At 39.4% G+C, this 72,089-nt stretch overlaps 4 protein-coding genes across 4 annotated transcripts; 3 read left to right on the top strand and 1 right to left on the bottom strand.

Moving 5' to 3' along the window:
• The first annotated feature begins 22,735 nt into the window (after positions 1-22,735).
• LOC122006038 (zinc finger MYM-type protein 1-like) lies at positions 22,736-24,794 on the top strand. The gene is made up of 4 exons (XM_042561354.1): positions 22,736-22,955; positions 23,094-23,923; positions 24,038-24,124; positions 24,471-24,794. The coding sequence occupies exons 1-4, from the start codon at positions 22,736-22,738 to the stop codon at positions 24,792-24,794; spliced, it is 1,461 nt and encodes a 486-aa protein (XP_042417288.1).
• Positions 24,795-25,992: 1,198 nt separating this feature from the next.
• On the top strand, positions 25,993-30,108 carry LOC122038230 (ras-related protein Rab7-like). Its single transcript, XM_042597875.1, has 7 exons — positions 25,993-26,522; positions 26,614-26,640; positions 26,774-26,873; positions 28,913-29,059; positions 29,158-29,238; positions 29,461-29,606; positions 29,856-30,108. Exons 1-7 carry the CDS (start codon positions 26,470-26,472, stop codon positions 29,923-29,925), a joined length of 624 nt encoding a protein of 207 aa, XP_042453809.1. The 5' UTR covers positions 25,993-26,469; the 3' UTR covers positions 29,926-30,108.
• An 816-nt stretch (positions 30,109-30,924) lies between these two features.
• LOC122038229 (TOM1-like protein 9) lies at positions 30,925-46,707 on the top strand. The gene is made up of 9 exons (XM_042597874.1): positions 30,925-31,251; positions 34,068-34,146; positions 36,533-36,631; positions 36,710-36,814; positions 39,805-39,959; positions 40,621-40,702; positions 40,986-41,071; positions 41,890-42,060; positions 45,429-46,707. Exons 1-9 carry the CDS (start codon positions 31,151-31,153, stop codon positions 46,561-46,563), a joined length of 2,013 nt encoding a protein of 670 aa, XP_042453808.1. The 5' UTR covers positions 30,925-31,150; the 3' UTR covers positions 46,564-46,707.
• A 552-nt stretch (positions 46,708-47,259) lies between these two features.
• LOC122006037 (serine/threonine-protein kinase RHS3-like) lies at positions 47,260-49,034 on the bottom strand. Its single transcript, XM_042561338.1, has 2 exons — positions 48,211-49,034; positions 47,260-48,124 (listed from the first exon to the last, which is right to left on the bottom strand). Exons 1-2 carry the CDS (start codon positions 49,032-49,034, stop codon positions 47,260-47,262), a joined length of 1,689 nt encoding a protein of 562 aa, XP_042417272.1.
• Positions 49,035-72,089: the final 23,055 nt, after the last annotated feature.

Genomic DNA, 72,089 nt, shown 5'->3' with positions numbered 1-72,089 from the left:
ACATGCCCACGAATATCAATTTGACATATTAAATTGAGAACAGTGATTTTTAAAAACACAAATATGTTTGGAAAATCACTGCTCTCAATATAGTGGGTCAAATTGATATTTGAGTGCACAGATATAATCAGGAGAACTAAAGGAATATATAGAATATGGTTTCATGTCATTCCGAGTTTTCTAAATTCATTAGTTAATTTTGTCCAAAAACTAGTTAAAATCGACTGATAGACCTAAAGAACTTAGAATTACATAAAACTAAGTCTTATGTGTTCGTCTAATTCTCCTAATTATATCCACTTCCTCAAATGTCATTTCCATATACAATATTAAGAGTAATAATTTTTTTAACATGAAAGTTTAAAAAAAAAATCCTATTAATGTTAAAAAAATATTGTTCTCAATATAGTGTGTCAAATTGATGTTCGAGAGCGTGAATATAATAAAAGAATTAGACAAACACATAGGACTTGATTTCATATTATTCCGAGCTATCTAGATTTATCAGCCAATTTTGGCTGAAATTGGTCAAAATCGATTGATAAACCTAAAAAAGTCAGAATGATATAAAATCTGATCATATGTGTTCGTCTAGTTCTCGCAATTATATTCATGTTATCAAACATTAATTTGACATACTATATTGAGAATAATGATTTTTTGAACATGAATATATTTGAAAAATCTAATTCATATTTAAAAAATCATTGCTTTAAAGGGTAGATTAAATCAATATTTAAGGGCATATATATAATCAGAAGAAGTAAATGAATAGATAGAACCTGGTTCAATGTCGAGTTTTCTAGATCCATTGGCAAATTTTGGCTAAAATTAATCAAAATCAATGAATGGACCTAAAAAATTCATAATGACATTAAACTAGGTCTTTTGTGTTCGTATAGTTTCCTTATTATATCCATACCTTCAAATGTCATTTCCATACACCATATTGAGAGCAACATTTTTTTAACATATAATTCATATTTAAAAAATCAATGCACTCAATATAATGTGTCAAATTAATGTTTGAGAGTATGAATATAGTCAAGATAACTGGACAAACAAATAAGATCTAATTTCATGTCATTTCGAGCTCTTTAGATGTATCAATCGATTTTGGTTGAAATTAGTTAAAATTGACTGATGAATTTAGATATATAACTCAGAATGACATGAAATCAAGTCTTAATCGATTTAAAATATTGTTCATCAGCATAGTAAATTCATAAATTGATCACCAAACTCTAGCAATCGAGTGAGGTAAACACGGAGGCATAAAATGAGTGTAAGATACATGATTTAATTATTTTAAAACTTGGATACGCTATTATTCCTAAACTTCATCAACGTGATTCCGTAATTTGCCAGAAAAAAAAAAGATCTTTCCATCTTGCAATTATTAAATTAATACACTAGGTAAATATATTTTAATAAATATATTTAAACGGTTAGCTTATAATTAAAACTATTCCATGTGTTTAACCGAGTGAGAATTTTGTAAGCTATTATTTTTTCATCTAATTCCTGTTAAATCTATCATCAATCAACTACATCTTTCATTTAGCATTAAGCAACATTATCCAATATATCAGTTATAATTTTTTTTTTAAAAAGATTTTTAACTGAGCTCACCGAGTCATTGTCACACGTTGGATGGCGTCCCATATGCCACGTTCAGTAAATAAGAAAATGATGTTTCTAAAATTGATGCTTCGATATGGATTGCTAAATCATCACATGAGAAACGCCAGCAGAGTTTGAAGCATGTGTCTTCGGAGTGGTACGATATAGGATATTACTATGTCGATGATTGAGATTTAGAATATTACTATATGAGATATTGAGGTTAAAATTTGATATATTTAAATATGTTTTTCTTTATATTTTGATCGTCTGTACTGTACTAATGGTTAGTAACTATCCATGATTTATTTTCTCCGGAGTAGTGCGATATAGAATATTACTATATGAGGTGCCGAAGACTTAGATTTAGAATATTACTATATGAGATATTGAGATTAAAATTCGATACATTTAAGTATGTCTTTCTCTATATCTTGGTCACCTGTACTAATTGTTAGTAATTATTCGTGATTTATTTTCTCCGGAGTAGTGCGATATAGAATATTACTATATGAGATATTGAGGTTAAAATTTGATACATTTAAGTATATCTTTTTCTATATCTTGGCCGTCTGTACTAATGATTAGTAACTATCCATGATTTATATATGATCCTGTCTGAGCGCTGAATCGATGGACACTGGGGACGTGGCGCTCTCCGCTGTCTTCAACTGGTGATGTAGATCTCCGGCGAATCTGCAAAGAAGCCGAGTCGGGAGGGGTTTCTCAGCGACGACCCTCCGACGCTCAAGTCAGGTAGCGAAGAAGAAGAAGAAGAACAAGGCTACGTTACTGTGGCTACAATGATCAAGATTGCATACCTCCGTCGAAATCTGGGGGTCCTTATATAGGACCCCGGGGAGGCGCGAGCACGTTTCTCGATGCGTGCGCACTTCCCCAAACACACCTCAGTAGGGTTGTGTCAGAAAAGCATGTATGACGTCATTCCGCAATCGTCCGAGCATGTCCCGGATGTGACGGTGGAAACTTGCACTGTACGATACTTTGTCCGCTCCGGCCGCCGACCATGCTGTTTGTCGGCGGCAGGTGTCTCGAGGACGAAGTTACCAGTTGTCCTTTTTGTCTCCTAGCGCTCTTGCCTGTTCCCGGGCCGAGCGGACAAGCCGCTCGGCGCTCATGGCCTCTGGGAATGTGCATACCTCGGCCCGGGCGGGGAAGCCCTGCTCATGTGCTCGGATGAAATTGCGTCTTATCGTCCTGCGGCTCGGCCGAGCGGCCTGTCCGCTCGGCCCATAGACGCTTTTTACCTGAGCATCGGAAACCCGACCCCTAGTCGGGTTGTCTTTCGTCCGGTCTGGGAAACCCTTGGCCGGATGTCCGATCGGCTGGATGCTCGGTCGGCCCGCTACTCCGCTCAGCACGACCTTTGTCCGTTTGGCACGACCTTGGGGTTGACCCTATTGATCATTGACCTCCACGTGTCGTTGACCTCCCGCCAATGAGGGTCCCCCGTCCTTACCATCGGATAACATGCCTCCCCCTCAAGTCTAGTCGAAGGAGGCGCTAAGTCCGACTGACTGGACTGTGTCTGGGTGGTGTGTCTGTCGCTCATCCACCGAGATTAGTGTCCGGCCGTCGGGGGACTATGCAAGTAGGTAATGTCGCTCGGCGTGTCCTCGATTGGTACTTGGATAGTTTCGTTTGCCTGCCGTTGTCCTGCCATTCTGGTATCGGTCACGCTGATTATCCCCAGAAAACTCCTCGGCATTTGTGTAAATCACCGTCATTAATGCTGAGCACGCGGCCACGCTCGCATGATGGTGCTCATTAAATGCGACCCGTGAGCGAGCGCCACGTGGTCGCGCATTCATCACCGTTCACTCGAGCCGTCAGGTCTGATGTGACCTTTGGCTTTTTCGAATTTGACGGTCAGATCCCCTCCTTGGATCTTGTAACCTCGATCGGACGACTCCGGTTGATCGAGCCCAATGTTTATAAGCATCTTTCCTCTTCGGCCGCTTCACAATATCGCTTGCGCATCCGAAAGCTTCTGCTTCTTCTCGTCCAACGCTCCGGCGAGCTCGCTGCTTTGCTTTTTGGTGATCCACCACCGCCTCCTTCGGTCCTATCCTTTGTAAGGCCCTCTCGCCCTTTTCCTTTCAGTTCCTTCGTGTTTTTCTTCACACTTCTCGCTGTTTTCGTGCTCGTTTGGGCACTATTCCGACCATCTTGCTTGTCAAACTTCGATTTCCTCTGTGTCGTTCCTTGTCTTTGATAATGGCCAGTTCTTCTCGTCTATCCGACCTCACCCCGACCTCTGGTATGCCACCACCGAGAGCCGGTTCGATGAGAGGGATGCACTGAGCCTTACCCAAACCTTTGAATTTCCTTCTGACCACGAACTGATATTAGCCACACCTTCCGATCGACCACACAACCCTCCGACCGACACTGTTTGTTTATTCCGAGACCAGTTCGTGGCCGGTCTGCGCTTCCCTATTCATCCGTTCATCCTTGAGGTGTGTAACTATTTCCACCTTCCGCTCGGCCAACTCGTCCCTAACTCCTTCAGGTTGTTGTGCGGGGTGGTTGTCCTCTTTAGGCTGCACGACATCCCCTTAGTCCCTAAGACCTTCCACTACTTCTACTACCCCAAACAGTCCGAGTGGGGAACCTTTCTCTTCCAATCGCGGATCGGTCTAGTCTTCTTCGATAAGATGCCGACCTCAAACAAGCATTGGAAGGAAAACTATTTCTATCTTCGTTTTCCCGAGCGGTCGTCCTTTCGCACTAAATGGCAAACCACTGTGCCGAGCCCGCCGAATCTCGATAAATATAAGAGCCAACCAGACTACCTTCACGCAGCCAATTTGCTAGCCGGGCAAAGATTCAACATCAACAAGCTGCCCTACGAGGGGGTGCTATATATATTTGGACTAAGCCCAATCAGAACGAAGCTTCCGAGCCGAGTGGACGATCCGCCCACAAATACTTTCCACATAGCTTTGGGCTCAGGATTCTGCACCTCGGTCACGAAATCTGCCAAGGACTGCGCCTTTATCGCCGAGCGGGGTTGATACTGAATGTCAAATTCACTCAGCTCTGTTGTCCACTTGATGAGCCGCCCGGACGTTTCTGGATTCAGGAGCACCCTTCCCAGCGGGCTGTTTGTCATCACGATGATTGTATGCGCCAAGAAATAAGGGCGCAATCTCCGCGCTGCGAGGATTAAGGCAAAAGCCAATTTCTCGAGACCAGTATAGCGAGATTCAACATCTTTTAGAATGTGACTTAAGAAGTACACGGGCTGCTCTTCGCTGTTCGACCTTACTAATGCCGAGCCCATAGCATGCTCGGTCGAAGACAAGTAAATACGGAGCGGCCCTCCTACAGCCGGTTTGGCCAGCACGGGCAAAGAATTGAGATAAGTCTTCAGCTCCTCAAACACCCGATCGCATTCCTCGTCCCATTGAAACTTGGTAGCTTTGCGCAGAATCTTGAAGAAAGGGAGGCTTCGGTCGGCTGTTCGGGAGATGAATCGTGATAGCGCCGTTATCCGACCGGTGAGGCACTGTACTTCTCGAAGATTTCTGGGAGGAGGCATATCTTGCAATGCTTTCACCTTGCTGGGATTCGCCTCTATGCCTCGCTCGGTCACAATATAGCCCAAGAAATGCCCGCCTTTTGCTCCGAACAGGTATTTTTTGGGGTTCAGCTTGACTCCATACCTTCTCAGTGTTCGGAAGGTTTCCTCTATGTCAGTACAAAGACCGGCCGCTCGGAGTGACTTGATAAGTATATCATCTACGTAGACTTCCAGGTTGCGCCCGATCTGCTCCCGGAATACTTTGTTCATCAGTCGTTAATAAGTAGCCCCAGCGTTCTTGAGTCCGAACGGCATCACGTTATAGCAGTAGGTGTCGTCCACAGTAACGAAACTGACCTTCTCTTGGTCTTCTCGGGCGAGCGACACTTGATGGTAGCCCTGATAAGCATCCAACATGCATATCAGCTCGCACCCAGTTGTGGAGTCTACTAGTTGATCGATCCAGGGCAGAGGGTAGAAATCCTTTGGACATGCCTTGTTCAGATCCCGGAAGTCAATGCAAACTCTCCATTTGTTGCCTGGTTTGGAGACCAGCACCACGTTTGCGAGCCAGCTCAGGAACTGCACCTCCCTTATGTGGCCGGCCTCCAAGAGCTTTTCCACCTCCGCTCGGATGATGATATTCTGTTCAGCACTGAAGTCCCTCTTCCTTTGCTTTACCGGCCGAGCATCCGGTCGGACGTGAAGCTCGTGCTGCGCTATGCTAGGCGAGACTCCTGACAACTCATGGGTCGACCAAGCGAAAACGTCGCAATTTTTCTGGAGGCATCTGATCAGCTTCTCTTTTTGGCTTGTCTCCAGGTCGGATGCTATGAAAGTCACGGCCTACGGTCGGGCAGGGTGGATCTGTACCTCCTCCTTTTCTTCATAAACTAGAGAAGGTGGTTTTTCGGTTATAGCATTTACCTCGACTCGTAGCACTTTCCGAGCGGATTTAGCCTCGCGTCGGACCATCTCTACATAGCATCGCCGAGCGGAAAGCTGATCTCCTCGGACCTCCCCAACTTGGTCTTCCACCGAGAACTTGATCTTCTGACAGAAGGTGGAGACGACCGCTCGGAACTCGTTGAGAGCCGGTCGACCCAGGATAACATTTTTTCGGAGGGAGCGTCGACCACGATGAAGTTGGCGGTCCGCGTTCTTCTGAGTGGCTCCTCCCCCAACGAGATAGCCAGCCGGACCTGTCCGACTAGCAAAACTTCGTTGCCGGTGAATCCGTAGAGGGGGGTTATCATCGGCAGTAGCTCGGCTCGGTCGATTTACAATTGGTCGAAGGCCTTCTTGAAAATTATATTGACCGAACTACCTGTATCAATAAAGACGCGATGAATAGTGTAGTTAGCTATTACCGCTCTGATGATGAGGGCGTCATCATGGGGGATCTCGACTCCATCGAGGTCCTTAGGTCCAAAGCTGATCTCGGGCCCGCTCGCCCCCTCCTGACTACAGCCAACCGCATGGATCGTTAGCTGCCTTGCGTGCACCTTTCTTGCCCTATTGGAGTCACCTCCGGTCGGGCCTCCGACGATGATGTTGATTTCACCTCTCGACGCATTGCCTCTATTCTCCTCTTCCCGAGCGGCTAGTCGGGGTCCATCATGCGATGCCCGAGGAATGGCCCTGTGCTGCTGGTTATGCTGCCGCTCAGGTGATCTCCTTTCTGTACGTCGGGTGGGACTTTGGTGTCGTTGTCGTCGATTCGGCGAAGGAGATCGACGGCGATAACTCCTTGGTGTAGGATGAGTGATTGGGGGAAGACTCCGACAGTCGCGGGTGTTGTGAGTAGCTGACTGATGGAGTGAACAAAACATGGGAGTCCATACCTTCCCTTTCATTTTAGGTCGATCGGCCGCTACTTGTTGGACGGCGTGCAGCCTTGCTTGCTGATGAGACCGGGCGACTTCTGCGCGGGGTCCTCTCGGTGGTTGATAGTTGGAAGGCGGCTTCCGTTCGGCTTGAGCTGGTGGCTCGGCTGGTGCTTCCTTTTTCCTCGCCATCTACGCTTCCTCCACGTTGATGTACTCGTTGTCCTTGTTCAACATGTGGTCGTCGCTGCGAGGTGACTTTCTGATGAGCGAACGGAAGAACTCACCGTCCTCAAGCCCCCTGTGTGAACGCGTTTATCATAGTTTCCAAGGTGACTGTCGGGATATCCATGACCACCTGGTTGAAGCGTTGGATGTAAGCTCGGAGCAACTCCCTCGACCCTTGCTTGATGGCGAATAGACTGACGCTGGTTTTCTGATAGCGTCTGCTGCTCGCGAAGTGGTGGAGAAATGTCGTGCGAAACTCTTTGAAGCTCATTATCGACCCGTCCGGCAACCTCCGGAACCACCGTTACGCCGACTCAGAAAGGGCGGTGAGGAACACTCGGCACTTCACCCCATCTGTATACTGATGTAAAGTGGCGGTGTTGTCGAACTTACCCAGATGATCGTCCAGGTCAGTGGTCCTGTTGTATTCCCCGATCGTCGGGGGCGCGTAATGCCTTAGTAGCGGGTCGCGCAGGATGGCCTCGGAGAACTATCTATTGATCCGCTCGGGAGATGAGTCCGTCCGTGGCGCCTTGCCTTTTCTATTGTCCCGCGCGGGGGCTTCGTCTGACGAAGATCCTCGGTCGAGGTTGGCCTGAGCAACTTCTGACGGCGTTTGGAATAAAACCCGATGGAACGGTATCGGGGCGGGCGGAGCTTCCACCTGAGTGCCGGTCGGACCTTTGTTCTGGCCCCATATTGAGAGCTGCTCCAGCCGGTCGTCTGGTGCTGCTCGACCGCCTGATGCCGACGTTGCCTGTTGCGCTAATCGATCGGCTTGAGCCTTTTGCTGTTGCTCGACTATCTTGGCCGCCCGCGCTTGGATGAGCGCATCTAGTTCTTCGGGAGAGAGCGTCACCATGAGTTGGCGTCCAGCTTCTTCCATGCTCGGATTGGTCGTCTTATTACCATTTCAACTGCTCCGGTTGATCGCTGGCGACTCCCGAGATGGACGCCGTGACGCTCTCCGCTGTCTTCGATTGGTGATGTAGATCTCCGGCGAACCTGCAAAGAAGCCAAGCCGGGAGGGGTTTCCCGACGACGACCCTCCGACGCTCAAGTCAGGCAGCGAAGAAGAAGAAGAACAAGGCTACGTTACTGTGGCTACAATGATCAAGATTGCATACCTCCGTTGAAGTCTGGGGGTCCTTATATAGGACCCCGGGGAGGCGCGAGCACGCTTCTCGATGCGTGCACGCTTCCCCAAACATACCTCAGTAGGGTTGTGTCAGAAAAGCATGTCTGACGTCATTCCGCAATCGTCCGAGCATATCTCGGATGTTGTTGGTGCAATATCCCTCAGGTTAAGGCTGACCTGGTTGACCAAGCTTGAGTCTTGGTTTGAGTTTCGATGTTTGACAATGCAGTTGTGCATTTGGGGAGATTGTCTGGTGCAATTCCCCTCTGATCAGGGTCTGATCAGGTTGGATGAAAAAGAGGCAAGTAGGTCAAGATTGACCGGATACTTGACTGGGAAGTCCTAACTGGGATGTTAGGCAGAAAGGAAGTCCTAGTGAGTGAAGCTAGGCAGAAGGGAAAATCCTAGTGAGTGAAGCTAGGCAGAAGGGAAAATCCTGGTGAGTGAAGCCAGGTGAAAGACCTAGTGAGTGAAGTTAGGCAATTGGGAAGTCCTAGTGAGTGAAGCTAGGCAGGAGGAAAATTCTGGTGAGTGAAGCCAGGTGAAAGACCTAGTGAGTGAAGCTAGGCAATTGGGAAAGTCCTGGTGAGTGAAGCCAGGCAGGAGAAATCCAGAGGGGTCAAGGTTGACCAGACATCTGGTGAGAATCCAAGTAGGTCAAAGGGATTGACCGGATACTTGGCACGAGGAAGAAAAGTCCAAGTAGGTCTTAGGGATTGACCGGATACTTGGCAAGAAGAGAAAAGTCCAAGTGGGTCAAAGGGATTGACCAGACACTTGGTGAGAGAGTCCTAGCTGGTCAAGGGTGACCGGATGCTAGGTCTTATGTACCAACAAGTCATGGTTGACTAGATGTTGGTTTAGGGGGCTTTGGACTTGGTTTTGGGCTAAAACCAAGATCTGGATTGATCAGCCGATTGATCCAGCAGATTTGGATTGATCCGTGGATCGATCCAGCAGATCTGGATCGATCCGTGGATCGATCCAGCAGATCTAGATCGATCAGTGGATCGATCCAGAAGATCTGGATCAATCGGCCGATCGATCCGGTGAGTCCCCGCGAACAGAACCGCTCTGGATCGATCGGTGGATCGATCCAGAGGTCCCAATCGATTAGTGGATCGATTGGGACGCTGCTACTTCGCGCGATAAGCGCTGGATCGATCCGTGGATCGATCCAGGCATTTTTCCAGATCACAGAGGCGCTCTGGATCGATCCGTGGATCGATCCAAAGCCTCCCCGATCGATTGGGAGCATTCCAATCGATCGGGATTCGACCGTTAGCGTCGATTTAAGCCGCAGGCGTTCATTTCCTTCGGCATATCTTCACCGATTCATTTCAGATCTTCACCAGCTTCTTCACAGCTCTTCTCAAGCTCGAAATCGCCAGTTCTTGAAGGCTCTTGGAGGTTCTTCCAAGTCAAGAGGCAGATCAAAGCAAGAAGAAGAAACTAGGGTTAGGGTTTTTGCTCTCATTGTAAGCTTGTAAGCTTGTATTTCATTACCTTTCCCTTTCTTCTTGTATTGAGTCTTGTAGGACTTCTCCGCCCTTGGTAGTTACCATAAAGGAGAGTTTTATTAGTGGAGGGTGTGTGTGTAGGTGTGGATCCTTGGACTAGTCACCTCTTGTAAGGTGGATACCAAGTAAACCAACCTTGTTAGCATTGTGTGGTTTGTTTCTGTATTTTTCGTTGCGCATCTTTGAAGAAACAAGCAACGCCGAGCAATGAGCACGCGACGAGCTATTCACCCCCCTCTAGCTACTTTTCGGTCCCAACAAGTGGTATCAGAGCGAGGCCGCTCTTCACCGGAATCATCGCCGAAAGGGTCAAGCATAACAAGAAGAGCTAGAGGGTGAAGAAGTTGAAGCAAAATTGTCAAAGTCAAAGAAATTCAAAAGCTCAACTTCTACAATGGAATTCCGAGATGGGCTCGGATTCGACACGAGGGTGGCTCCACCATACACTTCCACGAGCTTCGATTCTTGGAAATCAAGAATCGAAAATTTTCTTATGATGGAGATAGAGCAATGGTTTGCTCTTATGGAAGGCTTCAAGACTCCAACAAACTCAAAGGGCAAAGTTCTCAAGAGGAGCAAGTGGAGCCAAGAGCAAGTCCAAACGTGCGAGGCCAATGATAAAGTGACCAAGCTTTTGGTCAATTTATTGCCAAGCACCATCCTTTGCAAAATTGGAGAATTTGAAGATGCAAAGGAATTATGGAGTAAATTGGCCAAGCTTCATGAAGAGATCCCCTCCACTGTACAAGAGCAAGAAGAATCCAGAGAGGGTGACTCTTTGGAGCAAGACCAAGAGGAGGACTCCGAGGTTGAGAGATGCTCAACCTTCGAAGAAGAAGTCCAAGAAGAAGCTTCATCTTCAAGGGAGTGCAATGAAGAGAACAAGGAGGGAGCATACTCCTTGTTCCATGTACAAGATGATGAAGCCTCCACCTCTAGGATTGAGGGAGAGTGTAGATCAATGAACCCGGAGCAAGAAGAGGCCTCCACATCCGGGTCAAGTGAAGAAGAAGAAGATGGTGCCACCTCCAAAATTCAAGAAATATCAAATGGAGGAGCAAGTGCCATCCCTACACAAGAAGGTATGAATGTTTCAATTAAAAATAAAAATCATATAATATGTTTTGAGTGTAGGGAAAGTGGGCACTACAAGAGCAAATGTCCCAACTTGGCCAAGAAGAAGGGTCAAGTGACACAAAAGGGCAAGGAGAAGCCCAAGGAGACCACCCCCGGGACAAAGAAGAGCAAGGAGCACATTGTGTGCTTCTTGTGTCAACAAAAATGGCATTACCGAAGTCAATGCCCCAAGGGGAAGAAGATGGTCAAGGCTCAAGGAGGCACTAGTCAAGGGGGAGCCTCCAAGGTAAAGAAGAAGGTAACATTTATTGAGCCTACCCCTTTACGTTATGGTAAAAAGCATGATAGTTTAAATTTTTATCATTTTAATGTAATTTACCATAAGAATAGAAAGCATGAGGGCATTAAGGGAAAGCATGTGGCCCTACATGCCAAGACTACCCAACCTAAGGTTAGGAAGGTAGATAGACATTTGGGAAAGAACACTAAGGATAATAGATACAAGTCCAAGAATAAAAATGCTCATGGATCAAATGAAAAATCAAATACTAAGGACTTAGTGAGGGAAAATCAAGTCTTGAGGTCAAGACTTGATAAATTAGAAAAGACCCTAAAAAGATTGGAAAATATCCTATTAGGGCAAAATGAGCATAACCTAGGTTTAGGGGTACAAAAGCCATCAAATGGCCATAGAGGTTTGGGATACAAAACCAAAGCAAAAAATGATGTGCCTAGTTATCATAGGGTTCCATATAGTTATGGAACAAACCCTAAGTCTAGAGGTCAAGTCAAGGATACAAGGGAAGATATCCCTAGAAGTATCTTTGCAACCAAAGTGACTAAGACTTCTAAGAAGTCTAAGAAAGTCATTAACAAGGTCACAAGGGAGGCTATCCCTAGAGTTGACCTAGAAAATGTGACCAAGGCTTCTAAGAAGCCCAACAAGGTCACTAGGAAGGTATCTAGGGAAGTTATCCCTAGTGAGTACCTAAAGCATCCAAGGAGCACCAATAGGTGTTGGGTTCCTAGGAGCATCTTCTCTACCCCATAGATGGGTTAGAGAGTGTCAACTCCGATTAGAGTTAACCCAACTTAGAGGAAATTGACACTCAAGGAGCATTTTCAAGGTTGTTGTTAACCTTTGAAAATGAAATGGAATTATTATTTACTCCTTGAAAGAGTAAAATGTGCCTAATGGTGAAAAAATGATTTTATCTTAAAATGGCATAAATTGGGAAAACCTAGAGAAATACCAAGTTGGGATTTTGGTATTCTCTTAGAAATTTAAGGCAATCTGGACCTTGATTTATGTGATTACTCTTGAGGAAAAATAGAATATGCCAACATTTGAGGATATGCTTAATTTTTAAGTGGCATAAACAAATCAAGAGAAATAGAAATGTCAATTTAGGTTTTGGCATTTCTTTGAAGCATTTAGGGCAATCTTGGTTTAACGTTTTAAGTTAAAACAAGTGGTATATTTTGAGTTAGCAAAGTGGTTAAAGATACTTAGATATGTAATCTAGGTATACTTTATTTATGCTAAATCTTGCCATGATTGTTTGCCCATGATATGCCATGACATCATATTTAGGTTTGTATTTTGCATTCATTCTTTTATTATGAAAAATACAAAAATACCATGTCATGTCATACATACATCATGTAGTTATAGAAATCTTTCTTTTGAAAGCTATTTCTTTTTGATGTATGCCATAACATTATCATGCATTATGTTTATTTCCTTAAAATTAAGGACAAGTGTTTTTACCAACAAGTGGTATAAACAAATGGCATTTATAAACAAGTGGAATCAACAAGTAACATCCTTGTTGGATGTTTACCACTCAAAATGCCTAGAAAGATATGCATGATCCCTAGATTAGGGTAAAACCAAAATTTACATCTCACAAAGACCTATAAGATGACTTGTATGTGTTTTGTGCATATTAGATACAAGTGAGATGTTAGGATGATGAACAAAACTCAATATGTTGATTTAGTGCATTCTTTTGAGTTTTAAATTCATCAAAACACATAGTTATGTGTAATTCCCATCATTGGGAAAGCTAATGTACAAGTCATGTGCATTAAGCCCAAGGAATATGGTGGGATATTGGTTTTGAAAATGCTTTAAAAATAATTTTGGAAAACCTTGGTGAAGGCTATCTTTTGATAGTAATCACCATTGAATAGTTAAACACGAACTTGAAGAAAACACTAAAGTTTTTGCAAGTTCTCAAGTTTGTGTAAATCTTTGAAAATATGATGTATTTTCATAGAAAACTATTTTTCCATGATAAATTATACCCTAAATAATGTCTACACAAATTTTTACGATTTTTGGAATTTTGTAGAATTTTCTAGGGGTTTCTGAAGTTGACTGAAATGAAATCTCAGCAACTATCAGAGCTCCGATCGATCCATGGATCGATTGGAGTGTCTGAATCGATCAGTGGATCGATTCAGAAGGCAATTCTAGCGAGCAGAAGCTCGCTGGATCGATCTGCCGATCGATCCAAGAAGACTGAATCGATCAGTGGATCGATTCAGCAGGGTTCAATCGATTGGAACCCAACTCCAATTGATTGAAGATGCTGATTTTGGCTGGGAAAGCTTATTTTCAGCATTGTGAACCTATTTTAATCTAGGTAACCATTCCAAACCCCTGAAAATACATTTGTATACATAAAAAGGATGTTTTCGTGTGGAAAACAAGGATGGATTAGTTAAGGAAGGCTAAGTTGAAGTTTAGGTTGAGGTTTGTTTCAAATTTTGAATATTTGAACCTCAAAACTTCTAAAATTGGGTTTTCTAAAGTTTTAGGGATTTCAAGTCATTGTTGGTGCAATGACAGAAGTTACCACCGTGTCTTTAAGGGGAGGGACTCTTTAAAGACATGAAAATTATTTTTCATGAACCTTGGAAGGTGGTTAACCTTCCGTTAAGAACATGCTCAAGGTTGAGCGTTTGAACTTTAATGGGGAGTGGATATCCTCATTGTTCAAGTGGTTTCAAGTGGATAATGCTCAAGGATGGACATTTGCCTACATTGGGGGAGAATGTAGGGTTAAGGATAATGAAGGGTATGAGATCTTCATTATCGTGTTGATCACAACGAGTGAAGTTGTGAACAACGATGAGCAACTCTTCAGGGGGAGAGTTTTCAACAAGTGAATTTGTTGATGTGTGTCCAAGAATGAGGCATTGTTTGATGTGTGCCAATAGGGGGAGAATGAAGGGTTTAAGTTAGGACCTCATTACCTAGAGGAAGTTTGCCCTCTTAGGAGGAGAATGAAGGGTTTAACTTATGTCTTCATTACCTAGTGGCATGAAGGAGGTTGAGGCTATGGGATTAGCCTAACTTAAATGTGTTATTGTCAAACATCAAAAAGGGGGAGATTGTTGGTGCAATATCCCTCAGGTCAAGGCTGACCTGGTTGACCAAGCTTGAGTCTTGGTTTGAGTTTCGATGTTTGACAATGCAGTTGTGCATTGGGGGAGATTGTCTGGTGCAATTCCCCTCTGATCAGGGTCTGATCAGGTTGGATGAAAAAGAGACAAGTAGGTCAAGGTTGACCGGATACTTGACTGGGAAGTCCTAACTGGGATGTTAGGCAGAAAGGAAGTCCTAGTGAGTGAAGCTAGGCAGAAGGGAAAATCCTAGTGAGTGAAGCTAGGCAGAAGGGAAAATCCTGGTGAGTGAAGCCAGGTGAAAGACCTAGTGAGTGAAGTTAGGCAATTGGGAAGTCCTAGTGAGTGAAGCTAGGCAGGAGGAAAATCCTGGTGAGTGAAGCCAGGTGAAAGACCTAGTGAGTGAAGCTAGGCAATTGGGAAAGTCCTGGTGAGTGAAGCCAGGCAGGAGAAATCCAGAGGGGTCAAGGTTGACCAGACATCTGGTGAGAATCCAAGTAGGTCAAAGGGATTGACCGGATACTTGGCACGAGGAAGAAAAGTCCAAGTAGGTCTTAGGGATTGACCGGATACTTGGCAAGAAGAGAAAAGTCCAAGTGGGTCAAAGGGATTGACCAGACACTTGGTGAGAGAGTCCTAGCTAGTCAAGGGTGACCGGATGCTAGGTCTTATGTACCAACAAGTCATGGTTGACTAGATGTTGGTTTAGGGGGCTTTGGACTTGGTTTTGGGCAAAAACCAATATCTGGATTGATCAGCCGATTGATCCAGCAGATTTGGATTGATCCGTGGATCGATCCAGCAGATCTGGATCGATCTGTGGATAGATCCAGAAGATCTGGATCGATCGGCCGATCGATCCGGTGAGTCCCCGCGAACAGAACCGCTCTGGATCGATCGGCGGATCGATCCAAAGGTCCCAATCGATCAGTGGATCGATTGGGACGCTGCTGCTTCGCGCGATAAGCGCTGGATCGATCCGTGGATCGATCCAGGCGTTTTTCCATAGCACAGAGGCACTCTGGATCGATCCGTGGATCGATCCAAAGCCTCCCCGATCGATTGGGAGCATTCCAATCGATCGGGATTCGACCGTTAGCGTCGATTTTCTAGGTCCCTTTGGAGGCCTGCAAGAGGGGAGGGGCGAATTGCTCTACAAAATAAAACCAAAAACCCTTCTCGGATATTCAACTAATCTTAAAAGAACTTGTAATTAAAAAGGCAGAGACTAATTAAAACAGAAAATAGACACAGAGGAATTACTTGGTTTGCAATCAGAGGATTGCTAATCCAAGGCAAAGAAGGCGCACTAATTGATTCTCCTCTGGGCGGAGTAGCCTCTTACAGCGTTGAAAGCACAGAAAGAAATAACACAAATGAAAGCACTGAATTACAAGTAGTTGTTCTTGATTTATCATTGCTTCTGGACCAAGGCTATATTTATAGTCTTGGTCCGGGCGCTTGGAAGGGTTCCGGGCACCCTGGGGGGGGATAAATTTTATCCCCCAACGGTCGGATCGAGTCAAAACTCGATCCTATTGAAAAGTCGATTCCGGGCGCCCGGAAGGGTTCCGGGCGCCCCGGTCAGTTCCGGGCGCCCGGAATGGTTCCGAGCGCCCGGAATGGTTCCGGGCGCCCGGAGCCCGGAATGGTTCCGGGCGCCCGGAGCCCTAAGGTCAACATAGGTTGACTTTTCGACTCCGGTTCAGCTCGTCTCGATCCAGCTCATCTCGGTCCGGGTCTGTTCGCTCCGGCTCCGTTTGCTTGGGTGATCTCGGCCTTCCGGAATAGGGCTCACCCGAACCCATGTTCCGGCCTTCTCCTCGAGCAGCCTTCCTTCCCGGTTTCTCGTCCCTCGAACGCCGCGCACGTTCTTCTCGTTCACCGGTGTACTCTTCCGCGGTCACCTCGTCCCTCGGACGCACCGAGCCCGTCGGCTCTCTCCCCGTGTCGTCCTTCTCGTTAGCCGCGTCTTCCGCTCGACTTCCTGTGTTCCTAAGCTCCTGCACACTTAGACACAAGGGTTAAACAAACGCAGGACCTAACTTAGCTTGTTTGATCACATCAAAACACCTTGGGGTTCCAACAGATTTAAGCCGCAGGCGTTCATTTCCTTCGGCATATCTTCACCGATTCATTTCAGATCTTCACCAGCTTCTTCACAACTCTTCTCAAGCTCGAGATCGCCAGTTCTTGAAGGCTCTTGGAGGTTCTTCCAAGTCAAGAGGCGGATCAAAGCAAGAAGAAGAAACTAGGGTTAGGGTTTTTGCTCTCATTGTAAGCTTGTAAGCTTGTATTTCATTACCTTTCCCTTTCTTCTTGTATTAAGTCTTGTAGGGCTTCTTCGCCCTTGGTAGTTACCATAAAGGAGAGTTTTATTAGTGAAGGTGTGTGTGTAGGTGTGGATCCTTGGACTAGTCACCTCTTGTGAGGTGGATACCAAGTAAACCAACCTTGTTAGCGTTGTGTGGTTTGTTTCTGTATTTTCCGCTGCGCATCTTTGAAGAAACAAGCAACGCCGAGCAACGAGAATGCGACGAGCTATTTGTTGGAATGTATACTGAAAGCCTAAGCTTTGTAAACATTTATTATGAATAAAGAATCACATTTGGTCTAATTGTCTACATTTGTTTGTAGTTGTTCATTTAATTTATATTGTAGATAACATAGTATGTGGTGTCACATACAGAAGATGATGTTATCAGTACCTTATAAATTATAAACAGTAGCTCACGACCAAAATGGAAAAGGAACAAACCATTAGAAGGTCGTAGTGTAATTAGGTATTAGTTTATCTTGACTATATAATTACACTAGTACACTCAGAGTGTATTGAGTAGGACCATTTGAGGTCGTTTCTTTTATACTGACTTTATAAAGGAACAAAGACCTCAGTTATTATGGAAGTGTGTGCTCTTAATCCTAATATAATAACAAGCACATATATTTGATATTTATTTCTTTAATTTATCAATGGGTGAGATTTAGTTCGTTGAATCAATAAACCCGATAAGTTGGGAAATGGTATCACTTATAGTGTGTGTTGTTGATTATAGAAGGAAACTGTGTCCTAGAGATACTAGGTTGATAATGTCCTCAAGAGGAGCTCATAAAGATTGTCATGTTAAACCTGCAGGTGGACTTAGTCCGACATGACAATAAGGTTGAGTGGTACTACTCTTGGACTTAGATATTAATTAAATGAGTTGTCGATAACTTACTTAATTAGTGGACATTCGATATCTTAAACACGGAGACTAACACACTCATAATAAGAAGGAGCCCAAAATGTAATTTGGGATTGGTGCGGTAGTTCAATGATAGTTCTCTAGTGGAATGAATTATCATTGATAAAATTAAGTTGTGTGTTCGGCGAACACGGGATGCTTAATTTTATCGGAGACCAAAACCAATTCCTCCTCTCGGTCCCTATCGTAGCCTCTTATTTATAGAGTTCTATACCCACCTATACCCACCTTCTATACCCACCAATAAGGGGCCGGCCAAGCTAGCTTGGGAACCAAGCTAGGGCCGGCCTAGGTATATTATTGGGTGGTCGACCCTAGCTTGAACCCAAGCTAGTGGGGGCCGGCCAAATTAAATTAAAAAGGGATTTTAATTTTAATTTTTATTATTATGTGGAAGATATAATTTAAAGAGAATTAAAATTAAAATATCTCTCTTGTAAAATATTTATAAAAGATTAAAGAAAGAGATTAGATCTCTTTCCTTATTTGTAGATTGGAGAGATGTTTTATTTTTTCTTTAAAAATTATTCACATGTTGATAAAATTAAAATTATAGAAATTTCCTTTTATCAACCATGAAGAGATTTTAAAGAGAAATTTTATTTTTTAAAATTTCCGGAAACAAATTAGGAAGTTTTAATTGTTGATTAAAACTTGTCCAATTTGTTCTCCAATGATGTGGCCGGCCATTGAAGATTGATTTGGAAAATTTATTTTATTTTTATAAATTAAATCATGTCAAGGAAATTGAGGAAATTTTATTGTAATTAAATTTCCTAATTTGCCTAGGCCAAGGAATATAAAAGAAGGGGTGAGGGTGCCTTCATGAGACACAACCTCTATTATTTTCTCTCCCTCTTTTGTTCCTTGGTGTGGCCGGCCATCCTCTCCCTCTCTTCCTCTTGTGGTGGCCGAACCTCTCTCCCTTCCTTGGAGCTCTTGTGGTGGCCGGATACTACTCGGAGAAGAAGAAGAAGAAGGAGAGAAAGCTAGCATCTCTTGGAGCTTGGTTAGTATTTTGATTTTCTTCCTTGGTGAAGTTTCCTCTTTGTTGGCCGAACCTAGCTAGGAGGAGAAGAAGGTGATTGGTGGTTTCTCGTCTCGGAAGATCGTTGCTCACACAACGTCCGAGGTTAGAAGAGGAATACGGTAGAAGATCAAGAGGTTTTTCTACAAGGTATAACTAGTAATTTTTATTTCCGCATCATGCTAGTTATTTATGGAAATAATACCAAATACAAGAGGCTTACGTTCTAGTATTTCGAATATGTTTTTCGATGTTGTGTTCTTTTGTTTTCTTTCTTTTCCTTGTGATTTGATTGTTCTCTTTGGTTAACCTAAAGTTATTTTAGGAAATTAAATATTAGCTTTCTATTAAAGGTTTTGTCTAGTCGGTGGTGGTTGCTCCCATATCCAAGAAGGCCATGTGCCTCGCCACGTCAGTACTGGGAACCTTTTATGGAAATTAATATTTAATGGAATTAATAACTTAAGGAGACTTGGGTCGAACGTGTTAAGTTTCGCAGGAGATCCAAGTCAAAACCTAAAAGAACAAATAGATTAAGTTTTGGATCAAACGTGTTAAGTTCCGCAGGCGATCCAAAATTTAATTTAAAAGAACACATGGTAGCTAGGAAAAGGTTCAGACCTTTGTACAAAATTTTGTACAGTGGAACCTCTAGGTTTTCCGAGTAGCAACCAACAATTGGTATCAGAGCTAGGGTTTTGCCTCTGTGTATTTGGTATTTAGTTTAATTATGCACATGTCATACATAATTTAGGCAGGATAATAGTAGGATGTGCTAACTTTGTGGATGCAGGATCCAACTATTATGACTTTTAGTTAATTATGTGTGTGATTGGACTCTTGGACATGTCAAGGGTAATTTATATGTGTGTGCATGATTGTATTAAAATACAGCAGGAGCTGTATTTAGTTTTATTAGGATTTTATTTTTGATCTAGATACATGTACATTCCTTTTATGGAATATAGGATCAAAAATGTAAAATTCTATTTATGTCGCGGATCGAATCTTGCAAAGCGTGGAACCTTCTAAGGACCAGAGGCGCAGCGGAACTAGGAGCAAGATGGATGCGACAGCTAGACCCTAGGTGGTGGCCAAATATGGCAGCAGCTTGGGATGACAACACACAGAGGACAATTTAGAGATAAAAGCCATAATAGTTGAAAATTAAATTTTCTATTTATTGCTTTTATATTGTGCTGTGTGTGCATGTTAGTTTACAAGTTTAGTAGGCTAGCATAGTTAAAATTCCTCATTTATAAATAACTAAGTGGGAGAGGGATTTTTAAATAAATCCCATGGTCTCCATTACTGGTTTGTAAGTGATGCAAACAAGCTTGCGCGTTGGCTCTGAGTGCCTTCCTCCATAACGGATGAGCTTGTTTGTGGATCACTAGAACATACTTCCATTTTTGGGTGACTATAGGAAATTAATTAAGAGCGTGTAATCTTCCCCAACGGAAGGGGCATAATCTTATTAATGGACTTAGTGTCAAGTAATGGTATACACTTAGACACATCTTATTAATGGACTTAGTGTCAAGTAATGGTTAAGATATGAATTATTATTTTATGAGATTTTAGAGTTAAAATTTGACGTGTTTGAACATGTCTTCTTTTATACATTATTATCTGTGCTAATGGTTAGTAATTATCCGTGATTTATCTCTTCCTTGTTGGCATAGGAACGAATTGACGGGGACGCTGGAGGTGAACGAATCATCTTTTACCGCATATCTCTTCGGATGGTACGATGATTGAGATATAAAATATTACTATATAAGATCTTGGGTTGAAATTCGATATATCCGAATATGTTTTTTTTCCATGTTTTAATCATCTACACTAATTACTAATAATTATTCATAATTTATCTCATTTGTATTAATTTATGAAAGAATTGACAGAGATACTAAACACGAACAAATAATCTTTTGTCACTTGAAGCAAGAGGCGCCATATCAGGATGCATTCATACTTTCCGAATTTGTTAGATGGCTGTTATGTGGAATCGGGACGTCCGCCTACCGATTAGTCGGCTCTAAAATTTGAATGCCTTGCGAAAGAAAACAAATAAATAATTCTTCACATGACATATCACGAATGAGGACATGCCATCTTACTTCTGCGAACCGTGCTTAATCCTTCAACAAGTTGGACAGTTTGTGTGACCTATTAGATAATATCATGATCGGGGGCATACCTAAGTGGTCATATACATACTTGGTTCTACACCAAGCTAGCATGCCACACATGTGATCCAAGTTCTCTGACTAAAGGCAGTGGCGGACCGACGGGGGGGGCTGAGGGAGGCTTCAGCCCCCCCAAGCGTGGCTGCCATCCACTGAAGAATGCCGGACGGTAAGAAACTTTCCGAGCGACTCAAGAGGCTGAGGAGGCTTCAGCCTCCCCCCACTTGGACGCTGCCCATGGGCCATGACGAGTCGACGCTTGCTGCCGGCGTGCCGCGGTGCTGGTGCCGCTGCGGGCCTGCGGGCTGCGGCTGCGGCGCTGCTCGCCTGTGTGCAGTTGCGGTGCCAAGACGAAGACGAAGGTGGCGTTTTTTTTTTTCATAGCATTTTTAATTAAATAAGAGGTAACTTAGTAAGTGGGCCCAAGTGTGCAATGTTTAATAAATGAAATAATAATAAAAAAAAATAAAAACATTAAACACGTTACACACTTACACGTCCTCTGCGTTATTTCCTTTTTCTTTAATTCTTTGCCAATTGCAGATTTGCCCTTTCGCCCTTTCGCCCTTTTCTCTGCTCCTTCACAGAACGAGTGAACGACGGCGGAAAGAAACCCTAAATCCCTAACATCTTCCTCTCTCACTCCAACTCTCCTCCAGCTCCTCAGTGAAGTCGCGGACCCGCGGTCTCGCTCGCGAACAACCAAGCGGCAAGCGGCGACACTGTCTACGATCAGATTTGGTATCTGTTTGTCTTCCCGTTCTAATACAAATCCGGCCGAGATATGTCTGAGAGAGTATCTTTCCGGTCAAAGTGTTAATCCTTCGTGACAGTCTGACAGATAGCTCCGTGACTCCGTCCCTCCCATTAGATCCCAAAGCGAGTTAGATCTTCGAGCAATTAAAGAGGTAAGTTGTTGCTGCTTGGGATTTTTCTGTTCCGTAGCTCCTGTTTCCTTTGAGGTTTTATGATTTGGCTAAATTTTGAAATGTCTGTGGATTTTGAAAAGTCTATGAAGTATCGATGCGTGTTAGATCTGACCGAATCTCTGTCACAATAAATGTAGCTACTGCGGCAGTAGTCTCCGATCTCCAACCGGCAAGTCGGCAACCGAATCTCTAAGGCTCCAAGCTCCAACGCCATTTTTCCATAAGGTTTGAACTTAGATTTGTTGTGTTTTATTTTTTTTACAGTTTAATTTTTGTTAGAAATGCACAGAATACCATTTTACTTACCATTGAAGTTTAGTTTTCTATTAGATTGGTAATTTTTCATTATTATTTGATTTTTTTAATAAAATGTACAGAATTGCATTTGTAGTTTAGTTTTCCATTACTATTCTATTATATTGGTACTTGGTAGTGGACTAGTGGTAGTTTATTAAAGTTTTAGTTCAGCTGTTCAACATATATTTTTTCATTACATAATTTATTTTTAGTTATTTATTTGTGTAGGATATGGAGAGATTTTTTAAACGAACTCGTAGTTCCGGCTCTAGCTCCTCTAATGAGCCGAATGTTATTGAACAAGTGGAAAGTCAATCCCGTGTAGAATTAAATTTGGATGATATTGTTAGTGATCCGGGATTACGAAAACCAATTGAAAAATTTGATATTGTTATTCGAGATCAAGTTCGAAGAGAGTATGTGCTCCGAGGGCCTTGTCAACCAAATGGTCATGTGTATCCGAAAACAACTTTTGGTAATCAAGAAAGAAGTTTTCAAGGAACTTGGTATAAAAAATATACATGGCTAGAGTATAGCATATCAAAAGATGCTGCATTTTGTTTTTGGTGTTATCTTTTCAAACCGTTAAATAAAGAAAATGTAGATAATACCTTTATAAAAGATGGATACAACAATTGGAAAAGGGCATTAGAAAGATTCAATCGTCATATGGGGACTGTGAATAGCTGTCACAATGAAGCTAGAATACAGTTTGAGGCTTTTCAAGATCAAAGGCATAGTGTGGGGAATATTTTACGAGTACATAGTCGCGATATGGAAATTGATTATCGCACTCGTTTAACAGCAATGTTGGATGTGACACGCTTTCTATTGAAGCAAGGGTTACCTTTTCGAGGACACGATGAGTCAACTAGTTCTTCAAATAGAGGTAATTTTCTTGAGTTGCTTGAATGGTATAGTCAACGAAATGAAGAGGTTTCTAAAGTTATAAAACAAAATGCTCCTGCAAACAATCAATTGACTTCCCCAAAAATTCAAAAGGATTTAACACGTGCTTGTGCTTCAGAGATCACACTTTCTATAATTAATGATATTGGAGATAAATTTTTTTCTTTGATGGTTGATGAGGCTCGGGATAGTTCAGTGAAGGAGCATATGGGAGTTGTTTTGAGGTATGTGAATAAAGAAGGATGTGTGATTGAACGATTTCTTGCGGTTGTGCATGTGCCTGACACTAGTTCTCATTCTTTGAAAATGGCTATTGATGCTTTATTTGTGCAACATGGTTTATCATTATCTAGATTGAGAGGCCAAGGATATGATGGAGCTTCAAATATGCGTGGCGAGTTTAATGGATTGAAATCCCTGATACTACAAGAAAATCCATTTGCAATGTATGTTCATTGTTTCTCTCATCAACTCCAATTAGTTCTTGTTGCTGTTGCCCATGACAATTTTACTGTGAGTGAATTTTTTGGGTATATAACCATGATTGTGAATATATCTGGAGCATCTTGTAAGAGGAGAGATCAACTTAGAAAGATTCAACATGATAAGATAATTGCTGAATTGGAAAGTGGAGAAATTACTAGTGGAAAAGGAAAAAATCAAGAAACTAATTTAGCAAGACCTGGAGATACTCGTTGGGGATCACACTACTTAACATTACTTCGTTTATGCTCTATGTGGTCTTCAGTGATAGAAGTGTTAGGAAATGTACATGATGATGCCTCTTATTCTGCGAACAAAGGTGTTGCTGCAGGTTTAATTGAGAAGATGGAGAGTTATCAATTTGTTTTTGTGTTACATTTGATGAAGTATATATTGGGAATTACAAATGAGTTATCACTTTCCCTACAACAAGGGGATCAAAATATTGTTCAAGCCATGTCCTTGGTTAGAAGTGTGAAATGTCGACTACAAGACTTCAGGGAAGATGGATGACAGATAATTTTGGAACAAGTTAACACATTTTGTGAATTGAATATGATTCCAATACTTGATATGGAGGACAACATGCTAACTTGTGGTCATGGCAGGCGTAGAGGGCAACTCATCACCAATTTTCATCATTATCGTGTGGAGATTTTTTGTCAGGTATTATTTCTAAAAATCTATTTTTTTGTTAAAGAGATTTCATTGATTATTAATGTTATCATGGTTGCAAATTTGAATGCTAGGTTGTTGATTTAATTATACAAGAGATGAATAATCGTTTTTCAGAAGTTAGTACGGAATTGCTTGGTTGCATATCATGTCTTCATCCAAGAAATTCTTTCTCTCAATTTGATGTTCACAAACTCATCCATCTTGCCGATTTTTATCCCGAGGACTTCTGTGGTACTCATTATTTATTTTGGAACAACAACTTATGAGTTACTTTTATAATCTGCGGGATGATCCTTACTTTTCGTCAATTGATGACTTGGGAATTCTTGCTCAGAAATTGGTTGAGACTGAAAAACATTTGGTGTTCCCATTGGTTTATCGTATGATAGAGTTGGCATTAGTTTTACCAGCTGCAACTGCTTCGGTTGAACGAGTTTTTTCTGCAATGAAGACTGTGAAGACTGATTTACGCAATAAAATGGGAGATGAATGGATGAATGACAGTCTAGTTGTATATATTGAAAAGGATATTTTTTCTACAATTGAAAATGAGCAAATATTACAACATTTTCAACGAATGCAGTCTCGTAGAATCCAATTATCTCCTTTTGTACCGACTCGTCAGCCGTCGCAGACTTCTGTGCCAACCCAGAAATGAAGCTCACCTATGGAAGAAAGGTAGACTAATCTTTCCTAAACTTCTAGTTTTTTTTTCTTACAAGTTAGATCAAATGTTCTCAATGTTAATTTATCAGGTTATGGTCTTATGGAGATTCGCTCGAGTATTCGGTCTTATCAGGTTCTTTGTTTATCTTTGATTCCTCAAAATTGAACCTCTTTTTTTGCTATGTTCTACACTATTTGTTATGAGAATTTCATACATATTATGATTTATGTAAGTGACATTCATGTTTATTTGACTGTAGTTTCTGCAGTAGCGTATATTATGCAAGAGTTAGAGCCTTGGAGTGATCAACACACTGGAAATGAATAGACTAGAGCTTAACTTCTTTGTCAGTTAGATTTCAGACTTCATGTGTATAATTTCTGCAGCATCATATATTATGCAAGAGTTGATGTAAAACTTTAATTATTAAATATTTTTATTTAGTCGCACAAAAAATATCTATACAATTCAGCCCCCCTGAATTTTTTTTTCTGGTTCCGCCCCTGACTAAAGGTCAGATCTCTTAAAGACAGATTGGCATTTAATCCCCTTTAGAAAATTCTAAGTCGGCATATCACTCTCTAGGCTAAAGGACTAACCTCCGGAGCTAGATCGACGCTCAATACATATGGAGGTTACCAAATAGGCTATGACAAAAACTCAATTCCTTGGATCTCTGAGAGTTCTCCATTCAATTCTTCATATTAATTTTTACGATTAAATAAACAAATTTGAGTTATAGATGGATTAACACGTTAATAATCGATGAATACGTAGACCATAAAATACAACAATTAAATATCTAAGGGCTGAGCTAGCTTTGAAACACTCCGCTGTCCTCCAACTACACCTATATATAAAGCAGACAAGAGAATACTATAATCATTTTCCTATTATCTTGTCGTTTTTTGTTGGAGGAATCCGGATGTCGATAAGGATTTATAATCAATGCCATGTGTTGGCATAGGTTGCTGGTGGCATAACTCGCTGCCAAGTTAGTGAGTGAGCGAGCATGTTGATTCTGGCTGTTCATGGCTTCATCATCTTCTGCTGCCCTGTCCATCACCGTTCCAAGTATGGGATAATAGGAGGAGGAAGAAGACATGTGTCACAGCTGGCCTACCTTCTGGTCTCCCAATTGGCTAAATAATTGATTAAGACCTACGGTCTAAAGGACTTCTTTTTCACGAAGTATTATCCAAAGCTTTAACTCTTGCAATTGGTGGGTTTAACATCAGCGTGACTATCGGGCCGGCCTCCTCCTCCGGAGAAACCAGCCGAGGTTTCGATGCTACTTAGGAAGTTTTTGATGCTCGCAAATCAACAAACAGGTTCCATTGAAATTGATAATTTTACCCTGCAGAAAGGATGCACTTTTTAAAATTTCTTGCACTCTCAAGGCAAGTTTGTATTGGACGAGCGGGATGATTAAGCGGGGAGGGGAATTGGATTTAATGGGGGTATTTTAGGGAGAATGAGATCTTTGTCTAGGAGTTTTTGGAAAATGAAGCCTGTAATGGTAGTTTTGGAAAAATCAGGGGCCTAAAAGCTTTCCCCCGGCTGAGTTATAGGGCTCGCCGGCTTGATCGCAAGGCTCCCGAAGAAATCCTGATCGCGGGTCCTTGAGGATTTCTCCTCGTTCTCGACGCTGCCTATCTGCGAATCCATGGCGTCCCGGCGGCGTATGCTTCTCAAAGTCATCATACTAGGCGACAGCGGGTGTGATTTCCATCTCCTTTACGCGGAAAAATGTTTTTTGTATGCGATAACTTAGAATGTTTTCTTATGCGTAAATTGTCTTCGTTGTTAGGGTTGGAAAGACATCGCTGATGAATCAGTACGCTCAAATTGCTTTTTCCCTTTTTGTTTTCGCCCTCTTTTTATCTTAATTTTGGTTAAAAGGTTTGTTTTTTTTTGGTGGAATTATCGTATTTGTGATGCGTAATTTGGAACTGGATGGTAATCATTAGATATGTAAACAAGAAGTTCAGCAATCAGTATAAAGCCACCATTGGAGCCGATTTTTTGACTAAGGAAGTCCAGATCGATGATAGATTGTTCACCTTGCAGGTAAAGAACTTCACAATGTGGTTTTTTGTTAGCTTTCTTGTCCTACATCTCTTTGATTAATTTTTTTCCTATGAATGATACTAGTTCACTGATATAACATTTATGTTTGTTGTGTTATTATTATTATTATTATTTATTGGTTTTGTGCTTTCTTTTGGCAATCTACTGCAGACATGTCCGTGTAAAAAAGAGAAAGTTAGCATTTAGTTCCTAAAATATGCCTTTCATTGTTTTTGCTTGGGTTTTCTCGTTGTTGATGCTATTGTTTATTCTAACATCTAGATCTTCCAAGTTAATATGATTATTGTCTTGAAACTTACATCTCTATTCATAATATTATTTACTCAACTTGTTGAATGTGCAAACACAAAAAAAACATTTCTGATTGCCTTTTATTCTACTCATAATTAGAATGGTCCACGTCACTGATGTCCACTAATTGCAAACAGTGGTTATATTAACAAGCCATAAGTTCTAACTATTTGGACTTCTGAAATTTCTGTTATTTTATGGAATTAAAATCTATAGGGAAGCTTATCATGAGGATTACTGATAAACTTTACACTATTTATTAATTTATTTTAACCCTTTTATGTGCTTTTGATCAAATCATGCTCCATTGTTGGTTTTTAGTTAAGTAAATCAAGCCCCTTGTCTTAAATTTTTTGGTTTTTAAACTTCCCTCCAAAACTCAAATGCAAGCTGATATACATATCAGTCTGTGACATGATTTATGAAATAAAAAAAATAGATATATTAGTTCCTTCCAGTCTAAGATGTCACTGTGGGTTTCCCTAGATCTTATTGTTCTCGAACATGAGTTTCTAAACCTAGAAGTTGATTTGAGAACCAACTTGCATGGTGAAAAATGACAACAATTAATATCAGTTCGTGGGGTCAAACATCTCAAGTTTATGCAGAATTAAGGCATCAAAGATTTTCAAAATGGCCATCTTAGGTTAAAAGACACTCGAATATCTAATTTTTGTTGTGATTCTATGTCTTGGTAATCATCTTGTGGGACATTTTTCATCATGCAAGCTAATTTGCAAAGTCAAAATCTCAACTGTATGCAAGACTAAGGTATGAGAAACCCCTTAATAGCCATCATAGGATGGAAACAACTCAAATGCACATTTTTTTTTGTTCAGAAATCAGATATTTAAGAGGCCTGATTTGATAATTTTCCCTATATTAAAATTTCCTAGGTTGGATTTCGATGCAACAATTTCACTTCATATTTTTCTGTACTGTAGTAAATGATGCGCTCATGTTGATTATCCTATTTTCCCCATGCTTATCCAACTTATGATGAATGTAGTTCTGAATTGGTATTCTTTTGAGCAACTATGGGCTATACCATGCTCAAAACATTTTTATTGATCAATGAAATGTACAAGAGAATAGTTAAGACAACATACCTAGAATACCATTACATTTCTTACAAAGTTACAATAGAGGATAGCAAAGTGCAAATGCTTCAACTAGATATTATATCAAACTTGGCTAACAACTGTTTCTGACCTTATGGTAACTTATTGGATCTATTGTTGTTACTTTTATTATTGTTGTCCCCTATTGCAGTTCTGAATTAGGTAATATACATTGTCAGGCGTGGAGGTGATAGTGACTATATTAGATAACTTTTGGATCCTGGAGATTGTTCTATCAGTTAACAGAAAAATATTCTTGCTCTTGGAACATTCTTTATGATTCAATATTTTACTTTACAATTAAGGACAAGCTGGAAAAGTACACTAGTAAAAATTAATACAGCCCCATCATTGTCTTCGAAATAAAAGGGATAACAGCTGAAATAGTGAGCTAATATGTTCTTCGTAATTTTGTCTTTTTTGAATTTTTTTGGTGCTGGGAGAGGTCATGGGTGTTCAGCAAAAGCAATGACGGGCGATTTCATTCTAATATGCTTTTATTTCTAATAAAGTTTTATAGAGCTCACGTAATCTTTTCCTTAGATTATTGATTGTGTATATTGTAGTAGTTTCTATAAGTTCATTTGCTATGTTTTTATTATTTAGATATGGGACACAGCAGGACAGGAAAGGTTTCAGAGCCTTGGTGTGGCTTTCTATCGTGGAGCTGATTGTTGTGTCCTTGTCTATGATGTTAATGTTATGAAATCATTTGATAATTTGAATAATTGGCGTGAGGAATTTCTGGTTCAGGTAAATGATGTTGACCCTCTTCACTGTGTGATTTGCAACAAGATAAAGAATAATGAAAGTTTTGTTATGTTATATCTGTGTGGTTATCTCATTTTCAGGCTAGTCCATCAGACCCTGAGAACTTCCCTTTCATAGTTTTGGGTAACAAGATTGATATTGATGGTGGAAACAGCCGTGTGGTAAGTCATTCTCTCCTTTACCTTCAATGTATGAATCCAAGTCCAGCACAATAGTGAAATATCATAGATGTGTCTATCTAAACACCAAGCAAACAATATAGATACGTTTAACTCTATTGGATTCTTTTGAGAATATGCTAGTCCGGTAAAGATAAATTGACTGATTAACACCAGCATACTATACGTGTTTTAAAATGCTTCTTTCCATTTCTGTGATTTCAGGTCTCTGAAAAGAAAGTGAAGGCATGGTGTGCTTCAAAGGGAAACATTCCCTATTTTGAGACGTCAGCTAAAGAAGGGTTCAATGTGGAAGCTGCTTTTCAGTGTATTGCCAAAAATGCCCTAAAGAATGAACCAGAGGAAGATATGTAAGTATCACTGCTATCATCTGCATTGTCCTTCATTAACCATAATTATAAGACTATCTTCTCCAAGTGAAATATTGACACCTAAAGTAATCAGCGTTTTACATTACTGCATAGGGAAGACATGAAATTTTCCATAGCATTTACATTGTTGATCTGGGTTTTGAACTGTAGCAGTTCAACTGTTACTGAAGTTAGCTTCAACTAATTTGTTATTATATTGATGTAATTTTTTCAATATCAAACATGCAGATATCTACCGGATACAATCGATGTGGCAGGACGTGCAACCCAACAGCAGTCATCTGGTTGCGAGTGTTAGATGGAACTAGACCAGGATTGTTACCTGCCATATTAACCGACTCATTATGCTCTCGGCTTCACCTGTAATGTAGGTCATACTTAAGTGGTGATTGGTACTAGTCATGTTTTTCTTGTTTATGTCATGTACAACTCTTGTTCTATCTTTTTGCCATCATTCAATGAGAAGTGATTCTTTTCCCGAGAGAGTTGCTAATAGACAGAAACTTGCAAATCTGTTTTAGTTGTAAGAATGACCAATTAATGATATTTTGATTCCACCAAGCTGATGGCAATTTACAACCATCGGAGGCCCGGAGGGAGGGAAAAGTGATAATAATTCACAAATGGTTTGGAAACATTGTCTATTGCACCTGTGTACTAGACAAATCTGGAAGCTCGGTGCACTTGATAAATCCGGAAGCACAAGCAGTTCCTTGTTTAATAGTCAACGTCTTAGATTTGTAATTCTTTATTTAATAGTCAATGTCTAAGGATCGTAATTAATTACGATCGAATCGTAATTATGATTCGACTGCAATCACTTTTTTTTTTTGTTTTTTTAGCAGGAGGTCTCCCCATTGCAAAGATAGCGATAAAAGAAACTACCACTGATTCTACAGGTGTCAAACGGACCGGGTCGGATTAATCGGTCACATATATATAAAAGTTTAAAATTTTAAAATTTTAAATTTTTGATGATGCCTGCCGTTAGTTCGGATCCTCTGTTTCCATTTTTTATCCCCGTGTTTTACTGTTGATACGAGTTAAATTATATCTTAATGCATTATGATATCTTTAAGATGTATATAATATCTTTGTGATGTGTAAAGTATTCTTATGATGTAATTTGACTTGTCCGATCGATGAGACATGAGGACAGATAAAAATGAGACAGATGATTCGAACTGGCCTGCCGCACCAATCCGTGCATGTCACGGGTCCAGGCAATTCGGTCCGTCTGGACCCGCCATAGATTGATAAAATTTCAACCATTTAAATTATTTGGGTGGCGGTCAATCCGACGGCCAAACCCCACGGCTGGAAAAGGAAAAGGAGACTAGATCCACTGCACGCTGTCTGCTCCTCGAGGGAGGGATTCCTCGTTCCTCCCTTCGCTTCTCCGCTTTGGGGTCGATCCCAGGCGGGGGTCAGCGGGTTCTCTTGGGTTCTTAATCTGCTCGGATCTCGCTAGGTGGTCGCCCCGGTATTTGTCGGTCGGATTCCGAGGTTTTGGAAAAGAAGCGATGGCTGCCGCGCTGGTGGATCGCGCGACAAGCGATATGCTTATCGGCCCTGACTGGGCGATGAACGTACAGATCTGCGATATTCTCAATCGCGATCCTGGGTACGCGGCTCTTAGATGTTGTCGGTGTTTGTTGCACTGACTGTATTCACTTTTGAATCAATGCGATAGTTAATTTGTTTGGCGTTTTTGTTTTCTGGAATCTTTTCAGGAACTTATTTGTTGCTAATTTCTTGCGTTCTTGGTCTTCTTGCAATTTTGTTGTTCTTCATGCATTCTTGGTCTTCGTCTTCCTTGGCGAAAAGGATATAGTTTCTAGGAGCTTATGAGTTTTAGCCAGTGTAACTTCGAATAAGAATTTCTCAAACTTAGATAGCTATTTATGGTTCGTGGAAGAGAGACGCCTAAAACTATTTTTTTTTTGTATCATAGAGATATCCTTGTTTGCGCAGATATTATCTGTTCTTCAACTTAGATACTCTAGCAAGCAACTAGTACTTCTTTGGCAGTAAGTGTTCACTGTTCACTCAATCAGGTTTATGAATATGCACTTTATAGGATAAATATGAAGTTCTACTATGGGATCAGATTCAACTACAGTCTGACACACAAGATGAGTCCTTGGAAGTAGAATATGATTAGGTTTGAATATCTTGCTTCATCATGTTCAATTGTTGTGGCAAGCTAAATTTTTTTTTTTAAACTTTAAATTTCAGCTTCATGCAATTCATATTTAATTGTTAGGATAGTTACTTGTGTAGTTCATGTTTCCCTTGTGCATTCGTATGATAACTGGAAAGAGTTTCAGAGAAGGTAGTAGGGTGAATGATACAATTTTTGTTTGGAATATTGTATGGAATGCGTATCATGTTCTACAGTCAGACACTTCCTTTTTTAAGGTCCTGTTATACTTGTTTTTTCTATTTCTTTCATGAACTTGTCAACATTGAACTACGAAATCTTCAAATTTTAGTCTTCATTTGAATGAAAAACCATTTTTTTCAGCTTACTATATTTAAATTACGTTAGATATCCCCTTGTGGTTGAGTGAATATGCATTTAAGCATCCATTCAGAAATTAGCTTGAATATTTTTTTAATGATTTTCTTGTGGAGCGTTATACACCACTACCAATCTACTTTAAACAATTTGTTCTGTTATATTATGTTGATTTCAGCACAGGATTTAACTAATGGCTAAATGTATAGGAGCAGCAGGTACCCCCTAGTAACTTGGCGGTAGGCTATAAGCTGACCCCGTGATCTACCTCCCTTTACATAATCTGTGTGTAATCACCTTTTGCTACAATAGGAGCACCATGTCTTGTTTGAGTCAGCTTGCTAGTTCTACTATCTGCACTACAATTAATTAGATTAACAACTCTGGTTATTATTGCTAGCTTCAAAGATAATGACAAAGATAATTAAAGCACTTAGAAAAACCAGTAATGCTGATATAAAACTTGGTATAAAACAAGTTTATACTTTCATTTTATTTGCTTGTACCCTTTCTTTGCTTTAATATCTGTTGACTGTTTGATCATCATCCTCATCATCAAGCTGTGTTTATCCAAATATTTGGAATCAGCTACTTACATATTATTTCGCTTGATTGATCTCCATGCAAGGCAATGTTTGTTGACTGTATTTATTTTTCCTTATTTGACTTGACTATACCATATCATGTGAATGCTCCATTGTAATTTTTTTTTATGTTTAATTGGCATTTTTTTAGATTTTGTTTTTATATTGAATCTATTTTAAACAATATCATACTATGCATCTAAAGCCTTGTGAAAGTCACAAAATTTTATTTGTCTACAACAATAACTCATTACAAAAAACATTGATAAATTGCATCAATAGTCTTCTTGTTTTACCAAATAATTTGTATCGTTCAGTACATTTCATTAGTGATGTCAACCGTTAGTGTATAATGAGAATAATTGTAACTTGTAGTCAAACTATTGGTGTTAGAACTACAAGCCATTACTCTCAACTACTTGTAGTTGACTACATGAACCTTATCTTGCCACTATACTCTATGCAAGTTGCAAACTATATCACTAGCAATACTCTGTCCTATTATACAATATTTAGTTATATTAAAGAGAGTGTTCTTCAGTTTTCTTTACTCAGATTTTTCAACTTTAATTGATATAATCTGACTAACTAAAAACTCTATTGGTTGCCTTTGAATATGCCCATATCATATTAATTTACTTTCTCATTTTATCATCTATTGGAGCTAACACTCAATTGCTCTCATAACCTCACACATCCATTTTAACATTCTCATCTCTACTTTATTGACTAGAAAAGCATAAAACACACCCAGTTTATATCTTCTAGGTCCCTATTTCTCTAATAAAATTCACCAAATCTGACCTGAATCTATAAACTTATTCCTTGAGCTAATCATCATCCAACATTTGAACCATGTTTTCCAACATTTGAACCATGCTTAATTTTGTTCGTAGTGTCAACTTTCTAGGTAATATATTGTTCAACTTTTTGGTGCTTTTCCATGTTACATGGCTACAAATTCCTTAAAAATGACTATTTTATCAATGGGACAAAATTCATGTACTTTAGAAACAAGGAACCATCGTGAATTCGTGGATGCCAATCAACCTAATAGATTTAGTACATGAACTTTTTTATTTTAATTATTTTCATTCGTGGCACGATAATTCTTCTAAAATAAAAACCTAAAGTAGATTATGAAGTAGGATGGATTAACAACATAATGCCGACAAAATGGTTATCAAAGCCATACTTAACCATAATTCAAATCTTTGCTGCACAATTTTGCTTATATGGCTGGTTGGACTTTCTTTACATTGTTTGTTGAGTGATTTCGTTGTTATAGTTAGAACTTCTCTAACACTAACTTAACATTGGTTGTAATCTTATCAGGCAGGCAAAGGAAGTTATCAAAGGACTCAAGAGGCGCATTGGTCATAAAAATCCTAGAGTTCAGCTACTTGCACTAACAGTAAGTATAAAACTAGCACATGTTTTCTCCGCTTTTGAAATTGCGCTTGAGGGATATTTATGTTGCCGCACAGGTGGTGATTTAATATCTATCTTTTTCATGAGTATCCATTTTTGGTTCTCATAACTAAATGTGGTTGTTGTGTTTGATCCTAATAATGGAATCCTATTTATGGCAATTGCTTTTCTTATTGTCCTTATAAAAAAGGGGTAGCCCGGTGCAAGAAGCTCCCGCCATGCGGGGTCCCGGGGAAGGATCCATTGTACGCAGTCTTATCCTGCTTTTTGCAAGAGGTTGTTTCCAGGATTCGAACCCGTGACCTTTTGGTCACATGGCAACAATTTTACCGTTGCGCCAAGACTCCCCTTCTTCTTATTGTCCTTATGTGGGTATTTTTTTTTCTTTCTCCTATTTGTATTATAGGGTGTACCTCTTATTTGTATTGGCAAAGTGATCTTGTGAATGACAATGGTCTCTAGACATAAAGATGAAGGTGCATAACTTGATATATACTGCCCCCAGATCTGTATTGGTTCAATCTGTTTGCAAAGGCGTGATTCTTCAACCCCTTACATGAGTGTTGAAGTGCAGAATTACCTAATTTGACCTACACTTAATTGCACTAAGGATGCATGTATTGGTTCAGGTTGACTTTGGTAAATATAATTAAATTAGACTCTGATACTGTTTCTTGACTGCAAAATCATCGATTATCTGATTTGACTTTTCTAGCTTTTTTTTTTTCCTTTTCCCTTAAAAAAGATCTTGAAGTTGACTGTTTCTTGCAAACGTATTTAACCCTAGATTCATTTGAATTTTAAACAGGCAAAATATCAGTTGGAGCATGAAATCATTTATCAGAAAAACTAGAAGTATATCAGTTAGTTGGTAGATATACTAGATTTAATCTTTTGTTTGTGACATAATAAATCATTTATTTTGTCCAGGCATTAGTGCTTCCCCTAAATTTGCATATCAATTTCTTGTTTAGACATGCATCAATAATGATTTTATTCAATCTGTTGATTGTGGATCTTTGATATGCATTTCATTTAAATTGGATAATCCTTAAGACTATAAGTCATTTTTTATTCTATCCCCTTAACTTTAATTCACATCTTGACATTTTTATCTTTTCTTAGTTTTTTTGGATCTATGGTAATACTTGCACTCTTGTCAATAATTTTCTAAAATTTCATTGCATATTTGGTCCATGGTTTGAGAAATCATACCATGCTGGGTGAAACAGTTGAAACGTATTGTTCCAGTAAATCACTGAAACTCAATACCACTCAACACCAAGGTTTAAAATCTTGAGTCATTCCCGCAATTTTGGTATTTGACCAGAAAGATACTGGTCCAGTATTGTGTTGACATTCCGATGCATGGTGTTAGTGACAGATTGCAGGTTGAAGGATCAAGGATGTAGGAGACGAAACAAAGAGAGGTGACATTATCTATGGTGAATGGTATCGAGTTTCGATAATTTACCGATATGGTATAAGATTTAAAACCATGTCCGCCATAGACAATGTCTCCTTCCTATGCTTCATCTTCTTCTTCAATTTCTATCCATTGTTGACACCATGCATCAAAACTTTAACATGAAATTGAAACATTATCGTTCTAGTACTGAAACTTTGGCATGACTCAAGATTTTTAACCTTGATTTGGTCTCTTGATTTTGGATACACCTAGGAATTCTATTTAAGATAATTGGTGGGAATTAAAGTATGGCAATTTAATTTGAGGTTTAAACAATGGACAAGGGAGTATGAACTGAAGTTGAGAGTTTATGTCTAATTAACTTCCAGAAAGTTCAAACTTTCTTGTCTTGACAAATGAATTGTTTTCACTTATAACAAATACTAAAATATCTGGGTTTGGATGGATTAGACTGTTGGTCTATAATTATAATTTTTTGTAATCTTAGTAGTACACATCTATACTAAGAATCAGATATTAAAGTTTGTTCAATGAGGATCAGGACAACTGCTAGTTGTTTATTAATTCTTCAACATGTGTGATTCAAATTCATCATAAGAGAGTGGCCTAGACTTTTGACCTTTTCTCTTTGACTTGGATCAATGCTTCTAGAAATATTACAATAAAAGGAGAAAAGTAGTTCATACTGCTATCAAGGTTTCAGAAGAGTTAATTTTTGAACAGAATCAATCAATCGAAATGCTAATGTTTTGTCCACGGTTTCTCTTTTATGTTTATGTTTGTTTAAGGATAAACTCCATGAGCTGCACACTGCATATCTAGGCTAATTTCCATTTTATCGATAAATTTATTTATCTCATATTGTTATTTTGTTGCAGCTTTCTCATTTCTGCATGTTTGTTTTTGTAATGCAAGTCTTTATTTTGACCTGATCTGACAGCTGCTGGAGACAGTGATAAAAAATTGTGGTGATATTGTCCACATGTATGTTGCTGAGAAAGATGTTCTACGCAAGATGGTCAAAATTGTAAAGAGGAAGGTTAAAGCTTTGATGTAATGTATGGATTTAAGTTTCAAAATATTTCTCCTTCAAATCATGAGATTTTCCAATTTACAGCCAGATCCACAAGTCCAAGAAAAGATATTAGTTCTAATTGACACTTGGCAAGAGGCTCTTGGTGGGCGGTGCCCCCAATATAATGCTGCATATCAAGAATTGTTGGTAAACTTGATATATTCATTTATCTAGCTGCAAATAAGCTTTAGCACTCCGAAGTAATTATTGACTTTTAAGATGCTTTAGTCATTTTTTTCCCTCTGGACGCCAGAAACTGAAAAAATGGATTCATAGGACATAATGCCCTTCCAATTTTCGAAATGTGTTAAATGTTGGCCTAATATATGTGCGCTAGCAGTTACTCTTTCCATATTCTAATGTTTTCCATGTGATTTCAAACATTTTTTTGATAACTTATGAAATTTAATTTTGTTTACTTTACAATTGATATTGTGTTAATTGATGAGATTATTAAGAAATTAATTACGAAATTTTAATCGTGAGATTTTATAAACTAAAGGTTTAAAATTAAGCGACACAAATTGAATATCTAAAGGCATGGTTTGAAATCTTGTTTCATTGTGTTGGGTGACACAGTAGAACCTCTAGTAAATTACCCAAATCCTATACAGGTCAACACAATTAATTTCTCTTGAGTTGCCCATGTTTGTTGTGCCAACTCTTGGCACACTTTGCCATGCATCATGATTATTCAAAAAAATTTGTTACTAACTTATCATTTTAAAATACTAATTCTATTGATTATTCAATTTTTATACTCTTTTTTTGATTATTTTTTTATTTTCAGGAGTAACAAGTTAAGTGGAGGAAGATTATAAAAGTCAAATTTGTAGAATTTATCTACATTTTAATTCAACTATCTAATGATATACACATATTAAAAATTGATTAGCTAAGTGAAAGTGATTTAAATGAGTAAAATCCATATGAATTCATCTTGGCTCATTTTAACACTATTTTTTTTAAAAATATGGTTCTACAATAAATTTTTAGTTCAATTAAATATAGTTTTTAAAGAAGTAAATAGACCTATGTGAAATGTTATAATGACTAACTGAAGAGGTTTTAGTGTTGACACAACATGGTGATGAAATGATACTATTTCGGCTAGGGATCGTAACTTTTGCATGGAATGGTACTTTAATTCTTGCTCTCTTCCAATGCATAGCATCACTTTGATATTAACTAGGTGTAATAAATAATTGAGATGTCAATAATATTTTATAACTTATTACTCTGAAATTTTAATTTAAATTACTTTTAATTGATATACACTTATATTTGAAGATTATGAGATTAAATCTTATTTGAATCTCTTTCATAACACTTGGAAGTGTGATGACATGCAATGTGTTGGCACAACACAGCAAGGAAACTAGACTGAAACTCCAACATGACACTAATTTCAAATCTGGTTAAAAAAGTAGTTTAATAAAACAATTGGAGAACAACCTCGGTTGGATGAATATGAAATTATTGCATTAGTTTTAGTTTAGATAACTTTGGATTCTTTATTCAACGGGAGATATTGACGAAGATATCATTGAGTACATAAAGAATTGATATTGAAATTTAAATGAGCTTTTGAAATCTTGTATGATCATTGTGTACCTCCACTGCTAAAAGAAAATTTATTAATATTGTACCATAATTTACCATATTTGTAAATCATAGTGTTGGGCTATTAGTAAGCAATATGTATAAAACCTCAATATATCATGAGAATTTTGAAATGAATTTGTGAGATTATGTTAGAATGAAAAAAAAAATCTACAGGAACAATTAAGTGTAATCTCAATTGATAATAAAATGTGTAATAAAAATGTTAACATGGTTATATGTTCAAAGGCAATTAATGTGTTGTGTAGTCAGACAAGTTGTGTTGATTATAGTTGAAGACAAAAAGGTTACAGGAAAACCAATGAGGACTCTTGCTAACAACATAAAAAATGAATAAAGAGATTCAAAAATTACTAGTGGTATATCATCTGATAGAGTTTGGTAGAGGAATACAATAGATTTAGCCAACTCTAAATAATTGGAACCTAACACGACTTGATACTGATGCTGAATTTAACTAAAAACTACAGTGGATGAAAGCATGGCCACAAACTGTACTAGATGGAAATGAGGAAAGGGTGACAACATTTTCTGGCTAGATAGTGAGACATGGCTCAATGAGATATTGAATTGGATGAATACAAAATTTTTGCTAAGGTTTTAGATAGCTTTGGAATTTTTATTTGATAAGGAGATATTGATGAAGATATCATTGACTTTAACGAATCATTGGAATCTTGTATGATTATCATGTACCTTCAAGTCTACAAGAAAAATTTAGCAGCATTGTAGTATCATCTATACTTTGTGGATTAAAGTGTAGGGTAATTAGAAAGCAATATGTACAAAATGTCAATTTAAGTAGTGATGAAAATGTTGAAATGAATATGTGAGAGTGTTAAAATAGAAATATACTATTATTCAAGAACAATTAGGTGTAGATAATTAAATGTATAATAAAATTGTTATCATGGTTAGATATGTTCAAAGGCAATTAATATGTTGTATAGTTAGACAAATTGAGTTGATTATAGCTAAACATGTAAAGGGTATAGGAAGAACAACGACAACGCCTGTGAATGACATAAGAAAATGAGTAAAGATATCTGAAATTACTAGTGATATAGCTTTCGATAGAGTTTGGTAGAGGGATACAATCGATGTAGTTAACTCTAAATAGTTAGTTGGAGTAACATGAATTGGTAATGATGATGAATTTAACCAAAAACTACACTGGATATAAAGTGAAAACACAGCCAAAAATTGTACTAGATGGAACGGGGAAAGGATGACAGAACATTTTTCTTGTTATACAGAAAGACAATTAAAGTCTCAATGAGTCATTCCCTGATCTGTTCTTGTTCACAACTGCTATATTGCACATCAGATCTTTACTGTGTATCAGATAAGTATTATCTTGTCTGTCAATTTCAAGTTCAACTGCATATTTGACTCCCAGAAGAGTTGCTAAATTGATAATTTTGTGTCATAGAGTTATCCCACTCATCTCAATTCTCTGTAAACATATTTTAGTTGTTGGTTTTCTTAGTCTCTTTTTTATATCTGTGTTTCAGCAAGCTGGAGCTGTATTTCCTCAGAGAGCTGGGAGGTCTGCCCCTACATTCACTCCACAAAAGGAGCCTTTGGGCTTGTATCCTCCATCTGGACAGAGTGCCAATTTTCATGAAGTTCCTGATCCTTCGGCCGGAGCTGATTTGCCCGCTTTGAGGTGTTTGTCCAACCCTTGTATTTTCTCTGTTGTGTTTCTATAGAAGATTGTGCTTGCAAGAACTGTATAGTTTCGGCGTCATTTTTTTTACAGATAGATAAAAACTCCAACGTTAAATATACAAGTCTTTATGCTAATATAACTCAGCCAAAGAGGGAGAACACCTATCTCTTTCTCTGTTTTAACTGTTTATTATACTAATCATCTAATTTTAATCTATTTATGTCACATGAAGTATACTGTGTGAATTCACATCCAAGTTATAACAAATTATGCCATTATCATTCCCTAAGCTCAGTTTACATTTAATTTCATGTCTCCATGCACAGATGAAGATTAATGTGGGCCACTCATGTTTTGATGGTGATTTTTCAATAGTTCTTACACATACAGTGCATGTACAATGACCTTAAATTGATATGTAAATGGGAAATTATATATGCTTGTAAACAAATGTGTGACTTGTTGGTGACACAACCTCTCCAAAAAATTGCAAACGCCTCTTTGTTCTTTGTCACCCTTCTAAAAACTTATCAACCATTTAAATAAGTTTAATTGAGGACCATTTTTTCCCATAAATGTTTACTTCAGTTTCTTGCTCGGTGCTGTTTTGTGGTGTGTTAAAACTGCTGCAAAACTGATTGCATTTTAAAATTTGCAGCATAGCTGAAATTCAAAATGCTCGTGGCCTCATGGATGTTCTTTCTGAGATGCTGAATGCTATAGATTCTGGAAACAGAGAGGTATCAGCAATTGGACACTGGAATTTAGAACAAAATCTTTTTTGTTTTGTTAATAATATGGAACATTCTTTTCTTTATTTTGAACCATAGAGCATTATGTATCAACTAGGTTATGCTTGGTTAGTATGCTGAATAATTTAGTGATATTTTTTCTAGTCATGTTGAACTTGGTACTAAATTAAGTGCTGTCTTAAAGATTAAATTTATTTCTTATTTTCCCTTGATATTGGACATGATCTCTTGGCAGAAAATTAACTGCATGTGTTCTAATTCTTATATTTAGGGGCTCAAGCAGGAAGTAATTGTGGACCTCGTTGATCAGTGCCGTACTTACAAGCAGAGAGTGGTGCAGCTCATTAACAAAACCTTGTATGTTGTGCCTGCAATTTCCTCTACTTTGATATTTTCTTTGTGAAAGGGTACCTAGATGGAATTTAGATTTCTTTGGTCCTTTAGATGTCTCAATTTTTCTATTGCATCTCAACTAAGGCTTTCGATCCATAGTTTAGGAAATCAATTAAAATAGACTGATTCAAATCAGAATCATAGTTAATCTGAGTTTTACTTAGAAATTTTGATACCTTAGAGGGATTCTGAATGATTGTTGGAAATGACCATAATGGGTTGATTGAAGGTGGAGACCAGCAATGAATCTTAAGAGATGTTTGCAATAAGGAGAAGCAAGGTGTATAAGTTGAAGGCTTCGATTGAAGACACCAGTGGAACTTGGTCTCAAATGACAATTATGTTGGAGTTTAGTATGTTACTTTGACACTTTATCTACCATTCTTTCTCTGGTACCGACACTCCTACTGACCAGGTGTAAAGAATTCTTTTATTGAAAAAGGGTCTGCCATCTAGATCCATATTATTGTCTGATCCTCTTGTATTTGGGTCTGAGCAAGATAGGAGCTCAAATGTCTGCTTGAAGATTGCATATCTGGTTCTTTGCAAGTTTGACCCATATATAATTGTTCAGCCATGATGACTTTTGTTCATGCCTAGTCTTCTGCACAATACAGTTCATGCCAACCACTTCGAAGGATTTGTCTAGATTCTGAGGCAGATTTTTTTCTCTATATTAGAATATACTCATAAAGTTTATTCAGTTTGTTTCCTCATACCAGTTTGAAAAGATTAGGAACATTGCATTTTGGCTAATTTACCTGTTTTTCTATTTATAATAGAGACGAGGAGTTACTCGGTCAAGCACTTGCCCTCAATGATGACTTGGAGCGTGTACTTGCAAAACATGATTCTATTGCTGCAGGGATAGCTGTCCAGGTGGCGAAGTCCATATCCCTTCAGGCACTTGTAGATCTTGATGATTCAACAGAAAACAAAGAGACAGGTCAACGGTAAATGATTCTGCCCTTCCCATTTCTCTTAACAAATTCATCGCAAAAGTATGGTGTTTACTTTCAGTTGTCAAATCTATTATTTCTAACCTTTTCCTCTGCGTTAGTTTCCAGTAAGATTTACTAGTTGTGAATTGTGATAAGTGTTATTAAAAGGTGTGCCTTGTCCCTAGAATCTGTACTCTAGATGCATTTAATGGTTGAGGGGAAGACATTTTACCTAAATACTATGGCACATACCTTTCAAAGGCCCACGAAGCTAAAAAATGCACTTAATGATAAATATCAAATTTCTTGTTATCATTCTTCGTGTAGATTTTTATATGCATGGTTTGGACATAAAATTAAAAGAAGAAATAAAATCCAGAAGTCTAAATGTTTTACATACTTTAAGTAGTTTAAAGTGTATGTAATTAATCAATGTGATACTGATATTTTTGAGTAACACGATACTCGTGTGTAATCATTATATCAAGAAAACTGGTACCGTAATAGAATGCTTAATGGAAGTGTGCTTGCCATTGTTTCGGAGCAAAAGGCAAAGTCAGATAAAAACTTAGCAAAGATGGAGTTTCAATGGATGGAATTATTTTCGCAGTTGAAATCTAATAAAGGTAGAATGAGTTAGCTATGAAGTGATATGGAGTCAGAAAGCAAATGATGAAAAACTTAATATATAGTCTAGTCTCAAAAAAATGTGACAATAAAGATACATTAGTACATTAGCACCTGTAACTCTTTTGATCAGTGTATAAAATACCGTTCCGTGCCGCCCGGCACGGACGGTTTTTACCGTTCCGCCGGGCGGCCGAAACCGGCACGGGAGCACCTCCCGTCTCGGCGGCACCGGAGGAGACGCGGGACGCCACCGGCGGCGTCCCGCGACGACTTCGGCATCGAAGGCGTCGTGTGTGACGCCTTCGGCACAGAAGGCGTCGCTCCGAATGCGTCGTGCGCCACGCCTTCTGCGGCGCCGATGGTGTCGCCGAAAGCGTCCGGCTACCTTGCCGGACGCTTCCGGCGACCCTTCCGGCGCCGCCGGGGCGTCCGGCGACGCTTCCAGCGTCGTCGGACGCCCCCGTTTTCTTTTTCTTTTTTTAATAATTATTTATTTTATTTAATAAATTTAAACAATTCCTAAGGAGGAGTTGTGATATTCCGAAGAGGCTTTTACAAACCTAATTAAATTATCCTAATAAAATATATAAAAAATATATTTAAAATTAAAATAAATTAAATAAATTTTATTAATTAATATTCTGAAAAAATAATGTTTTAAATTTTATTTAAAAATTAAAAAAATATAATAATTCTTATTTATATTCTAATATATTTTTTATTATTTTAAATTTCATTTAATTTTTAAAAAAAATTCTAAATTTTTTTAAAAATTCTAATTTTTTTTAAAAATTCTAATAAATTATATTTATATTCTGATTTTTTTATTTTTTTAAATTTTTTTATTATTTAAAATATATATTATTTAATTATTAATTAATTAAATGAATAAATAGTTATTTTATTTATTTAATATTATTATTGTTATTATTATTATTATTGTTATTATTATTATTATAGATACTTCCATTTTAATTTGAATTATTGTTATATCAATTCTATTTAAATAAATTTATTTTTAATTATTTTTTCTAACAATATTAAATTATTCAATAATTGAGAACTTATAATAAATCAATATACAACTTATTTTTATATATACCATAAACATATTTATCTTATAATTACTATAGATAAATAAAAAATACCGAAACTGTATCGGCACGATACGATACCGAAACCGTATCATTCCAGTCTGAGACCGAAACCTCGACACGGGTCAAAATTTTAAACCTTGCTTTTGATGTGTCAGTACCAGATAAAGATGAAGCAATTGGATCAGGGCTATGTTTGTTTAAAAACTCTTAGACGTAAAGAAAAGACAATTTGTTGAAGATAAGACATGCAAAAGGTGTTCTACCACTGAGTATTAAAAAGGAACAAGATTAATAACTTTAGGTGAGAATTGCATCTCCACAATATTATTTAGGTTACAAGATATGAAACATCATATATATATATGCAGGATTGAGTGGATGTCCATTCTTGTGGTCAAGAACACCAATAGATTGAGAGCTATTAAGCACAACTCAACAATACTATTTGTATGAGATTCCTCAATATTATTTAGGGTATAATTTATATAGCATCATATGTATGCAGGATTAAGTTGATGATGATTCTTGCAATAACACTACTCGTTTGAGTAAGTAAAGATTGCTTAAATGTATGCAAGAGCATTATCAGTTTGTAACATATGGTATAAATAACAAATTGTCTTTGTTTTAGAATATTTTGAAAACATTAGACATCTTGAGATTTTGATACATAGAATCATATCTCACAAGATTAGACATTAAGAAAGGTAAAAAAAGATGACATGAACCACTATTACTGTAAATAGGACTAGTCCCTAAACAACATAATGAACTTGACCAATGTCACAAGTTGCCCGTGAATGTTAAAAGGAAAAGGTGATGTTTATTAAGCTCACACATTTCACATGGGACCTTAGTTAGCGAGGCTGCAAACCTGACAAACTCATTTATTTTAAGTGCAAATGGATAATCAAGATGTTGATACTACTAGTAAGGGGTTGTGAATAAGAGGACTAAGAGGAGAGTCAAATGTCTTAGGTAATACACAATAGGTAGATTAAAAGGTTCCACAACAATATTCAAAAGAGTGAGGAGAACAACAAAGGGAGCGGTGGTGGCAACTGTGGAGTTAGAATAGGGTTTTGAATACCAAGTGGAGAATAAGGTTTCCGTTATATATATATATATATATATATATATTACCAAGTTACCATGTTTCACAAAGGAAGTGGTAGTGGCTGACTGTGGAGGTAGAATAGGTTTGACTCTACTACCGAGTAGAAAATCTATTGTTAATTTGTATTCCAAAGGGCCAGATATGCATTATCTTTGCGCCCAATTAATTGATCATATATATTTATTTTTTTATGATTAGGCAAGGGGCTAGGTCTATTATATCTATTATATTTAGCATACATAAATATATTCTATAATTTTATTGGTATCATTTTTGTTCTATCCGTTGATGACTGTGCCAACCTGCAAGGAAAAATTCTTTCTTTTTTTGAATCAAAATCAAATTGACACTCCGATAAATTGATTTTTCTAAATTTTCTGCAAATTGGCTTTTGTCCAAAAATCTGTTTTTGGATTTTGACTTTGGATACACACCCCTAATTGTGCTTAGGAACTGCCACTTCCTAGCGGCTTGAGAAAATGCTGCTTATGATTAGATATTTAGCATGATAAGTTTTTAATGCATGTGATATGTAGGTCAAATACAAGCACGATAGCCGGTGACAAACCTCCTCTTCAGCAATTATCGTTACCTGCTCCTCCAGCCCTCAATGGTTCGGCAACTTCTTTAGCTATAATTGACCCAACAATTGACTTTCTCAGCGGCGAAGATTACAATAAACCTAAAAATGAGAATCTAACCTTGGTACCTATCAGCGAATCACTGAGTAATTCTCCTTCAAACCAAAACATCCGAGCCCTTGCGGACATGTTTTCAAATGCCAATACTGAAGTGAACAGTAGCAATCCCCCAAGGCCATCTGATTCCCAATTGGCATTGTCTGCCCTGCCGGCTTATACTTCTGCAGCACCACTCCAGGTGAATCCTCAGCAAATACAACAGCCTGCACAACTCAAGCAAACAAATACTATATTGACCAACAAAGTCCCTACAGACTTTTCATCCCAGCAGCCAGCACAAGGTTATTATGTAAATAACCAAAGCGAAGTTCTTCTTCTAGCACCTTGGGAAGCTCAATCTGCTCCATCCAGTCTCTTCCCTGCTTTGCAGCCTCAACTGCTGCAACATGGTCAGTTTGCAGGTAACACCTCATTACCTGGGCCAACTGGCCAACATGGAAGCTTCCCACCCCAAATTTCCCAACCAATGCCCAGTGGTGGTTTTATGGGGGTAATGCATCAGCAAGTTATGGTAGGCCCTCAAGTAATGCATCAGCAAGTTATGGCAGGCCATCAATTTGGAGGTCTGCCGCCACAGCTTGCCCAGAACAATCAATATGTTGGCATGTATGCACCAATGCAAAATGGCCAGATGAGTGCTATCTATCCACAGCAGGTATATGGTAGTCATATGCCTACCATTAGTCAGCAAGCTCTCTACAGCAATCAGTTGACTGGTTATGGTGGGTATTCGAAGCAACCAGCATCTCAATTCTCTGCTTCGGGAGGTGCCGCATATGGCGGCTATTCTAATCCACATGAACTTTCGCAGATGATGCATGAACTTTCTGTGCAAGATAATCACATGCTTGTCAATAAGACTAATACGAATTCAGTGCCCTCTTACTTGCAACCAATGAACAAGATGCCGAAGGCAGAGGATAAACTATTCGGTGACCTCCTTAGTATGGCGAAAAACAAAGCAAAGTAAACCTACTGCTAATAGTTTGTGGAGCATGTAAAATCAGTGATGGTCCTTTTAAGATTTCTTTTGATATAATTATATTTTTGTCATTGTAGTTCTGATGTTTTTTTGTGTATTTATCATTTTTTAAAACTTCATTCTTGTGCTAAATTATTTCCTTTCAAACTTATACTTTCTTTTTGTGTTGCTCATCCTGCCTTTTCCCTGACTTGTCACCATGCTCTGTTATAAAAAACTATATATTGCAAACCACGGCCCCACTGGTTGATCGATCCTTTTGAGTTGAAGGGCATCAGAAGCTAAAAGAAACACCCCAAAACAATGTACATTCGAGCGATATCCGCAGCTGGCACATATGAACTGGCTAATTCCTAATCCGGCATCAGAGGAGAAGCTCACATCATCATCAAGGCAACCAATAATATTATCGAAGTTCAGTTACAGTTTGTTATTGTTAAAATCATAAATATGCTAAATGTGATGATCAGTTTGACCAGGAGGGTGTTAAAAGTATACCCTTTTATCTCGACGATAACATGAGAACAATCCATTGAAATTACTTGCATTGGCAGTGCCAGAAGTTCCTTAACAATTGAATGTGATGTTATCTGACTCATAAATTTAATATTCGCGCTTTTGTTTACGTAAAATTCTCAGTCAGTATATCACAAAAGAATAAAATAAATTTCACAATATGTGATCCTAAAAATACTCAAAATCATGATACGACGAGTCGTTGGGATTGCCTTTGTTCCCACCTGAAAGTCCACCATCGGCGCTCTTCTTCTCTTTGCTCGCAAACTGGCTAAAGTTGACTGGGTCAGGAACGTGCGGAGGCGTAATGCTCCGCACGAGAGCCCAATTGATCCCCTCGAAGAAGGGGTGCTGCTTGATCTCCGTCGCCCCTCTGAGGTACGCGATCCTCCTCTTCGGATCCTTCACCAGCAGCCCCTGTATCAGATCCCGAGCAACCAAGCTCGCTAGCGGCGTCTCCGGGAACCTCAGCGGCTGCCCGACCACGTTGTTAAGCGTGGCCCTGTTACCGGAGCCCTTGAACGGCGTCGTCCCATGCAGCAGCTCATACAGGAAGATGCCGAAGGTCCACCAGTCCACCGCGCTGCCATGCCCCTCGCCGCGGATGATCTCCGGAGCCAGGTACTCGTGCGTCCCCACGAACGACATCGACCGCGCGTTCGTCGGCTCCGCCATGAACTCCAAGTCCGCGTTCCCGTTGTTGTTGTTATTGCTGCTGCCGACTCCGAAATCGGACTTGGACTTGCGATTCTTCTTGGGGAGGATGCGAGGGAAGAAGGACGACGGCTGAATGCAGCTCTGCACGGTCTGGTCGCCTTCGATCATCGAGGCGTTGCCAGCCTCGCTGCTGCTCGAGCGCGACGATGATTTGACGAGCGTGGGATCGACGGAGCAGCGGAGGGAGAGGTCGAAATCGGAGAGCATGATGTGGCCTTCCTCTCTCACCAGCACGTTCTCCGGCTTCAAGTCTCTGTACACAACCCCCAACATATGCAAGTACTCCAGCGCCAGCAGCACCTCCGATGCATAGAATCTGTTTGAGAAACAGAACAAATACTAGTTTGAAAGCTCCATATATATGCCTGTCACACAAATGCCATAACAACTGGGATATGAAACCTCGCAGCTTGTTCCGTGAAATGCTTGTTAGGTTGCTTCTGCCGGAGAGAATGGAGATTGCCGCCGCTGCAGTACTCCATCACCAAGCAATAGAACTTTTCCGTCTCGAAGTGAGAATACAGAGTCGGCAAGAAGGGGTGATCGAGCATGCTAAGGATTTCCCTCTCGGTTTGAGCTCGGAGGAGCTTGTTCCTGCTAATGATCGACGCCTTGTCCATCACTTTCATGGCGAAGTAGGCACCGGTTCCTCTGAGCTCGACGAGATACACGCTGCCGATGTCGCCGTAGCCCAGGCGTTTCAGCAGTCTGAAATGGCCGATACCGATAGGGGACTCCTTGGCGTTGGCCGACTGAATGGCCTCCCACCGGCAGTCGCCCCCGGTGTGGCGCCTGATGTGCGTGGAAGCGACGCTGTCAATGCTGTCGCTTCGGTTGCTACTGTTGCTGCCATGGCTGACGGAGTCGCTCAGCTTCGCGTCGCTGCTCTTGGCGGCGCCCGCGGCCATTGTAGTCGTCGTGGAGGTCGTCGTCGCCGAATTTGCGGAGGTGGAGGTAGAGGCGCTCTCGGAAATCATAGGTAACCTGCTGGAAGCGTTATTTGCTTGGTGTTGTTTCGGGCTTGATGAACATGGCGCTTTGGCGGCCGCGTCGGCGACATTGCCTGTGCCGGAGGACTTGGAGATCGGCTGATCAGTATTTCTCTTGTTGCGTGATGGTTTCGAAGCGCTGCCATTTCCAGTCGCAGAAGAGTTGGTTCTTGAATCAGCAGCTTGTTTGTTGTGATCGAATGAATTAGGTTCTTCTGATGTAGCTTTGGTTTTCATGTCAGCTTCAAAAATAAAAGAATTAAGAAGATTATTGAGAATCCATCTAATTAATTAATTAATTAATTAATGAATCGAAGAGTCTATCTACCTGCCGATCTCATCGATTCCGAAGCACAACGAAGAAGCCGATTAATTTGTTTATGCAGGGGAAACGATGGAGTTGCATGCAATAACAGAGGTGAAGAAGTAATTAACGGTCACCTCGTATTTGTGGGGTTGGGAGAGGAAAGCGTAGATAGAAATCATAAAACGGTTAGTTTTTGTCGAGATTATTTACTAAAATTAGGGATTAAATATTGCTGTAGGGAGCGTGGGAGGGGAATTGAATGTGAGATGAACAGAGGCAGAGGGAAGATGCATGGCACAAACTAATCGTTCCTAAATAGATCATGTTAATTATTTGTGTTATCTGTTATCAAAAGCATGGATTATTATGATTTTTAATTATGCCAATTATACTAATAAAATTATAATAATAAACTTTCAAAAGTGAAATTATTTGTTGTAAGATTTTTTTTTTTTGGAAATTCAAATTGCACATTGATCCGGATATAGCGCAGGCTTGGTTTGTGATTCTTCCGCTGCCGTCAGGAGATGGAGGAGAAAGAGGCTTCGTGTAGGGACTCTCCACCGCCCTCTCCCCTCGCTGGCAGACGACTCCGACCGTCGCCTCTGCCAGTCATGTCGATGCCACCCTCGCGAGGACGCCGACCGTCACTCCCTCTCTTCTCGTCGCCGCACACTTCTGCCGCCCCGCCGCTTTCGGCCTGCTTGCGTCGCCGCCGCCTCTTTCGGCGCGTTGTAGCTGCCCCCAAGCGCTACAACCGCCCCCACGAGCCACAGCCGGCAAGCTCTGCCACAAGCACGCGTCGCCGCCCCCAGCAGACACTGATGCCTCCTCTGGCAGCTGCCCGCGCCTCCGGCGACCGCCGACGCCATCTCCAGCCGCCACGGCCGCCTCCGGCGATTGCCACAGCCGCTGCCGGCGTCTCCAGCAACCGCCAACACCTCCGCCACCGCCGCCGACACTTCTCGTGGCTGGTGTCGGCGATTACAGCGGATACCGCCCCTAGACCACTGCCATAGCCGCCTTTGGCGGCCAGCGCCTCTGGTGTCCAGCGCCGTCACCTCTGGCAGCCACTGTCGCAGCCGCCGACAACTCCTGGCAGCCGTCGCCACCCTCCGAGCAGCCGCTGTTCAGGTATCGTTCTATGTCTATATGTCGGCCTGTGAGCCGAGAGTGTATTCGGCCTTCATGCCGTTATTGTTTCCCGGCCTGCGAGCCGATAGAGTGTTCGACCTTCATGCTGCTGTGGCGCCCCGGCCTACGAGTCGAGGCTGTAGTCAGATCGTGCATCGCCTTGCGGATCCATATTGCGTCCGGCTTCGAGCCACCGGAGCCAGTTACTATTCGCCATCTGCTATCCAGAGTCGAGCGACGACTTGATCAGTTCACCCATCCATCCAAGGGCGTCCCCCCGGGGCCAGGGTACGTCGCCGTATTCATTTTGTACTTATTTTATTATCTTATTATTATGTGGATGCTTATCTATGCGCGAGACCCACCTCGAGCATCGAGGTACCAAGGATCGAGGCAATCCGGTCGTTAGCTGGTTGCAGGTGTTGTTGACCAGAAGACATCGGACGACTTAGTCAACACAGGAGACAGCTCATCAACCGGGTCATAGGAATGTGGCCAACCTTCCAGATACGCCACACCGATAAATTCATCTTCTCAGCTTCCCGACAAGATCACACATACTTATAGATATAAATTGCCACATATTCATACCTAATGCTGTTCTTCACGTTGTTTTGTGATTTGCTCTATTTTTTTTTTCCAAAATAAGAATAATAATAAGACGATATGATTTAAGTGAATTGAAAACGAAGCCTAATATTAAAAGAAAGAATGTGTTCTGACTATCGAAGCCGATTCACGCTATGAAAGCTATTAAATGTTTCCTATGTGTCATGCATATTCGCTATGCTTTCAACCGTCCTATTTGATTTAGCACGTGCTGCCTACGTCAGTGTCGCTAATAACACATAAACCAAGTCATGACTTAAGATACGAACAAAATACAAAATTTATATAATTTACGGATGTATGGACAGTTTTCGTGTGTTAAGTCGTGACACAGAAAATATTAATACGCAACTGCTCGCGTCAGCTCCCACAAGAATATGCTGTCATCGAGGAGTTCACGGAGGCGCTGGTGGGGGACGAGGAGATGACTCCCCTGCTGGAGGACCCCGAGAACAACTGCAGGCCTCGCCGCATTGCTCTCTTCGTTGAGCCCTCTCTGTAGTCGTGATTATCTTAACCTTTTTTCCCTTTTCAACGGTTGACGATGGTTTATGATGCGCTTATGTTGCCAAATTGTCATTTTTTTTTTGTTTTTTTTCCTTTTGAAAGAAGAATAAGGAGATTTTTTTAAAACCATAGTAGCGAATTTTGGATACGTTTTTTGGTTGCACGAGTTGCGGCAAGATTAGCGTGCGTCGACCTCAGCAAAAATGGCCATATTTTCCTTTTTTTTCCCTGTTAAACGTCAACAAAAAAATTGTAATCTTTAGGCGGGTCTTATGATTTGGATGGGTTAGAAATCTGTGAATGGAAACGCGAAGTGTAGATGATTTCGTCCGGAAACTGAGTCGGAGGCTGGCCGAGCTATCGTTGGTGTTGACGGAAAGTCCTCGCGACGCCTGGTTGATCCGGTACCCCCTGAAAAGGTTCCCACGAGCGGATGACGGGAGCTGATAACAGGGATGCCGATGCGACACTACAAAAATATCCAAGCTTACCGACGGGAATATCCGTCGGTATTCCGTCGTTAAAGGGCCTTACCGATAGATTTTCGACGGAAAGAAATCTATTGCGAGAATATGCACCGAAACCTATTTTCCCGATGGACGGTATATATCCGTCGGTAACTACCGACGGAATTATATTTCTATCGGTAAACCCGCGGGGACACATGGCACCCAATTTTTTGACGGAAATATAACTTCCGTCGGAGAATGGGGCTCTGATAAAAAATTTCATATCGTAGATTACCGAGGGAAATACCATTTCCGTCGGTATATTACGATATGAAATACCGACGGAATACAGATTCCGTCGGTATTCCGACACAAAAGTAAAAAAAACTGCCAGAATCTTTTTGTATTCCCATTCAACCATATATACAAATTATATATCTATATAAACTAACACAATCACAGATACAATCACAAATACAATCACAGATGCAATCACAATTTACAAATAAACTAACACAATCACAGATACAATCACAATTTACAAATAAACTAACACAATCACAGTTTACATATTCTAACAAACCATATATAGATACAAACAAACTAACACAATCCATAGATATAGAAACAAACACTCCATACATATAAAAACATAGATAAACAACACACTCCATACATATAAAAACATATAGAAACGAACATAATATAAACAAAGTATTTCCGTACTCAAATATATAAATTCATACCATGATAACAAATACTCCAAAAATAACTAATAGTGTAAAATTCTGTAAAAAGTAAAATACAATAAATTATGATGAGATTGATATCGATCTATAATTCAAAATATTACATAGATGTATAATGAATTTTACATTTTAAAAAATAAATACCTAGATAGAAAGAAAATGATGATGATGATGATGATGATGATGATGATGATGATGATGATGATGATGATGATCATGCTGAATATGTACACTCTGACGCCTAAAACATATAATAATGTAATATTTAGAAATGAGTAGAGTAGAATAAAACAATCAAATAAATTTTGCATGTAACTTGTATGATAAATAAAGATTTAAATAGTAGTTGAACAAACCTCGAAACATGCTAATTACCACGGTCTGATAGGTCTTGAGTCTCCTGCGACTCAAGACCATCTGACGTCTGGGTGCGGGCGAAATTTGCCACGATCTCTCTTATACTGGCAAAGAGAGTATCCTGGTCGGTCCTCCTCTTCTCCTCAGCAACCCTCCACTTATCCATAGAAGCCATTCTCTCATCCATTGACTTCAGTTGAGTGTGCAGTTCTTGATTTTCGCGTCTTAATGACTGCACCTCACTAGAAGAAGAGGAACTAGCATGACCCTTAGGAGTCCTCAAACGATCAAATGCCACTTTGGCCTGGGAGCCAAGGCCATAGAGGGTGGAGTTTTTTGTCCTTCCACCGACAACATCATAATATATCTCATTTAGCGCGTCGGTGGATAGAGACTGTGACTCCTCCCCCTCTGATGGTGGCTGAGAGGCCTGATCCACTCTTTCTGTCATTTGCTCATGTGTTCAAAATTATAATATTGATCAATATTTAATTCGATAACAATTATTAAAGTTAATAAAAATAGGAATGCATGAACAAATGTAATAAAGTTAATAATCTTACGTGTAGGGCCCGAGATCGAGAATCGACAAATGCCCCATCTTTCTTCTTGTGGGTCTTCAGAAATACCTCCATGCATGTGGGCTGCCGAGCAAGATCATGCTCCTACATACAAAAATATTTTGAGACATAATTATACATACTAATGTGATAATAAAATAAAAAATTGTTAGAAATTATAGCTTTAAATTAAATTACCAAATTCATAGCATGCTCAACAATAGATTTCGATCTTGACGTATGCCGAGCGATTCCGATGCTCGAGCCATCTGGCTCTGTATTTCTATTAGATCGAGCCTTTTCAGGATTTCTCGCCATCTTTCTGCAGCCTAGGTGGCCACCCATGCACTCCATGTCGTCTCTAAAACATATGCTGACCTAGTGCCCTTTTTCCTGATATAATACATGAGGTCTCTGTACAGTTTAGCACAATAATTATTCCATGTAGCTGTTCTTCTTGGCCATCTTCCCATGTATACCTTTTCTGCAATTATAAGTATAGATTTTAGTATATGAAAGGATAAATATATTATTGAATACCAAATATATTAATTTTACTTGCTACGAATTCATTGTAATAAAATGTCTTCATCTCCTGGTCTACATGCCTCCATGTAGTACCATAAGCACATACTCACTCTTTAAACTTACTAGTGATATAAGAGGCTACCCGGTGGCCATCAGGAACAGATCTGCAAGGAAAAAAAAAAGATATGAAAAGTATTCAAGAAACCAATGAACTTGTATTAATAATAATAAAAATACATACGTATCTCTGACAACTCTAATAACCTTGTAGCCACGGGGTATTACTGTCTGCTGCTTAACCATAATAATAAATCTGCACAATAACATAACATGCATGTACTAGTAATAACATTAACATTAACATCACAATACAAAAATATATCTACAAACATGCATAACATTAACATTAACATCATAATACAAAAATATATATACACACATGCATAACATTAACATTAGCAACACAATACAAAATTATATAGAAAATAACAGTACATTACATTACAATGAACTATTTAATCAACATTAATAGTTTCCAAGTCTTCATCGCTAGACTCTGATAGTACAAATTCATCTTCACTGTTGGACATCTCTCCATCATCTATCTCCTCATAAGTGATATTAACATCAACAAGTAATTGAGATGTTGATTCAAGTTGTGTATCAATTGAATGTTTCTCCACTTCATCATTCTGAAATGCATCAGTAGTCTGAGTGGTATTCGACATTTCTATAATCGAGCGAGGCTTCATTCGACAAATAGACAACCATTCACTGGGTCTTCTTCTCTTTGTAGGGTATTCAAGATAGAAAACTTGTGCTGCTTGTACCCCGAAAATAAAAGGTTCAAACTTGTTGAACCTTTTGTTTGCATTAACCTCAACTAAATTATACTTTGGATGTATTCTGGTACCTATTCTTGGGGTAGGATCATACCATGAACATTTAAATAACACACACCTCTTAATAGGTAATGCAGGATATTCAACTTCTATGATTTCCTCAAGTCTACCATAGTAATCATATTGAGTGTTATTATTGTCCATAGATCCTTTGACACAAACACTAGAATTATAGGTTAATCTTCGTGAATCTTGTAGTGCTTCGTGAAATTTGAGGCCATTAACATAGAAACCAGAGCAAATCTTTATTTTACGAAGGGGTCCTGATGCAAGATTCATGTTCTTATCATCTGTCACATTTGATATTCTACGGTCTTTAACCTACACAATTAGTAGGCATTAGAACACTACTTAACACACATGAACTTAAATACTTAATAAAATCTCCAACTTACATATATTTCAAAGCATAATGCAAATTCAACCTCTAACTTTTCAGCTACATCATCTACATCCATTGATGGATTTTGTAGATATAGTTGTTGTTCATATAAGCTGGAAAAGAAGGTAATTTTAAGGTAAATGAGATATCAAGTAACAATTTGAATAGGGGATATTTTTTTAATTAGAGAAGTCAACTTACTTTATGTATTGTTTAACCTCTTCATAATTTAAGAGTATGTATGTTCTTGCAGCATGATATTCTTCTAGAGTTAAGAATCTAGAAATAGATGCACCCATTGGTTTGCTAGGAAACTTAAAAATAGAAAGCATCGAATGATCTATTTCTTGAGCATCATCATAATTTCTAGGAACCTTGCGATGTCTGGTTTTGACATTATCAGTAAAATAATAGGAGCAGAAAGAATATGCTTTTTCAACCAGATAAGCATTACATATTGAGCCCTTAACTCTTACTTTGTTATGAACATTATTCTTTAATTTTCTCAAAAATCGTTCGAATGGATACATCCATCTATATTGCATAGGACCAGCTATTTGTGCCTTATATGTTAAATGTACCGGCAGATGTTCCATTGAATCAAAAAAACTGGGTGGAAATATGCGCTCTAACTTACATAATATGAGAGGAATGTCTATGTCTAGCCGAAGCATATCGTCCATCGTAATACACCTCGCTGTCAAATCTCTAAAAAATAGACTTAATTCTGTGAGAGTTTGCCAAACATTATACGGAAGTAACTCATGGAAAGCTACTGGAATAAGTCTTTGCATGAATACATGACAGTCATGACTCTTCATCCCAAACATCTTTAACCTATTCATATCCACACAACGAGCCATATTTGAGGCATACCCATCTGAGAATTTTACTTCCTTCAACCAACTACATAAAGCCTGCTTCCCGTCTTTGTCTAATGTATAACAAGCATTTGGAAATCTATTAGTTGTTTCATTTTGATGCAACTCTGGTCTGTTTACTAATTGTTTTAATTCTTCATGAGATTTTGCAGTGTCCTTAGTTTTTCCAGGCACATTCATCACAGTGTTAAAGATATTATCGAAGAAATTTTTCTCAGCATGCATGACATCTAAATTATGTCGAATGAGTAGATACTTCCAATAGGGGAGCTCCCAAAAAATACTCCTTTTTTCCAACCACACTGGCATATCCTAACAATGTATCTATTTATCTCATCAAAACCAGATTGAGATACTGGTAGAAATCCATAACTATCTATTTGTTCAATGATTTCTTCACCTGATATATGGAATGCTGGAGGAGGTTTTCTGACTACAACACTTTTTAGGGAATTTTTCTTATTCCGCCTGAAAGGGTGATCAATAGGTAAAAACTTCCAGTGATTATCAAACTAGGATACTTTCCGACTACAAGGTAATGAAAAGACATCAGAATTTGTCATGCAGTGTAGACAAGCTTATTTACCCGCCATGCTCCATCCTGACAACATTGAATATGCTGAAAAATCACTGATTATCCATAATAATGCAACATGCAATCTAAAATTACTTTTACTTGCAACGTCATAAGTCATTGACCCTACATTCCATAAATCATTTAATTCTGCAATTAAATGTTGCAAGAAAACATCTATCTTCTCTTTGGGATTGGTTGGACCAGGAATAAGCACAGTAAGAAACATAGATTCATCTTTCATGCACATCCAGGGTGGTAAATTGTATGGTGTTAATATAACTGGTCAGGATGAATATTGTTGTCCCGATTGACCAAATGGTTGAAATCCATCAGCGGAAAGTCCCAATCTCACATTACATGGTTCCATTACAAACGAGGGAAATACAGTATCAAGATGTTTCCATGCAGAAGAATCACAAGGATGGCACATAATACCTCCTTCATGCTCATGTTCATGATGCCACATCATGTGACAAGCTGTAGTGACAGATGCATACAAACGTTGTAATCTAGCAGTTAAAGGAAAATAATACATCACTTTCCAGACAATATTTTTCTTCTTCTTCCCTGGTATACGGGTAACATTCTTATAACGAGGGTGAGTACAGATTTTGCATTCACTCAGTTCGCTATCTTCATTCCAAAATATCATGCAGTTGTTTACACAATAATCAATCTTCTCTACAGGTAAACCTAAACCTCTAACCAATTTCCTGGTACTGTAAAACTATCTGTCATTATGTTGTCAGCAGGAAGTAACTCTGACATCAATTGACATATATCATCATAACATCTTTCAGAAAAATGATGTTCTGCTTTCATATTCAACAACCTTATAGTAGCTGATAATTGCGAGTGACTTGAGGGAATGCCTTCCCACACTTCTCTTTTACTAGCTTTTAACATTTCATATAAGTGCTGATATTTAGGTGCAGGTGTTTGGTTTATATTGGAATAATCAACTGCGACATTCATTGCATTGTGAACCATTGATTACATTCCAGTATCATAAGTTGATGAGTCATGTGCAGTAAAAGTTGTGCCAGATGATGAACCACCGGAAGACCCAATTGGTTCATACAAATAAGGTTCTCCGTGACAGTACCAATTGTAGTAATTTGGCACAAAACGATTCCTACATATATGCATTTTTACTGTATCTTTATCATGGAAAACTCTATTTTGACATTTTTTATTATTGCACGGACACTTTAATTCTGCACCATTCATACATTCTGGATGACTTTTAGCAAAATTGACAAATTCTTCAACTTTAACAATAAAATCATCTCTAATAAATCCATTTTCTAATCGATTGTATATTCAAGCTTTGTTCATAGACATTTTCACCTAAAACTAATAAATTGATAATTAGAAATTATCTTAGATTAACGTACAAACACAAAACAAACAACAGAACGATATTATGTTACAGATTAATATACGAACATATCATATATCTAAATTAAACAATGCTAAATAATATAAAATACAATAAACAAAATTATACCTGAAGATGTGAAGGTCTACTGAAGAAGAGCAGCAAATGTTATCTGTTTACAAAATAAAAATAATTTAGCACAAAATTTATCAAAAAATTAACAAGTAGAAACACGACTGACACATGCCAGCACAACAGCATCCGACACACCCGTCAGCAATCTGCTGGCGCCATCCGGCACAGCTAGGGCTAGCGTTTAACATAGCAATGTCCGACATATCAGCGTTCGGCATAGTAGCGTCTGACACAACGGCCAAGAGGCTGCCGATGTCCTGCACAGCGGCCAGGATGCCGCCGGCGTCTGGCACAGTGGCCAGGAGGCCGCCGGCGTCCGGCACAACGGCCAGGAGGCCACTGGCGGCTGGCACAACGAGCACCAGGGCGCTGGCGGCCGGCACAACGGCCAGGACACCGCTGGCGGCAGGCAACGACCAACGCCGGCCGGCACAAAGGCCAGCAGGGCGCTGGCGGCCACAAAGAGAGGAAGAGAAAAACGAGGGGAGCTTATCGGCGAGATCGGGGAGGAGGAAGGAGCTTGTTGCCGCGTGCGCGTGGAAAGAAAGGAAAGGGCGGGTTAGGGTTTTTTAGTTGGCTTTACCGACGGAATCTAGATTCCGTCCGTAAAGCTATTATTATTTTTTTAAAATTACACCGACGGAAAGTATTTTCCATCGGTGTAATTTATTTTATTTTATTTTTTAAAAAATACATATTACCGACGGAATTAAAGAATCCGTCGGTAATGTTCTGACATTATCGACGGAATATTTAATTCCGTCAGTACTGTAGAAATTACCGACGGAATAGTATCTTTCGTCGGTGGTTTTCAGACATTACCGACGAAACTTGTTATCCGTCGGTAAGCCTGTCGGTAATCCTGGAAATTTTTGTAGTGCGAGGATTCTGTGCACACTCAGACAAGCCGCCTCAACGTTAGAGAACAAGAATCAAGGAAAAAGTCCCCGGGTCAGGCCCTCCGACACTCAAGTCAGGTACTTTTTCCTCAGAATCACAGTGAAATGACGAAAAGTAAAAGACGAGTACTAAAAGACGAGTGAGTGTACCTTCGTAGAGACAAAGCCTCCCATTTTATATGGCAGTGGATGCTTCTGGAGTTTGACGAGTGTTAGGGAATGTCGGGTGTCAGGATTTGTCTAGCGGTGAATGACACGTGACATCTTTCTATAGGTCTGAGAAGGAATCAGAGACCAACGAGCCACAGACCGTTAGCATATTCCCTGACAGGTGGTGATTATTCTCTGATGGGTTGTTACGATTCTCTGACTTGATTGTCGTGTAGTGCTTGTCCGCTCTGGTTTGTTAATGTTAGACTGTGTCTTCGTACCTGTAAATCCTGACCTGTAGGCCCAGACCTGCATTCACTGGCGCAATTTCTAGCTTGTGTTTGTTGTCCCGCGAATCTAGATCTGTACGTCCTGTCCTGCATTTGCTATTTGGTCTATCTCAGTAGATCCAGAGTTGCACCTACCGCCTGTACGTCCCGCCCTGCATTTGCTATTTGGTCTATCTCAGTAGATCTAAACCTGTGCTTACCGCCTTGCCAATCGAGGCCTTTTCTTGTCATTCCTTAAATCTCATCCGTATGCACAGCCCTGTTCTGTATCTTACCCCGATCTGTAAGTCTTTATCCACATATCCTGACCCGTACTTCTCTGGTCCGTGTATTTTATCCTATGTATCTTGTCCTGTAGATCCCGGCCGGTAAGCCCTATTCCATATCTCGATCGGTATGTCTTTGGTCCGCATATCCTGCTCTGCGATCCTTGGTTTGCATATTCTAACCTGTACGCTTTGGTTCGGCTATCCTGCTCCGCAAGTCTATAAATCTTGCCCTGTAATCCTTGGTTTGCATATCCCGACCTGTACTCTCTGGTCCGGCTATCCTGCTCCGTAAATCTATAAATCCTGCCCTGTAATCCTTGGTTTGCATATCCCGATCTGTATATGTTCTGGTCCGGCTATCCTGCTCCGCAAGTCTATAAATCCTTCCCTGTAATCCTTGGTTTGCATATCTCGACTTGTACGCTCTGGTATGGCTATCCTGCTTCGCAAGTCTATAAATCCTGTCCTGTAATATTTGATTTGCATATCCCGACCTGTACGCGTTTGGTCCGTGTATCTTGTTTCGCCCGTCCGTAAGTCCTGCCCTGTAATCCTTGACTTGCATATTCCGTCTTGTACACTTTGGTCGGTGTATACTGTTCTGCTCGTCCGTAAGCCTTGCCCTGTAATCCTTGGCTTGAATATTTCGATCTGTACGCTCTGGTTCGGCTATCCTGTTCCGCCAGTCTATAAATCCTGCATTGTAATCCTTGGTTTGCATATCCCGACCTGTACGCGTTTGGTCTGTGTATCTTGTTCCGCCAGTCCGTAAGTCCTGACCTGTAACCCTTGGCTTCCGAGTTCCTACTCGACACGTAGGTCTAACTCCGGAATGCCACTTGTGCTCAACTAGGATCATCATATAACTTGGCTCTTTGAACTCCACGTAGGCTGGACTTTTGACCTCCGCGTAGGGTGGACGTGGGCCTGATTTCTGATCACTCCGTGAGCTTGACTTCCGACCACGTCTGTTATTTGATCCCACTATTATACACAGTATCAATAAATTTTAGTGGGGTCTCAGAATGAAAGAGAGATTTTATTATTATGATAAAAGATGAATCAACTCCTTATCAACTTGTCTCAAAATCAACATGAGAAGTTTTACTATTGATTTAGTATATAAAGGAGTGAGAATTCAGGATTCGAATTACATGGGAACACTTGTAGTGGACCGGTCAAAGCATATGATATACTCATGTGAATCAGTTACACTTTGCCAACATTCTCTTCGATATACTTGGAAACACGTCGCGTAACTCGTGTTTGTCACATGCATGACTTATGCAACAAGCCATGCATGTGATCGGTTGTTGCTGAACTTGGTGCTGAAGCCATAAGCATGACTTATGCAACAAGCCATGCATGTGATCGGTTGTTGCTGAACTTGGTGCTAAGCCACAAGCATGGCTTATAGTGCAAGCTTGCCACGTGATTGGTTATTCACACTTGGTGCTCAAGTCACAAGCAAAAGAGCTTGCATGCATACTGGATACCCAAGGAATCCAACGTTGTTTGGGAAGCAAGAAAACGTTGCTTGTGGCCTAAGCACACGTCTCTAAGCTCTTCATCTCATTACATAAAGGCACAGTGAAGACGAATAAGAGAGCACAGTGTTGCTTGTGAACAGAGCTTGTGACGTGAGAAGCAACAGATAGAACTTGTTCCCCTCATCTTTCATTCTGCCTTGTATTTTTTCTACTCAGCAGAAACATTGATAGTGTTTAGGTATTGTTCAAATTGCCACAACAATCAGTGCTAGGTTGATCTCGTGATTGTATTATTTTACATTGGGAGACTGACGTCCATCTAAACCTTAGAGCACAACAACTGGAGGAGACAAATATATTTTAAGGAGACTGCATCCTGCAGGACTTGACATCCACTTGGTATTCGTGTTATAGCTCTTGGCATCCAGTCGGCGACTCAGAAGCATTAAAGCATCGACTCTGCATCCATTCGGGTCAGGGAAGCCCCTTGGCTCCTCGTCGACTCTCGACAAAGCACTTGAAGACTCGAATTTTAGAGCACTTAATGACTTAGCTCATGCAACCACTAGCGACATCCCGAAAGAGCTCGGGTATTCGGCTTGCAACAGCCGACAGCTTGAGATCATCTACTTAAGCCACCGTACTCTAAAACTCACCCAAACTGGATTTCTCCTCTGTCAACTCATGGCTGGAGGAGTTTCGTGTTAGTAATTATCCCTAAGAGCTAATCATGAGATGATTAGGTCTTTTGGTTACTAATTGAGCTAGACTCAGATGAACCCACTCATTGGTTGAGTCCAATCCGAATTAGACACATTGAATTAATGGGTTAGACTCAATGGGTTAGACTTATTGGGTTATTGGATTAATGGTTAATCCAATATAATAAATCCAACCCATTAAGAGGAATACAAAAAGACAAAAAAACCCTTGGTAATTATTAGATGAATATAAATAGATTTTTGGATTTTATTTTTCATTAGATGAAAAAAATGTGACTCTTGAGATTCCATCTTCTTCCTCCTCCTTCCATGGCCGATTCTTGATGTTTGGCCGAACCATGCTTCTTGCTATCACAAGAAGATGGTTCTTCTCCGAATGCTTTGTTCGTGCGACAAACGAAGGATATGTTTGTGTGGATATCGTAGAGGCGTGGATGCTTGAACGCGCTGAGATCTGGATCCAAAGAAAAGGTTGTTGTCGGGATTGCGAAGGGCACGCAACAAAGGTATAATCCTATCATGTAGCTTAGCATAGATTATTGCCATGAAAATTGTTTCTTCCCTTCGCATGGATCCGCTGGATAAGAGGATCTAGTATTTTTCCGTTCATGATAGAAATGGATCACTAATATGGTTATGATAATTTTTAAAAAAATTAAATGATAATGTGAAATTTTCTTACATGTTTTTTTGTTGGCATAATAATTTTTATGACCATTTAGGTAACTTAAAAATATTATAATTATCAATTTATTTTTATACAAAATAAGCATTTCTTTACATACTTTAAATAACTTCCTACGTTGAAAGTATAAAATCTTAAGTTATCCTTATCACATAAAAGTAACATATGTTTCTAACGATATAAATAGTAGATCCAAATGGATATATTATTCAATTAAATTTAAAAGCTAATCAAGTTTGTGTTTCACATCCATCTTAATATTAGAGACATGATAATGGACAAAAGGAAAATTAGCTTAGCTATCCTCTTTATGTTATCCATTTTTATTATTCCGACAACATCTAGAGAGCTTGCTCTTACACCATCTTCGACAGGAATTGATTTTTTTGAATTACTATGTAAGTTTTTAATATTATTTTCATACATTGTTTGAAAGCATAAATCTCAAGGCATTGGAGTGAAAGATGCTATGAAACTAAGTGACATTACATATTTAGGTAATCACCTTATCTTTATTGTTCCTAAATTTAAATCTCAAAGTTTTTATATAAAATATTTATTTTTGTGTGTATGATTATCAAATTACAAATACTAAGAGTACTCATTTCTACTTACTAATATGCAGTTAACTAACTTGCTGAAATTGCGGAAAAAGGACAAGGCATATTTTTCCCAAGAAATCAATTAATTGGAAATCGTAACATGCAATGTTGGCTTTGCTTGGATCCTCCTAGACAATATGATTAGTCATATCTATAAGAAATAAATATATCTTAAATAAACTACTTTTAAAAATTTCTAATTGAGGTATGTGCATGAATCATATTTAAGTGATCTGAGATAATATACTTCAAATTATTTTTTAAAAAATTAATAGAAATATTGAGCCTATCAAAAATGAGTATACATTCTATAAAAGCATTTAAATTAAAAATAAATTTATCATTTGAAATATTATTAAAATTTTTATTAGTAAACTTAAGAATATACTAAACTATATTATAGTTTATATTAATATTAACTAAAATAAAGCTATAATAAAAGATGCAATGAACAAGTAAATATGAAACTATTCAATTAACAAATTATAACAGTGCTTATAAGTGTCAAGATTTGATAACTATAGTCCCCACGAGGTTCCCATTTGGCTAAAGGGGGGGGGGGGGGGGGGGGGGCAGACTAGGTACGGGGCAAAGGACCAATTCTCCGAGGGTGCATATCCATTTGAGAAAAAAAAACCTCTTCCACCCCCTAACCATTTGGCGGCAGGCTATAAATTAAACCCGTGATTTAGCTCCCTTTATATAACTTAGGGACCGGTTGTAAGGGGCTCATAGGGTGAGCGTAATTACCTTTTATAATAAAAATATTTGTTACATATAATTGAGTGTAAAAATAGCTTCACTTTTTTTTACTAAAATTATTAATTTTAATATAAAATATGCTTTAAATTGTAATTATTCAACTTTTTGACTATAAAAATCCTAAAATTTAGTTGATAATTTAAATAATTAGATATAACGAAAAAAATATATTGATGATAATAAATAAAAAAATTATCAATACTATGAAATGTTTAAATGAAAACATAAGTTTTTTTACAAAATTACAATTGATCAAAAAAATGTTTTTATTATTATCCATATATATTTAAATGAAAACATAAGTTTAACCCTATGTTGCTTGAAAAAAAAATACAAATCACTAAAAATTTTAAAGTTTCAAAGAATGGTTTTCTTGAAAAATCACAAAGTTACATGAACATCATCAAAATTTTCAAAAATGATACAAAGTTGAAAGATGACTATAAGTTTCATTAAATTCAACATTAAATGCCTTAGTTTTGAATCAATACAAGAAAAAACTTTACTTTTAAATACAAACTAAAAGAAAATTTTAAAATTTGATATTTGATATAAATATAACCTATCAATACATTGAACTTCTCCTGAGCTAATCAATGATTACTATTTTGATACTTTTAATACAAAAAAAAATTTATAAATTCTAGTTTATTAGCTTACCATCTCACTTTAAATTTAAGAGTCTCTATACAAATATTAAGTTCAACCCTGTATTTTGAGCGAAACATAAATAATGTATCAAAACTTTGTTATGTGATGATGCAAATCTAACCTTGCAAAGCAAAGCAACAACCATAAAATAAAGATATTGGTCAAAATTTAACATGGTCTGCTTTTCTAAAATACTATATGGAAGAGTTAATTATTTGGGGAAAAAAATTAAATTTGACCTGAATAGAGTCACCATTTACTCCATATGAACCCATATCCTAAAAATAAACTTTTATTTCATAGCTTCTATTAAATACTCCAAGATAGGACTTTTGTTTCTTAGATTCCTTGTAAACAATCCATTTTTTATAGGAATTAACCCTTTATCTCTCAAGATCATGTTCCACATGGATTTCTAGTCCTTGATCTCAATTTTTGATTGCTTGATACTAGTTTTAGAGCCACAGGTTTACGAGGTCTATGTTGGGTTTTTCGGGCCGCGAAAACCGCTTTTCGTGTCGCGGAAACCCCGAATCGCCCAAGCCACGGATCTCGTGCAACGTAAAACTTTCGAAAAATATGAGTACGAGTTTAAAACACGATCGACTCTTAGATCTACGAGGAAAAAACATTTACCCTTGATGCGTGCCCTTAGTAATCCCGCAACGTCCAAAGGTAGCCGGATCTCGAGACCGTCAAGCGAACGGTCCTCTAGTGGTATCCACACGAACAAGGAGTGATCTTCTACCACTCAAAGATGGAGAGGAGAACCCACAAGTGTGCTAGCACTTTCTAGGGCTCTCGGATTGGATCTAAAAGGTGAGAAAGGAGAGAAGGGAAAAAGAACTCATACACTCCTCTAGGTACTCTCCTTTTGTGACCTTCACACCACCTAGTTGCTTGGAATCAACTCTCACTTCTTCTCCACCATGAAGCCACGACCAAAAGCAAGCTTGAGAGAGGGAGAAGCACCCAAGGAAGAAGAAGCATTGAACACCATTCAATTACCACCAAATGAAACATTCTCCTCACTTAGTGTGGCCGGCCACACTAGTGTAACTCCCACATTAATGTGGCCGGCCACATTAATGCATTTGGTGTGTAACCTCCATGAGGTGGCACACCATTAAATGAGGAGATGATGTGGCTAATGATGTGGCTAGATTGGTCATACCAAGTAGGATGAGTCAACCTTCATGATGATGTGGCAAGACATCAAGTCAAACTTGATGTTTCAACTTCCATTTGGTCAAGTCAAACATGACCAATTTTCTTCCTTGTTGAGTTAAATCCAACCTTTGATTCAAGTCAATTTTAATTTAATGAATCTCAATTCATTAATATAAATTGACTCATGAATCAAATTTAAATTAGACTAATTCAACAATTGAATCTAATTGAGTCTAACTCAATAAGTCTAATTTGAATCCAATCTTTGATTCATCATATGAATATAATCCTATTGGTTCATCATATGAACCTAATCTCCATGCACATGTTCTTTGTGTGTGACCCAATAGGTTCTTGTAACGTTGGCAATGTTATAAACTCTTTTAGAAACATAAGCAATGAGCGGCATCTAGCAATACATCATTGCTACCCAAGTTACAAGAAATATTGAGATCCAACATCACCTTGTGACTACTAATTGTGACTCCTCACAATATGTGACAAGTGTCCTTCTATCCTAGACATCTAGATTGATCAATGTGAGGCATAGACCGTGTCATCCTCTGACCAATCTAAATCTTGAACTCTGAGTAGACTCACTCAATCAAATGAGCTCAATATCTCATATTGACTCATTTGGGTATGGCCATACACTTCGTGGTCTCACTCTATCAAGAATATCGATGTCTCTCCCATCATATAGGAGGGATAGATCCCATCTACATCACTCACATCCCTCTGCATAATTTGTTATATACCCAGTAATCACCTTTATAGTCCACCCTGTTACGGGTGACGTTTGACGAAACTAAAGTACATAACTCCTTATGTAGGGATCCATGGTGACTTCAGGTCTAAGGACTAATAGTCATACTAATAGCCACATGAGAAAGTATATGACACTCATATAACGATCCATGATACTTTCTCATGGCGGGTCATTCAGTATACATTCTCCAATGCATACCCATGTGTCAACTTGATATCTCTATATCCATGACTTGTGAGATCAAGTCATCGAGTTGACCTACATGCTAGTCTCGTCGCATTAACATTGTCCCTGAATGTTAATACTCGACTAGGAATGATTAAGAGTAGTGTTCCCTATATCATCTCACTATCGATTCAACTAATCGATTGATATAGGTATGAACGTTCTACTCAAGGACGTTACTATACTTATTTTTTCGACACTAATACAAATAAGCATAATAACCAAAAACAAATGCCTTTATTAATATACAAGAATATGATATAATGAGTCCATACAACAATCATCAAATGATTGTCTCTAGGGCTCTAACTAACAATCTCCCACTAGCACTAGTGCCAATCAATATAGGCTCTAAGGCCTAATGACCTAGTGTGACCATTATGCTTTCTCGTACCAAAGCCTTGGTCAAGGGATCTGCGATGTTAGCCTCTGAAGGTACTCTGCAAATCTTCACATCTCCTCTATCGATAATCTCTCGAATGAGATGAAAGCGCCGTAGTATATGCTTGGTCCGCTGGTGTGAGCGAGGTTCCTTCGCATGTGCTATAGCTCCATTGTTGTCACAATAGAGCTCAAGCGGGTCGCGATGCTAGGAACCACCCCAAGTTCAGTGATGAACTTGCGGATCCAACGGCCTCCTTTGCCGCCTCGGATGCAGCAATATACTAAACCTCTGTTGTAGAATCAGCTACTGTGTCCTGCTTCGAACTCTTCCACTCACACCACCATTTAAGCAAAACACGAACCCCGACTGTGATCTATAGTCATCCTGGTCAGTCTGGAACTGTAACCCTTTACAACTAGCTCATCATTGCCTCCATATATCAAGAAATATTCTTTAGTCCTTCTTAAGTACTTAAGAATATTCTTGACCGCTCTTCACTTGGATCTGACTGTATCTGCTCGTCATGCTCAAAGCATACGAGACATCGCCGAGTACATAGCATGGCGTACATGATCGATCCTATGGTTGAGGCATAAGGGATCGATCCATGCGATCTCTCTCTCTCTAGAAGAGGGACTTTGAGTCTTGAAGACTCACGCCATGTGACATCGGCAGAAATCCCTTCTTGGAGTTCTGCATGGCAAACCGAAGGAGTACCTTATCAATGTATGTACTCTGACTTAGGCCAAGAAATCTCTTAGATCTATCTCTATAGATCTGAATCCCTAGAATGCGGGATGCCTCACCTAAGTCCTTCATTGAGAAGCAACTCCCTAGCCAGGTCTTGACAGACTGAAGCATAGGGATGTCCTTCCCAATGAGTAGTATGTCATCCACATACAATATGAGGAAGACAACTATATCCCCTACAACCTTCTTGTAGACACAAGGTTCATCTTCATTCTTGATGAAACCAAACTGTTTGATCGCATCATCAAATCGAAGATTCCAGCTCCGAGAAGCTTGCTTTAGTCCATAAATGGACCTATGCAGCTTGCATACTCTACTAGTATGCTGTGGATCTAAAAATCCCTCAGGTTGTGTCATGTACACATCCTCGAGTAGGTTTCTATTCAGAAACGCAGTTTTGACATCCATCTGCCATATCTCATAGTCATGGTAGGCTGCAATAGCAAGCATGATCCGAATAGACTTAAACATCGCTACTGGAGAAAAGGTTTCATCATAGTCAATACCATGAATCTGCTTAAAACCTTTAGCTACTAAGCGACCCTTATAAATAAGTCCATCCATGTCAGTCTTTCTCTTAAAGACCCACTTACACCCAATGGGTTTTACCCCTTCAGGTGGATCAACCAAAGTCCATACTTGGTTGGTGTACATGGATTCCATTTCGGATCTCATGGCCTCTAGCCATTTCTCGGAATCTGGTCTCATCACAGCTTCCTGATAGGTGGTAGGCTCATCCTCTATGAGCATAACGTCATCATGGTCAGACAAGAGAAATGAGTATCTCTCAGGCTGACGACGTACCCTATCAGACCTGCGAAGAGGTATGTCTACTTGAACTGGTTGTTGTTCCTCAACTCCTTGTGGAACAACATCATCCACAACACTTTGTGGTTCCAGTTCAATTTCCATCGAGGCATTAGTGCTATTGTTCACATCTTGAACTTCTTCAAGATCGAACGTGCTCCCACTAGTCTTTCTAGAAACAAAGTCCCTTTCTAGAAAGACCCCAGTCTTTGCCACAACTACGTTGTGCTGACTGGGAATGTAGAAGTAATATCCCTTAGTTTCCTTGGGATATCCGATGAAATAACACTTGTCGGATTTGGGTCCTAATTTGTCTGAGACTTGACGTCGAACGTAAGCCTCACAACCCCAAATCCTCATGAAAGACACCTGGGCATCTCTCCCAGTCCATATCCTATATGGTGTCTTTATCACGGCCTTTGATGGAACTCGGTTGAGTATGAAAGCTGCCGTGTCTAGAGCATATCCCCATAGATATGTCGGAAGATCTGTGTGACTCATCATAGATCGTACCATATCTAATAAGGTACGATTCCTCCTTTCGGATACACCATTCCACTGTGGTGTTCCAGGAGGAGTGAGTTGGGATAGAATCCCACACTCAGCTAGATAGTCACGGAACTCATGGCTAAGGTATTCTCCACCTCGATCGGATCGAAGTATCTTAATACTCTTGCAAAGCTGGTTCTGTACTTCATTCTTGAATTCTTTGAACTTTTCAAAGGATTCAGATTTATGTGTCATCAAATACACATAACCATATCTACTGAAGTCATCAGTAAATGTGATGAAGTACCTATAACCGCCTCTAGCAGCGACATTGAAAGGGCCACATACATCACTATGTATGAGTCCTAACAAATCAGTCGCTCTTTCACTGTGCCCACTAAAAGGAGTCTTGGTCATCTTGCCTCGTAGGCATGACTCGCATATCTCATATGATTCAAAATCAAATGAGTCCAGCAAACCATCCTTATGGAGCTGGGATAAGCGCTTGTCATTTATATGACCTAAGCGACAGTGCCAGAGATAGGTGTAGTTCATATCATTCGATTTGAACCTCTTGGTACTAACGTTATAGATAGGGCTCTCTAGATCTAGAATATAGAGTCCGTTTATCAGAGGTGCACTACAATAGAACATATCGTTTAAATAGATAGAACAACATTTGTTCTTTATTATAAACGAAAAACCTTTCTTGTCCAAACAAGAAACTGATATAATGTTCTTAGTCAATGCAGGCACATAACAACAATCGTCTAACTCTAGTATAAGCCCAGAGGGCAGAGATAGAAAATAAGTCCCTACAACAACAGCAGTAACCCGTGCTCCATTGCCTACTCGTAGGTCTATCTCGCCCTTTGTCAATGCTCCGCTATTTCTCAGTGCTTGTACACTAGTACAAATGTGCGAAGCACATTCGGTATCTAATACCCACGACGAAGAAATAGAGAGGTTGACTTCTATAACATTTATACCTGAAGTAGAAATCTTATTTCTCTTCTTGTTAAGATCTTCCAGGTATCCTGTGAAGTTCCTCTTCCAGTGCCCTGCTTGTCCTTGATATAGTTGACAAAGATGTGCAACCATATCGTAAGCACCCATTAACTCATGTTGCTTCTGAAGCTCAGAGTTCATGGTCGCGAGCATTAGACATGACACATCTAATGCGTCATCTTGATGCTTCTTGTAAGCATCTTGTCAGCTCGCGGGGCATTGGCAGGAGGAGCCTCCGGAATGGGCTGCTCCAGAACGTACAGTTTACGTTCCTGAGTGAGAACTATTCTCAGGTTCCTGTACCAGTCCAGGAAATTTGCTCCGTTGAGCTTGTCCTTCTTAAGGACAGATCGCAGGGAGAAAATGTTCGTATTCGACGTCATGGCAATTCTACAACAGAAATAAATACAGAAATAAGTATCATATTCTTTAAAATCATTTAATTATGCCTTTAATTAAATGATGCTCCCACTGAATTCTATAATTCTTGTGGGACAAGATCCACATCATACTAACCCTTGAGTTAGCTTTGGCTAATACGCCCAAGGCTTAGTATGATCGGTAGGTAACGATTACCAATTACATCTCTATGCAACTCTTGTTTATAGAATCAATATCCGCATTTATATTAAAACTCGAGTTAGCTTTGGCTAATACGCCCGAGAGTTAATATAGATGTGATATTGACCTATCTTTCCAACTATTGGAAGAATGCCTATAGTTGACTCGATCCAACCGAGTAACTATGAATACTCAATCTAATTGAGTTTGTATTCACCCATGCGTTGATAGGCGGGACCAAGATTGTCCCTCCGTACCCTACCAAGATAATATGTATTGCTCTGCTTTGGCAGATTCAACAATACATGTGATCGAGGTAGTGATAGGTATCACGGCACGGTTAGGCATTAGAGTTGAGTCGATTGAGATCTAATCTAATCGAGAAGGGATGCATCTTGTGCACGACTTAGATCTAATCTAATCGCAAGGGTGCATCATGTGCACGACTTAGATCTAATCTAATCGTTAGGCACTAATTAATTAACTACTTATTAAATATGCATCACATACACAAGCAATTAATTAATCTATTTGTGATTTAGTCATGGCCCTACTACGATCTTCTCAAGCCAATGAGAAGATCGATTGGTCAACCTAGGGTCAACAACTTCTTCAAGCTACTCCCTTTTACCACCTTGTGTTGCTCGTGCCCGCCTGGGAACTCCGTCTCGTGTGGATCCTCCACCGCTCCAATTTGTACATTACAATTTGAAACTCGAGTTACATTCGAGTCTAAATCTAATTTACAACAAGAAAATAAGAGAAGGCACGACGCGCAGGTCGCAACACTCGCAAACACATAACGGCACGCAGGCCGTATTAAGAATTACAACACAACCAATCATATTGGGCTTTGGGCCATGACTATCACAAATTAATATATAATTCAAAATTATATATTTTTCATAATTTTCTATAATTTTAAAATTAATTTTTACAATTTTACGAATAAAATTTTCCGGCGGTCCCATTTAGCGGTTTCGGGCGCAATCGCGGAACGGATCCCCTTGCGGGGCCGAGGGGCATCGCCCCTACCCGCGATCTAACCATCGCGAGGGTTCCTTTGCGATCCAACAGTGCCTAAACCCGCTGTCCCAAAACGATTTGGGTCGAGACATTGCCGTTTCGGAAAAATCTTCCCGGCGGGTTC

The sequence above is a fragment of the Zingiber officinale genome, chromosome 1A, assembly GCF_018446385.1.
Source record: "Zingiber officinale cultivar Zhangliang chromosome 1A, Zo_v1.1, whole genome shotgun sequence".
Lineage (NCBI taxonomy): Eukaryota > Viridiplantae > Streptophyta > Magnoliopsida > Zingiberales > Zingiberaceae > Zingiber > Zingiber officinale.
Note: the sequence above shows the minus strand (reverse complement) of the source record. Positions and strands in the feature narration are given on the sequence as shown.

What these genes read in the sequence shown, in the direction of transcription:
- LOC122006038 (XM_042561354.1), top strand. Translation starts at nt 22,736, where the DNA reads ATGGGGACTGTGAATAGCTGTCACAATGAAGCTAGAATACAGTTTGAG. An exon ending in AACTAGTTCTTCAAATAGAG is followed by an intron (nt 22,956 to 23,093) that starts GTAATTTTCTTG and finishes CTTGTGCTTCAG; the next exon opens with AGATCACACTTTCTATAATT. An exon ending in TTGTTCAAGCCATGTCCTTG is followed by an intron (nt 23,924 to 24,037) that starts GTTAGAAGTGTG and finishes CTTGATATGGAG; the next exon opens with GACAACATGCTAACTTGTGG.
- LOC122038230 (XM_042597875.1), top strand. Translation starts at nt 26,470, where the DNA reads ATGGCGTCCCGGCGGCGTATGCTTCTCAAAGTCATCATACTAGGCGAC. An exon ending in ATGGTGGAAACAGCCGTGTG is followed by an intron (nt 29,239 to 29,460) that starts GTAAGTCATTCT and finishes CTGTGATTTCAG; the next exon opens with GTCTCTGAAAAGAAAGTGAA. An exon ending in AATGAACCAGAGGAAGATAT is followed by an intron (nt 29,607 to 29,855) that starts GTAAGTATCACT and finishes TCAAACATGCAG; the next exon opens with ATATCTACCGGATACAATCG.
- LOC122038229 (XM_042597874.1), top strand. Translation starts at nt 31,151, where the DNA reads ATGGCTGCCGCGCTGGTGGATCGCGCGACAAGCGATATGCTTATCGGC. An exon ending in TCAAAATTGTAAAGAGGAAG is followed by an intron (nt 36,632 to 36,709) that starts GTTAAAGCTTTG and finishes TCCAATTTACAG; the next exon opens with CCAGATCCACAAGTCCAAGA. An exon ending in CAGCTCATTAACAAAACCTT is followed by an intron (nt 41,072 to 41,889) that starts GTATGTTGTGCC and finishes TATTTATAATAG; the next exon opens with AGACGAGGAGTTACTCGGTC.
- LOC122006037 (XM_042561338.1), bottom strand. Translation starts at nt 49,034, where the DNA reads ATGAAAACCAAAGCTACATCAGAAGAACCTAATTCATTCGATCACAAC. An exon ending in TTCACGGAACAAGCTGCGAG is followed by an intron (nt 48,125 to 48,210) that starts GTTTCATATCCC and finishes TTTCTCAAACAG; the next exon opens with ATTCTATGCATCGGAGGTGC.